We start from the raw sequence: 72,089 nt of genomic DNA, 5'->3' as shown, positions 1-72,089 counted from the left end.
GATCTTCTCATTGAAACCGGTATGTTGGACTGTAAGCCAGTAGACATACCAATCGAAGTTAATCACAAACTCTCTAGCTCATCAGAACAAGTCCCGACAAATAAAGAAAGGTACCAAAGGCTGGTTGGGAAGTTAATTTATTTGTCTCATACGAGACCAGACATTGCCTATGCAGTAAGTGTAGTTAGCCAGTTTATGCAATCACCAAGTGAAGACCATATGAATGCGGCATATCGAATTCTGAAGTACCTCAAGTCTTCTTCAGGAAAAGGCTTGTTTTTTGGAAAAAAAATAAAGGCAGTGGTGTGTTTGGTTACTCAGATGCAGATGCAGACTGGGCAGGAGATCAAAATGATGGAAAATCTACATCTGGTTACTTCACGTTTGTTGGCGGAAATCTTACTACGTGGCAAAGTAAGAAACAGTAGGTAGTGGCCAGGGTCAAGTGCTGAGGCAGAATTTAGAGGGATGGTGCATGGTATTTGTGAGTTGCTTTTGGATCAAGAGGATTCTACGTGATCTTGGAATTGAACAAAGGTTTCCAATGAAGTTGTATTGCGACAATGAAGCTGCGGTGAAGATTGCAACCAATCTGGTGCAACATGACAGGACGAAGCATGTTGAGATTGATAGACATTTCATAAAAGATCATTTAGAGAGAAAGACTGTAGAGTTTCCACACGTTGCCTCGAGTGACCAACTAGCAGATATGCTAACTAAAGCGGTGTGTGGAAGATCATTCCATTGCTCTCTTAGCAAGCTGGGAATGTTAGACATATATTCTCCATCTTGAGGGGGAGTGTTGGCGAGAGCAATACTAGGAGAAGATAAGCCTTACGTATTTAATAATTGTTGTAGATAATTGTTGTAGTTTTTTTTTCCAGATCCTAGAGTTACGGCTAGGTAATTGGTAGTTTGGTAGAAATCTCTTGTATAAATATGTTTCTCCTGTATCCTAATTAGAATATATGAAAAACGGAAGATTCTTCCACCAATCTCTGGTATTCGTTTTCACACAAAATGCTCATGGAAGATGTTTTCCCAGCGTGGTTGTCTTAGAAAAGACATGTTGGCGATAAATGTTGTTGCATGAAAAATAAAAAATGGACTTGTTTATCTACTTTGTGAATGTTTTGGATGGCTCGTTTAATGGGAACAAATGGGATTTTTGATAGTCTAAACATAACAAATGTATAATGACAAATGTATACCAATCGGTAGAGATAGCATTTGAGTCTTACTTATTTTTTTGGTTATATAATTGCTTGGTCATAGGAGATGGGGTGTGCCAATAGGGATGGGAAACAAGCCATTGTTTCTTTCTATATATATATGAAAGGTTCTCCTAAATTTTGTTATCGGGTGAATGTATTACCATAATACTTCAAACTAGAAATGCATGATAAAATTGTTTTTCAAACTGATATACATCTACATGCATGAGAGCTCAATAGTCCCTAGGCTTACCCAAAATAGTTATTTAATTGTTTGCAACTCAATAAACAATTTAACAAGTGGTAGTAGAAAAGGCAAGGAGAGGGCTTAATCGTCTAAGATTAGGTGTTTATGCAACCTTGTTTTGCCTCGAAGTACCCATGAGTCCCCTCCACAACCTGTTTAGGATGGACTTCTTCAACTTAAGTATTCATTCTCCACCCTTCGAATCTTTTCTATGCCCCACATAAGTCTAAACACACATCTTATTCTCCTGTATGATCCATGATTTATCCTTATCCATTTCTTTGACCGTTCTTTTTAGGCTATGGATTTCACTCCTTGCACGTGGCATGTCCTTTTTCTATATTCCACGTATGTCATATGAAAAGCTTTTTAATCGATCTCCATTGGGGCCTCTTAAAAATCTCCTGCCCTTGAGGTAGTTGGGGTGTAGCTACGACCAGAGTTATGGCGACTCCAAGAGATCATTTTATATATTTTTCTCTGATAAAACATTTACCTTGGCATCAGAGTTCTCATGGGCAGTAGTGTAGTTCAAGGTCATAGTCACAACTATAAGCCTTTACCTTAGCATCAGACTTCTCATGTGGGAGTAGTGGACTGTTGCACTCTGCTCTCTGCTAGAACTCTGATCATCATTATTCCTTACCACAGTTCATTGTACTTATAAGCAAGATGTGATCTAGATTAGCCGGTGGATCACCTCGCTCCCATCGTCTAAGATTAGGCGTTTATGTAATTCCTAATTTACTTAAACACATATATGATATCAAATTGAGACATCCAATTTAAAATTAAAAAAAAAAAATCATAACCGGTTCTAGTATTTTCCAATATCAAATTAAATTCTTAATAATTATAGCGGAAGCATTAAATAAACAAAGAAAAATCATTGGAGTGTTACGTCTTTCTGGAACTCTTTCTTCCGATTAAGTCCCCTCCCATTTCCCTTTCTACTTCCGCTTGTTATATCATTTATTGGGTTGCTTACATTTAAAGTTCTAACTGAGTAAACCTATGGTCTAGTGAGTTCATGGTTTTTATGCATGTAGACGTCTTCTAGATTGAACAAAACAGTTTTATCATGCATTTTTAGTTTGAAGTATTACGTCAATACATTCACTCTGACACAATATAGGAGAATGTTTTAGATATCCATGAAAGAACCAATAATTCATTTCCTTCCCTTCTCTTTATCTTGACACAACCCTCCTTTATGCTCAAGCTATTATATATACTCGGAAATGAGTAAGATCTCAAATCTTATCTCTACAAGTCACAACACATTCATCATATTTGGGGTATCAAACACTCATTCATTCCCACTAAATGAATCACCCAAGCATTGGTAATGTAGATAAACAAGTCGAAATATTATCAATCTTTTGAAAATACATTCAAAATAGACATAAATACCGTCTCTTAGCGAACAACGTCGACTACTATTATCTAACATAATAAAATTTCACACTTAAAAGTTATTACTCCAAAAAACATAAATAATTAATTGCAAAAATCAATTAATATTTGAATTAGTCAAAATCTAAATAATAAAAAATGAGGGGTAAATTCGTAATTATAGAATTATCTGACGCTCATAACTAAAATAGGAGGTCAGTAGGGTTTGCAGGGGTTGAATCTGCACTACGATTTTCATATATACAGGACTAACGTATTGCTCATAATGTTTTAAAACCACGGTTGACCTAGCAGGTCGAACTAGTTAGATCACAACCTGGTGAAGGGAGCGGGTCAACCATGAATGGATTTTTGCCTATTTATTGCTTAGATTAAACCAGTCGGGTTTACTAAAAATCTAATTGAACCGTTGGCCCTAAGCCTGAGTTGACTTGAGGGTTGTATATTTTTAATGTTTAAACTTGTTTGACACCATTTTTTTATGTCAAACTTTTTCACTTAAACTTCCACTACAAGCATCTAGACATCTCGTTTAGACCCATTACAACTCGAAAAGTTGAAAAACCGAATGGGTAAAAATATATGCAGTTATTTATAGAATACATGAAAATCATGATAACCGGGTTGACCCATGACCAATTACCACATCGGGTTAACTAAAGTACTGGGTTTTAAAAACATTGATTGAGCAATTAGCACACATATCTATGCTATCAATTGCGCGCTATGGCAGTGCTATAGCGCCGCTATAGCGGTTTGCAGTAATCTACAACCGTTATTTTCAAGTTAGCGTTTTCAAATAGCGGTACCGCAATTTGCGCCGCAATTAACCGCTAATTGCCGCTATTTTCTGGACCGAGATAGCGCCGTTATTGCCGCTTTTTCATTTTCTTTCATGTTTGATGATTTGAATCAAATTTGGGCCATTTGATTACTTTGTAAATGAAAAAGCAAGTTTTAGGTGTTGTTTGTTTTTTCGAAGCGAAAATTCATGAAGTCTGCGGACCACCTCTGCAATCCTCTGTAGCAGAAGAGGTGGAACAAACGGCTGCAGCCTATAATAAGAAGCATGCTTGTTTTTTAACATCTATAGACTGCTGCAGTAAACTGAAATTTAAATAAACCAATTTTATAAACTGAAAATAGTTCTCAACACCGAAATTTTAATAATTCTAGTATTAAAACATTGAAAGAATACTAAAAAGAACATGTAAAAAAGAAAAATATAAAACGTTTTTTTAAAAAAAAAACTTAAAAAAATATAAAAGAAGCTAACAGTTTTATTGACGCATTTTCGCGAACGGACTCGACGAGTCGGGACCTGACTCGCCGAGTCGGTGCTGATTAGGAAAACCCTAATCCGCGGGTTTGGGAGCCTATTTAAAGACCTTTATGGCCTTCATTTGCGGCCACCTTGTTCCAGAGAAACCCTAGAGAGCTGAGATAGTGAGTTTGAGGGCAAGAGGAGGCTATTTCTTCATCTTTTTGTGTGGTTTTGTTTGAAGGAAGATAGGAGCACAAATCTAGAGTGTGAAGGGGACTGGATCTGAGCTAATCATCTCGTGACATCATCTTTGGAGGTATATGTTGGGTTATGAGCATTATAACACTCCTAAGTGTACATGCAACCCTAAATACATTGGATCTATGTTTTCTCTATTATACATACAATTATGAACATCCAAGGTATTATCCTAATCTAGCATACAAAATAATAAATATAACAAGATAGAATACATACCTCTTTGATGTAGAATGTCTTCATGAAGCTTGAGTGCCTAGTGCCCCAAGTGTGACACCTCAAATGGTTCACACAACACCAAATACACTTGGAATAACTTGAGAGAAACTTGAACACTCCTTGAAATCGTCTAGCCCTCACACTCACACATTAGTGCACGATTTCTTGAGCCATGGGATTCTTTTATATGGTGGCTATTAGGGTTACACCATGTAACTCATAACTTTACCCATTCCTTATGCTCCATGGATTTTAACCTCCATGGAGTATCCATGGGTCACCCCATGGACTTAGTCCAACATAAGGAATCTTGGATCACAAGCCCACATATATAAGAATGAATGATTTACACAATCAACCCATATATTTAATTAGTCTCCTTTTGATCACTTAATTAATTCTTGATCAATACTAATTAAATAACCTTATTAATATATTAGAACTTATAATATATTAACCAACCTTAAGTGTTATTTCTCTCATTATAGTCTATCCAAATGCATGATGCTATGCAACCCAAATGGACCATGCCGGGTCGGGTCAAGTCTTACCAATTATAGTTATGGACTTAGACATTAATCCAACAGTCTCCCACTTGGATAAGTCTAAAACTATTATTGCGTATGACTTCAGGAACCGATCAGCAATCGTAGCTCTCAAAAGCTTCTGTCGAACTCTGACCTTGTCGATGAACTCTGACCTTTGTCAATGACTTGTCCATTAGATAAGGGATCATATATTCCTCCATTCTAGATATCATATGGACTGAGACATGGATTATCAATCATTCTCTCTGTCCATTTGTTGTTTCCCGATTTCCGATTCATGATGACTGACTGATTGAACAAATCAAATCAGTCCTGGCTTGGCCAAGCACTCACATGTATCATCTTTAAATCATCGAGGGGCCCACAGATATCGCTTTTATCCCGAAGGTAAAAGGAATGGATAAACTTCGACTCATATGGCTTGTTCTACTACTTGTTGAATCATACACAAAGGCACGTTTTATAACATCGAGTTACCAATGCGTTTTCGTGCAATCAATGTATAACCAACTCATAGTAACAACTCATATCTCTAGGTTTGAAGAATATAAGATATTATCGTCTCATGATCACTCGTGATAAAATCCATGAAGTGATTCAAATGAGCGCGGGTTGAATCCAATACTCAGAACTTATGAGCACTCATGAGTGTTGTAGCACCACTTTGTCCACCAACTTGGACCTCTACAAACCAACCCATGACAGTCTTGATTCATATCTACTTCCAACATATGACCGACTGTGGATGGTTTGAATAACTTAATCATTCAGTAAGAGCGACTTAGTTATTCTGGAAGTCAAAACATGCAAAGTGAAACACAAGAATAAATGAATCAAATATGGTATCAAACCCTATGAATATAAATAAACACTTTTATTTATCACCATACTGATTACTCATTATTCATTGTTTCGGTTTTATCAACTTTATACTTGAATTTAAAACAATAGTTGTCCCATGCTCCAAGCATGTACACTATGTTTTCTAAACACTAGTCATGCCATACACCAAGTATGCATACTATGTTTGTCTATGATCTTTACTTTGTAAAATAGATCAATTGAACATCACTCCAATGATCCTCTTTTCACAGTCCCAAATCCTTACTGCAAATGCAAGAATTCCAAATTCATGCCATTTACTGAAATCTGTTAGATTCTAAACTTATATGCATTGATCCTCTTAATGATTATGCACAAAGTCAGAAAGACTTGACAACAATCATTACAGAGCATTCCAAAGGAGATCAGCTCCTTGGAAACATCCTTCTTTCATTAAGTTTCCTAATCTTACACAGATTGAATAATTTCTAACTTTGAAACATTTCCATATTCCATTTTGACTATCACTTCTGAACAAGAGTTGCCTCCTTACAGATTATGTCAATATGGTCCTTCCAGAATTAACATTATACTTCCAACTGTCCTTGAGCAACCAATCTTTGGTAAACCTTAGATTGTCCTCGACAATTGCTTAATAATTTTAGTCATATCCAGTTCTAGACCTTTTCCCTTCATAATGCCCCAGGCATTTGGAAAATTTTAGAAAGGATGAATATAGCACATGTAATCGATCCTATATCCGAAGCATATGGGACACGATTCATGATGTCTCACATAAAGACTAAACCAGTCTTTTGCTATAATTTTTCCATTTCAATTTGCCAAGTTCTCAAAATTCAGATTATGAAAAGGGATGCCGTAATCATAATCGAATTTTAGAACGCAAATAATGGACCCATATATAGAATTTCCTTATGTTGAGCCATTCCAACATGAAATTCATATATATATATATATATATATATCCTTGATTAAATACGATTAAAATCTCAATCTAAGCTTTTAGAATTGAAATGAAGTATAATTTCCTCTCCCTTAATTATAGCAAAACAACTTTTTCAACCCCTGCAACCTCACGAATTGAAACTTTTGTTTTCTATAATTAACATTGCTAACTTGCAACCTTTGTCATAATTATCATGCTCCCACTAACATGATGATTATTAGCATAACACTTATGCTCCCACTAGCTTTGACATGTACTCAGAAATCAGCTGACTTTCTTACCAAAGTTCAGATTTCTGATACTAGATTGTTTTGATAAAACTTTATCAAAATCATACACCTCTCTTAGATAGCTCACATGTGTGTCTAAACAATTTTAGAACTATGAAAAGGGATGCCGTAATCATAGTCTCAATTGTTTAGACCTTTGCCACTTCTCACAAGTCCATGTTAGTGTGCCGGTAAACCACACACGCTCCACTAACGACTTTGAGAATGCAAATATCACAATTGCTATCTAGCTAAAATCTACTTAGTGAAAGTGTTTCCTCACCATCATTTTCATGAATCGGAGAGAAACCTTATGACACTTAGATTTAATAGTGTATGTGTTCTTATCCATGTGAATTTGTCAAAACCATAATCACAAGACAAGGTTAGTGACAAATCCAAACTCATATTGATTAAACTTGTGCAATCTTAAATTCTTGCCATTTGGCAGCTCAGGTGCCTGCCATTGCTTCCAAGTAGTTGTGCAACCAATTGAGAACTCTCAGAACTCCTATGCAAAGCCAACTTGAATAGGCACAAAAATTTCAACACGATAGGTTATAAACCTCAAGTCGTGTGCTAGTGAAGGACTTTAGGTTTTATTCTTGATTAAGTCTTGAAACTTTCAAGAGCTTTAAGACTCCCACTGTCCTCTTGACATATAAGACTCCCTTGTCAAATATTCAAGAGATAGTGCGGATTCTTTATCAAGACTAACACTTTACACAATTGGCCTAAGTTGGTCTCTGTTTTATCCAAAACATCACAACTTACCAATTTCAAATGTACAAGAGTAGATAACCTTTTACTCTTACATTTGACTAGTGTTAACAAACCCTCTTTAAGATATGTCACTCAAGTTACAATCTTGGAGTATGACTCTAAGAATTGTTTTGGAACGAAGTATGACTCATCTTTTTGATTTAACCATTTCAACAATTCATGACTCCTCTTCTTAGTCATAAGAATGCACTAAGATGACTTTAGAGGACCAATTGTGATATGGTATCTTAATCATTAAGATGATCATAAACATGATACTAAAGTACTCTCCCATCTTTTCAGATTTGAGAAACTTTTATCTTTCTGCCATACTTTGATTCTTCTTATTCGTTCTGTCTCACATTGAAACTTCTCCAATGCTACAGACTTATACTTAAACTTATAAGTATAATCATATTTACTGAACTTAAGTAAATCATGACGAATAGTCTTCTTGATCTTTTGTGGTGGACTTGACCAGTGCACAAGAATGTGTACTCGATCCCTTAGTCCTTTCCTTATTCACATAAGGAATTAGTCTTAATTTTCCAAGCTGAAAGTTCTCATTCATCATACTATACAACTTGCATGATTCCAAGTTTCGGTCCAATTGAACCTTGGGTGATGAGAATCTTTCCTTATTTGGTAATATTAGACACTACCACAACCGAAAGAATCAAATCCATTTTTCCAATATTGTTATCAATGGAATCTTATAAGCAACAACTTTTCACAAATGCCATTGTAAGGATACTTAAAATAAATAAAATCAAAACCTTTTTCTTTTATTTTAAAACTTTGCGGAAAAACTTATCCTTACAATCCATATGAAAACCTTGTTGTTATCTATTCCTAAGCAATATAAATATCATAACTCTTAAGTAATAGCCCAAAATTCTGATCACCGAACCATGCGATTGAAATCCATCTTCGCGATCAGAATCAGCATGTACTTAATAGAGCTAAACGATGGACTTTACCTGAAGTAGAGCCAAACTTATTGACTTTAACATCCTTAGGTAAATTTGGCAGCTTCGTAACCAATGCCCCTTCCTTTGGCAATAGTTACCTATGGACCCTTGATAATGGGACTATCTCAGACTTCGCCTCTCTCTTTACCATTGGGTCAACCGAGTTGACTATGGCCGATCCCTTTCCATTGAGAAGAGAGAGCTTTACTGGATATCCAATGTCATCATTGTCAATGTCCATAGCGTTTTAGGAAGTTGATCTTAGCAAATAGATAAGATCATTAAGGGTCTTGTCTTAGTCTGTTTCATAGGATTCCCAAAAGAACTCACTATGTGACTTAGAAAGTAGTTGAGCCACCAACTTTCTCAAGACTTTGACACCCAACTCTCCCGGCTTGTCAATATGTGACTACATCTCCAAGATGTGATCACACCTAGACCTTGCCTTGCCAATAGGGCTTGAGTGACCTTAAACTTTTTAGGAACTTGTGGGTTAGGGAGAATAATTGGAGGAGGTGAAAGAAGTATGATATCCATGGGACATCATCTTCATTTAGGAAAGCTTGTTTCAAGAGATTTGGGAAGATCATAAATGTCTAGACCAGACATCTTTTTGGGAGATATTCAAGATAGTTGATTTAAAGTCCTTAATATGACACCCAATATGAAATATTAAGGCTAGGACCCAACAAACTATTTTATAACTTAGAAGAGGGATGCCGTAATCCAAGCTATAAAATATTTGAAGGTAGGTGAATGACGATTCACCAATTTCCACCATGAAAAACGAAATAATTTATTAGGTTTTAATTGGATTTGAAAGTCCTAGATCTTTGAGATTCATTGAACTGTTCAAAGTCATGTTTCAATCTCGAGTGTGCCCTTCAGGTTTTGTGACTGGGATGCCGAGGATCACAAAACAAGGTGTGAATAACCATGCAAATATACTTGGTACCCTTAATATTTACCCCTTAATCAGTGTGCCGGTTAACCACACACGCTCCACCGATACTATGATAAATATTAACTTACCCTTTGCCTACCTTGTTAAGTCCAGGTTAGTGTGCCGGTTAACCACACACGCTCCACTAACGACTTAAGCAAAGTGCAAAGTGTAATTTCATGGGTTAGCACCAAATTCACATTTTCCTAAGTAACTAAGATTGGGTATTAATAAGAGTTTAGTTACTTAGTATTTATCATTAATACTTTTAATGAAAGGAGAATTATAGTCCTTGTCCTACCCGTTCGGCTAACGACCCTCCACCAGTCAAGGAAGCGGTGGGTGAGAGTGGACACCCATTAAACTGCCATTTTATAGGCAGTAACCTTATACCCCCTTATAGACCGGCTTCGTGAATGAGGCCTACTAACGGTAAGACTGACTTTACTCTTATACATATATATAAATATTATTAACTTATAATATTATAAAGTATAAGGGTTGAATTTTAACTTTTAAAATTCTAAGGGCTAACTTGGAATTAAAGTATTCATAAGTGAAAACTTTTCAAATTCCAAAACTTGAGGGCAAGTTTTGAAACTATTCAAAACTAATTAATTCCATAACTTATGAGTTTAAAGTAGTTTTAATTAAAACTACTTTAAACTAATTAATAAAAAAAATAACTTTTTTTATTGTAACTTATGGAACTAATTAAGGTTACACTTTTTTTTTAATTTAATGAAGAGACTCTTGAACCTCCATAACTTGAGGACAAGTTATGGAGTCATAAAACCATTTAATTAGAACTAGACTCTTCATTTTGTAACCTTTGCCAACTTTTATGAGTTTTATGATTCTTAAATGTGACTTTTCATATAACTTGAGGACAACTTACAAAAACACACTTTGGAATCAACTCTTAGATTAAAATGGATTGAAAACAACTATTTCACACAACTTTTCTATTAATCTAAGAACCTCATAAGAACAAGATAATTCAAATCATCAATCTTCAAGAAATTAGCATGAACATACAGACTAATACAAATCTTGAAATTATGACAATTATCTTAGAAATTGGATTAGCATGAACATTACCACATTAAAAACAAGTTTATAAGTCCAAAAACATCTTAGGGTAATGTTCATAGTCCAATTCCAGCCAAAACAATCGAATATATGCATCCAACTCGATTTTTTCAGCTACTTTTGCAAGTATAACAAGAAAACAAGCCTAGGCTCTGATACCACTGTTGGGTTATGAGCATTCTAACACTCCTAAGTGTACATGCAACCCTAAATACCTTGGATCTATGTTTTCTCTATTATACATACAATTATGAACATCCAAGGTATTATCCTAATCTAGCATACAAAATAATAAATATAACAAGATAGAATACATACCTCTTTGATGTAGAATGTCTTCATGAAACTTGAGTGCCTAGTGCCCCAAGTGTGACACCTCAAATGGTTCACACAACACCAAATACACTTGGAATAACTTGAGAGAAACTTGAACACTCCTTGAAATCGTCTAGCCCTCACACTCACACATTAGTGCACGATTTCTTGAGCCATGGGATTCTTTTATATGGTGGCTATTAGGGTTACACCATGTAACTAATAACTTTACCCATTCCTTATGCTCCATGGATTTTAACCTCCATGGAGTATCCATGGGTCACCCCATGGACTTAGTCCAACATAAGGAATCTTGGATCACAAGCCCACATATATAAGAATGAATGATTTACACAATCAACTCATATATTTAATTAGTCTCCTTTTGATCACTTAATTAATTCCAAATTAATTCTTGATCAATACTAATTAAATAACCTTATTAATATATTAGAACTTATAATATATTAACCAACCTTAAGTGTTATTTCTCTCATTATAGTCTATCCAAATGCATGATGCCATGCAACCCAAATGGACCATGCCGGGTAGGGTCAAGTCTTACCAATTATAGTTATGGACTTACACATTAATCCAACAGTATAAACCTTTCCATTTCGTGTTATATTGATGGACTTCTTGATTTTAGGGTTTTTACCCTCATTTTATGAAAAATCTAGTGAGTATGAGGTCCTCTTTGGGTTTATGACATCAGATCTGGACCATGAGAGGTCCTTAGAGTCATTACCTTCTAGCTTTTTGCAAGCAAATAAGCAATTGGAGACTAGGTTGCCATTTCTAGTGTTATTTCTCCATTTGAGGCTTGAATTGGGTTGCATGCACGTAAAGGTTGCACCTTTACGTGACATTTAAGTGTTTAAGGGTTAGATCTATGATTTGGCTAAGTAGATCTGACCTCAAGAGGTTGTATGAGCAAGTCCATGGAGGAAACTCGCCGAGTCCATATGTAGACTCGACGAGTCGGACCGAGTTGCCCCGGGGTCTGACTCCAGTGGTGATCCGGTGAGTTGAGGGGTGACTCAGTGAGTCGAGTGAGGCTTAAAAAGGGAAGAGTCTTTGCGGATGATGGGACTCGGCGAGTCGTCGTATGTACTCGGCGAGTCTGGTCAAAATGGACAGTTGACTTTTAGGGTTTGTCAACAAATGGGCCTTGGGCCTGTAGAGGGGTAGAATGGTCTTTTACCCTTCTAGGGATTTGCATGAGAGAATATCCAAATTGTGAAGAGACATTTATTTAGTGAAATTTATTATTGTGACTAGGTGGAGGCTAGGGCAGTATTCTGATATCGAGATTTTACCGAGATTCCCGAGGTGAGTCTTCTCACTATACTTTACCTAGAGTGGTAATCAGAGCTATGTGACAGTGTATCTTGTATGCTATTTATGTGTTGTGATTCTATGTGATATGTGAAATGCATGATTCAGAGTTTACAGAGTTAGGACCAGTGGGTCCATAGAGTTATGGGACCAAGAGGGTCCCATAGAGATATTCGACCAGAGGGTCATCAGAGTTACAGCCTTGAGTGGCTGATATGTGTTTATGTGGTATTTTGGGGAACTCACTAAGCATTTATGCTTACAGAGTTTTGTGTATGTGTTTCAGGTACCAGTGATGATCGCGGGAAGGCGCCGGCATGATCTGTACACACTCATGGAGCTTTTGTTTATATGATTCTGGGATATGTTTTTCTATAATGACAGTGGATACATTAAGTTTATTATTATTTTATGAATGAAAGTATGTTTTAAAAATTGTGAAAAATTATTCGAAAATTTGGGTGTTACAAGTTGGTATCAGAGCCTTGGTTTGAGGGATTCGGGTGCACCTTCGGGCGTATCTGAACTCAAACTGAGGATTTGAGGGATTTTCAAAATAAAATTCACAAAATTTTTCTCAAGAGTAAAAAGTTTTTGAAAGAGTAGAGCAGAGCAGTGTGTACGATCAGCCAGCGCCCGAACGGTGATTTCCCAAAATACCCTTACATTATGAGTTATGAGATATGTTATGATATAATATGCATGCTAGAGTAGGCTAGGTATTCTTATTAGGACTAGAGTGGCCTGATTTGTGATGCCTTAGCCTAGGGATTTTGCTGCTAGAAGATGCTTGAGAGTGAATAGATAGCAGCGAGGAGCTTATGAGAGATCTGCTAGAGAGTAGACTATGTATAGAGAGAGTAGAGTACTTGGGACTTGGGATCCTAGGAGGAGGACTTGGGGTGAATATTGATGCGGTGTGGACGATAGTATTGGTCCCGTACTACCGAAGGCACCGGATCAGTGCGCAGCCCAAGTAAGAATCCGTAGGGTACTAGGGATCAAGTAGGAATGGGATATCGAGTGTGTGTACACTTGAGCGAGTCTCTGATATCTTGTGTTGTATTTCAGAGAGACATCATGGTTGGGACACGCCACAGGCCAGGTACTAGCGAGGGGGTGTAAGCGATGAGGAGCTCCGCCAGATGATTCATGATGAGGTGGCTGCGGCCATCCGCGCTGAGATTCCAGAGATGTTCGGGTCTATCAAGACCACACTGATTGAGACTTTTGATGAGCGGTATGCTGCTATTACTGATGCTGCTGTTGCTGCAGCCACTGCAGCCGTTGCTGCTGCCAGGCCGCAGGGGGGTGACGCGTTGTTGTACCGGGAGTTCAGCAACACGAAGCCACCAGAGTTTGATGGGACTCAGGATCCGATAGTCGCGATGAGATGGATCTCTGATATTGAGGGGTGCTTCTACACATGTTCATGTCCGGAGCATCTGAGGGTACGGTTCGCTTTGAACCAGCTTCGCTTGGGAGCGAAGGATGGTGGAAGTTTGTGACAGCACACTTCACTTCTGCAGAGCTCGCTGCGGTGACCTGGGAGAGGTTCACCACTATGTTTCGAGATGAGTATGTTCCCCCGGTGGAAAGGGAACGTTTGGCCCAGGAGTTTCTGACCCTCAAGCAGGGTACCGAGTCTGTTACAGTGATCACCAGGATGTTTCATGAGAGGGCGATGTTCTGCCCTGAGCACGTGTCTTCCGAGCAGGCACGCATGAGTAGATATTTGAGTATTTTGAGGAGAGATATCCGCGAGTTCGTGGCGAACTCGACATACCGGACATTTGTCGAGCTTCAGGCAAATGCCCGGAAGAGAGAGATTGAGTTAGAGACTCAGGCCAGGGAAGAGGCGGAGTCTCAGGGGAGGGATCGGCGACCGGCACAGTCCCAGCCGGCTGCCAAGCGGGCTAAGCCCGCCGATTCGAGATCAGGGAACCAGAAGGGCCGCACTTGTGGCAAGTGCGGCAAGAGTCATGAGGGGGTATGCAGAGCAGGGTCTTGCTACAAGTGTGGCAAGTAGGGGCACGTGGCCAAGGATTGCCCCAAGGGGTTTGCAGTTTGTTTTCACTGCAACCAGACCGGACACTGGAAGGCCGAGTGTCCGCAGTTACGAGGGTCAGCTCAGGGAGCTTCTCAGGGATCTGTCCCTGCTGATGTTCGAGCTACGGAGAGTCGGTCGGTGAAGGCCGAGGCGCCGAAGGCTCGCGGGAGAGCCTTCCAGTTGACAGCGGAGGAAGTCCGCGCAGCACCCGATGTTGTGGCTGGTATGTATTCTTTCATCTGTTTATTTTGAGTTTGTGGTGTTATGCTTATATTGTGATATGCGTAGGTACATTTCTTGTGTGTTATGTACCTGCTTTGGTGTTATTTGACTCGGGTGCGAGTCGGTCTTTTGTGTCGTTAGCCTTTAGTCAGCACATCAGTATTCGTCGAGAGGCGTTAAGTCGACCTTTGCAAGTTTCCATAGCTGACGAGAGAGCAGTGTATGCCACTGATGTGATTCGAGGATGTGTACTCGAGATCTTCGGCGTTGAGTTTCCGATTGATTGCTCCCGATTGCTATGGGAGATGTCTGTGTCATCGTGGGCATGGACTGGTTGAGCATATTTGGAGCGGTTATCGACTGCGAGCGACAGCTGGTGACCATACGAGACCCTAGTGGGGGAGTTCTTACGGTATATGGAGAGTGTACCCGTTCTGGTTCAGCATTCTGTTCAGCCGCGAGAGCGAGGCAGAGTCTACAGCAGGGCTGTAGTGGGTTTGTGGCTTATGTGGTGGATACGAGGGTAGGTGCAGAGAGACCGAGGTCGGTCGATGAGGTCCCGATAGTGCGTGAGTTCCTGGATGTTTTCCCGAGGAGTTGCCGGGTGTGCCTCCCGAGAGGCAGGTGGAGTTCCGTATCGATTTGGTTCCGGGGGCAGCGCCTATTGCCAAGGCGCCCTACCACCTTGCACCTCCAGAGATGCAGGAGTTATCCTTGCAGCTTCAGGAGCTACTGGGAAAGGGGTTTATACGGCCGAGTAGCTCACCGTGGGGAGCGCCGATCCTTTTTGTCAAGAAAAAGGATGGTTCAGACCGGATGTGCATTGATTACCGGGAGTTGAACAAGCTGACGGTCAAGAACCGTTACCCCTTACCGAGGATCGACGATTTGTTCGATCAGTTGCAAGGAGCGTCTTGGTTCTCCAAGATTGATTTGAGGTCTGGATATCATCATATGAGGGTGCGTGATGAGGATATCCAGAAGACAGCGTTCAGAACTCGTTACGGGCATTACGAGTTCGTGGTGATGCCTTTCGGGCTCACCAATGCACCGGCAGTGTTCATGGATCTCATGAACAGGGTGTACAGGCCGATGTTGGATCGTTCGGTGATCGTGTTCATTGATGATATATTTGTGTATTCGAGATCCAGAGAGCAGCATGAGGAGCATTTGAGGGAGATCCTCGGAGTTCTGAGATCGGAGAGGCTTTACGCCAAATTCTCCAAGTGCGATTTCTGGTTACGAGAGGTCCAGTTTTTAGGACACCTCGTCAACCAGAATGGGATATTGGTCGATCCGGCCAAGATTGAGGCGGTGATGAGTTGGGAGGTGCCGAGATCCCCTTCGGAGATCAGGAGTTTCCTGGGGTTGGCTGGTTATTATCGGAGATTCATCCAGGATTTCTCCAGTATTGCTGTTCCTCTCACTAGACTAACCCGGAAGGGCGTGACTTTCAGTTGGGGCCCGGAGCAGCAGGCCTCATTCGAGACACTTCGCCAAAGAATATGCGAAGCCCCAGTGTTGGCCCTTCCGGAGGGAATGGAGGACTTTGTGGTATATTGTGATGCGCGATATCGGGACTAGGTGCGGTGCTGATGCAGAGAGGGCATGTGATAACATACGCATCGAGGCAGCTGAAGCCTCATGAGACGAGGTATCCTACTCACGATCTGGAGTTGGGGGCTGTGGTGTTCGCCCTCAAGATCTGGCGTCACTATTTGTATGGGGTTCGGTGTACCATATACACGGACCACAAGAGCTTGAAGTATCTGATGGATCAGCCCAACCTGAACATGCGTCAGAGGAGATGGTTGGACGTGGTAAAGGATTATGAGTGTGAGATCCGGTACCACCCGGGCAAGGCTAACGTGGTAGCCGATGCCTTGAGTCGCAGGGCAGAGAGTGCCCCTTTGCGAGATGTTTGTCTGAGGTTGACAGTGATGACTCCGGTGTTGGACACCATTCGAGAGGCCCAGGTAGAGGCCATGAGACCGGAGAACCGCAAGCGAGAGCGGGTGATTGGACAGATATCTGAGTTCATTGCCGATAGCCGGGGGCTTATGACCTTCCAGGTCTGGATTTGGGTGCCATTTGAGGGCGGAGCACGTGCCATTTTGATGGAGGAGGCGCACAGGTCAAGGTTTTTGATCCATCCCGGGATCACCAAGATGTATTTGGACCTGAAAAGAGACTATTGGTGGCCTTGTATGAAGAGGGATGTGGCGTGGTTTGTAGAGAGGTGCTTGACCTGTCGCAGGGTTAAAGACGAGCACCAGTGTCCACATGGCAAGTTGCAGCCGCTTGAGGTTCCCCAGTGGAAGTGGGAACAGATTTCCATGGATTTTATCACCAAATTGCCAAGGACTGCGAGAGGCGTCGATGCAATTTGGGTGATCGTCGACCGGATGACAAAGAGCGCTCATTTTCTTGCTATCAGCGAGAGCTCTTCCGCGGAGAGGCTGGCAGAGGTGTATGTGAGGGAGGTGGTATCGCGGCATGGTGTACCGATCTCGATTGTGTCAGATCGAGATGTGCGTTTCACTTCCAGATTCTAGAAGAAGTTCCATGAGGAGTTGGGTACTTGGCTGCATTTCAGTACCGCTTACCACCCACAGACGGACGGACAGAGTGAGTGGACGATTCAGACGCTCGAGGACATGCTTCGGGCATGTGTGTTGGACTTCGGAGGGAGTTGGGACACGTATCTGCCTTTGGCTGTGTTTTCCTATGACAACAGCCACCATTCGAGCATTGGTATGCCTCCCTTCGAGTTGTTGTATGGGAGGAAGTGTCGAACTCCCATCTGTTGGGGAGAGGTAGGACAGCGAGTGATGGGTAGCACGGAGATAGTGCTTCAGACGACTGAGCAGATACAGCAGGTCAGGCAGAGGTTGCTGACGGCTCAGAGTCGTCAGAAGAGCTACGTGGATAGGCGTCGCTCAGAGCTCGAGTTCCAGGTTGGTGATTTCATTCTCCTAAAGGTGTCACCTTGGAAAGGTGTGATCCGGTTCAGGAAGAGAGGCAAGTTGGGGCCTCGGTATATTGGTCCATTCACGGTGATCGCGAGAGTAGGCAGGGTAGCGTATCGTTTGGAGTTACATGCGGAGTTGATTCAGATTCATGATACCTTCCACGTGTCTCAGTTGAGGAAGTGTATTGCCGATGAATCGGCGGTGGTACCGTTAGAGGATATTCAGGTGGATGCGAGCCTGAATTATGTTGAAAGGCCAATTGCGATTCGGGATCGGAGAATCAAGGTTTTGAGAAACAAGGAGGTGTCCTTGGTGCAGGTTCAGTGGCAGCATCGGAAGGGGTCCGAGCTGACATGGGAACCAGAGATTGAGATGCGTGAGCAGTATCTTGAGTTATTTGCAGAGCGAGACTTCGAGGGCGAACTCTGATTCTAGTGGGGGAGAATTGTAACATCCTGAGTTCGGGTATGTTAATTTAATTAATTATTTATTGTTTTATTGAGGAACTCGACGAGTTGATGCCTCAACTCGTCGAGTAGAGTCTGATCTATTGGCGCATTTTCGCGAACGGACTCGACGAGTCGGGACCTGACTCGCCGAGTCGATGCTGATTAGGAAAACCCTAATCCCCGGGTTTGGGAGCCTATTTAAAGACCTTTATGGCCTTCATTTGCGGCCACCTTGTTCCAGAGAAACCCTAGAGAGCTGAGATAGTGAGTTTGAGGGCAAGAGGAGGCTATTTCTTCATCTTTTTGTGTGGTTTTGCTTGAAGGAAGATAGAAGCACAAATCTAGAGTGTGAAGGGGACTGGATCTGAGCTAATCATCTCGTGATATCATCTTTGGAGGTATAAACCTTTCCATTTCGTGTTATATTGATGGACTTCTTGATTTTAGGGTTTTTACCCTCATTTTATGAAAGATCTAGTGAGTATGAGGTCCTCTTTGGGGTTATGACATCAGATCTGGACCATGAGAGGTCCCTAGAGTCATTACCTTCTAGCTTTTTGCAAGCAAATAAGCAATTGGAGACTAGGTTGCCATTTCTAGTGTTATTTCTCCATTTGAGGCTTGAATTGGGTTGCATGCACGTAAAGGTTGCACCTTTACGTGACTTTTGAGTGCTTAAGGGTTAGATCTATGATTTGGCTAAGCAAATCTGACCTCAGGAGGTTGTATGAGCAAGTCCATGGAGGAAACTCGTCGAGTCCATATGTAGACTCGACGAGTCGGACCGAGTTGCCCCGGGGTCTGACTCCAGTGGTGATCCGGTGAGTTGAGGGGTGACTCAGTGAGTCGAGTGAGGCTTAAAAAGGGAAGAGTCTTTGGGGACGATGGGACTCGTCGAGTCGTCGTATGTACTCGGCGAGTCTGGTCAAAATGGACAGTTGACTTTTAGGGTTTGTCAACAAATGGGCCTTGGGCCTGTAGAGGGGTAGAATGGTCTTTTACCCTTCTAGGGATTTACATGAGAGAATATCCAAATTGTGAAGAGACATTTATTTAGTGAAATTTATTATTGTGACTAGGTGGAGGCTAGGGCAGTATTCTGATATCGAGATTTTACCGAGATTCCCGAGGTGAGTCTTCTCACTATACTTTACCTAGAGTGGTAATCAGAGCTATGTGACAGTGTATCTTGTATGCTATTTATGTGTTGTGATTCTATATGATATGTGATATGCATGATTCAGAGTTTACAGAGTTAGGACCAGTGGGTCCACAGAGTTATGGGACCAAGAGGGTCCCACAGAGATATTCGACCAGAGGGTCATCAGAGTTACAGCCTTGAGTGGCTGATATGTGTTTATGTGGTATTTTGGGGAACTCACTAAGCATTTATGCTTACAGAGTTTTGTGTATGTGTTTCAGGTACCAGTGATGATCGCGGGAAGGCGCCGGCATGATCTGTACACACTCATGGAGCTTTTGTTTATATGATTCTGGGATATGTTTTTCTATGATGACAATGGATACATTAAGTTTATTATTATTTTATGAATGAAAGTATGTTTTAAAAATTGTGAAAAATTATTCGAAAATTTGGGTGTTACATTGTTATTCCGCTGATCAGTTTCATCCAATTTTACATATATTCCACTGTCTATTTATGTGGGGAATGATCTTGATGAAGAAGTGTATGCCTTGGATGATGTTGACTCGGATGTCGAACCTGTGCCATGCGATTAAACTCTATTTGACACTTTGACACTACGTAGTTTCTATATTACTATATTAGAATTTTGAATATTATGCTATGTTTTTATGACTTTTTAGGTTTTATGATATTAATTCTATGTAGACTTTTTAGGTTTTATGATATTAATTCTAAATATAATATAAAATTATTAAATTATATGTAATATTAAAAAAAACGCTATAACACCGCGAAAACCGCTATACATCGAAAGTTTGATTCATCAATGTATCAAAGTATCAAAGTACAAGGTCTTAAACTCTATGTACTGAATTTTCAAAGTCGAAAAACCAAAAATTTGCAGACAATGAGGCGCCACCCCCTTATCGATTTCTAAAAGTAAATAGATTATATTAAAATAACAGTTACTGTTTCTCTTTTAGATAACAAGAAAGGGTTGCAAATGAACATTTTTTTCTAGTAATAAAGTGATTTAAGCCTTTTTTTTTGGCTAAATAAACCAAATGAAATCCTATTCTTTATCATTTTTTACTTAATTATAAATCATACGACGGGGACAATCGGCAAACTTTTTATCTTTCTAAATAAAAAGTTCTTTTCTTTTGAAAGCCAATCATTCATTACTTTTATGTTATCTTATCCTCTCAAATGAATCTACCAATTTTTAAGTGATTATAGAATAAATAGGAATCTTTATGATGTATGGAACATAGATGTATATTATCTTCTTTAAAGTTTAAACAATACAATATGCTTTATTTGAATTATCTTAAAAGCTTTAAATATACTAAAGTATAAGTATATGTTTATCTATTTTGAATATTATATATATTCTAATTTTTAATTTTTGTTTATAATTAAGGGGTAAACGTTATCTCTGACGTCCCCATCTATGGATCATATAATTACATACAAAAACAAGTCATAAGATAACCACGTCGATAAATGTAGTGTCAATACTTAAAATCTAGACATCTATGGGTAATTTAAGTATAAAGGGTATTTTAGTATTTGTTTATAGATTTCCATTAATTTTTTTTATCAGAATGATCTAAATTTCTTGAAAGTTATTAAAGTATCTATGAAGACGATCTTAATTGTGAAAGGTGTTTGTGTGATTTAGGTCCCGTTTGATAGTTTCTGTCAGGGAAAGTGCTGTCTGGTAAAGTGTTGTCTGGGAAAGTTTTCTGACTGGCAAAGAAACCATGTTGTTTGATTGTACATCTGATTGACTGTGCTGAATGATGAAAAAAAGTAATAATTCAATAAAAAATAAATTTAAAAAAAATTATTTAAAAAAATTAATAATTCAATAAAGAAAGAAAGAGGCGGGGTTTGGTGTATAATTGTCTTTCTAGCCCATTCAGCCAGAAAGATATGATTTTGGGGCTTTCTGGGAAAGACATATCTTACCGGGAAAGACCCCTTCTTTTGTGCAAATCAAACAGTCTTTCCGGTTCATTCAGCCAGAAAGATCTGTGTGGACCTGGAAAGATGCGTATCAAACGGGGCCTTAATATTAACTTAGCAAGTTTATTGTAGGGTAAAATGTTGTTCGTTCTTATTTTAACAAGTGGGAGATAGACGATTGACGAAGGCAAAATGGTCATTCTGGAAAAGGTAAAGGACTGGAGGTGCAGTGTTGTAGAATCGAGGACGATTTATGTGCAGAAAGGAAGTTCAAGGACAACCATTTTTTTAGTTGTATGGAGCTTACCCTCAGACCCTATAGACCCTATGGTGGGTGCCCTAAAGCTAAGGGTGTGGTTATGCGATAAATATACTCAATATAAATATGTTCATTTCGTTGATTTTGAAAGCAATGTTCAAAGAGTACAAATGGCCCTTAAACTTTGAGATAGCAACGAATAGTTACGGCTTAAAATTTTAGGCCTCTTCAGTCTTCACGATATGGTCATGTACGGTCGCACACCCGACACCTCTTCAGGGTCGGTCTTGGATATAAAAACATGAGTAAATTACAGTTTTAGTTCTTGTGGTATACATCTTCTAGAGGTTTGGTCTTTACTTTGGAAATTTGACACTATTTATCTTCTAGTTGGCAAATCTCAAGCAATTTTGATCCTTAAGATAGTTACCATTAATCTCATTCTATTAAATGATTGTAAAATGACGAGATTCCCTTCACTTTGTCATTTTCTAATGTTGCATTTCTTTATTATTGTATTTTTATTATAATTAAATAAATCTCTTCCATCCACCACCATCACCGTTCACCACTATTTATTTATTTAACTTTAATAAACGTTTTACTTCTTAGGCTGGAGTGTATGGTGCCACTATCACCCATACCATATATTTTTTTTTATGTCACATGAGCGTCACTCAATATCACGACAATTTTACCACAAAGTTAAGGTTTCTTGTCACACACAAGGAATTGACATCATGACATGTAGAAAACAACTAAATATTATATATATATATATATATATATATATATATATATATATATATATAATGTCGGCTTTGATCGCCGAAACAATCTCATACTCATCCCCGGTGTAGTGAGTTGTATCTTGCGTTAAGATTCTCATATCATTATCTCTTGCTTTCCTACACTCTCTTTCGGTAGCAACGTTCAAAAAATTGGTCCACTCTGTCATTTAGACTCTTGAACTTCGTCCCCTCTACTTTCAAGTCATTCGAATCTATGGATTTGTCTTTGCCTTTCTCTTTGCATTTACCATTCACTTAGTCTATTCTCATTGGTCGGGAAGGTGGTGCCTCTTAAACGATATCATCATCATGAGGTCGATTCTAACACCGGCATTCCTTATAGTGTGCTCGGATTCCATTCGGATATTTTTTAGCGTTTTGAAATATGTTGCTCGGATGTTTGGGACGATTTCCATTTTTCATTATCATTCATAAAATTCCAAAACTCAACAAATTGGAAAACCTTTTTGTTTCTTTTTGGTAAACTTTTAGCGTTTTCTTCAAAATGACATCATCACTTTATCTGCTTTGTCATTTACGTTTCATGTTATACAAATCATTAAATAACATGACCTCCTTAATTGTTTTCCCCCAATGTACACTTGGTGTTTTGTATGATATTCTTCTTGCTTCATTCCTTTATGGATTCGTTTCGACACTCGCTTCCAAAAAAAATGGTGTTTCTTTTGGTCGTTGCCCACTATAGGATCCTCGGATACATCCACCTATGCATATGCCAATGTCATCTATTGGATCTTTTCCTTTTCTTTTAGGTGTTTAGGTAGTTGAGTCTCCCGAACGAATTCAAGTTCGGATTTGCTTTCGACTTGAGTTGGGGGAAAAATTGGTTGAGTCTCACATATAAAATCAAAGGGATTAAATTTAGTTTTAGATTGGAATTATGGTTGTGGATAATATGATAGCATACCGCCAGAGTGGAAAGCATACAACGGTCGATCGGATGAAGGGATTGGGGTGTTTTTTAGTTGTTTGGTTTGTTGCAAGTAGACATTGTTTGGATTCTTGAGAGACAGAATATAGAGAGATAGAAGAAGTGTATTGAGGTGTGGGAAATATTAATCTTGAAGGTTTTTTATAGGTAAAAAAATTAAATTTAAAAAAAAAACAGTAACATGTATTAAACGATGATATATATATATATAGATAGGCTTAGGTTATCTATTCAAAGTAATTATTGTGTTATTGTATGCATAAATGTGGGCCAATCAATTTTACTTATTTTAAGAAAGTGATTAATACATATTATTGAATTAAATATAATTGAAAAATATCATCTAATTTAATTACAATGGTATTTTAGTCAATTAATATACATTTAATAAAGGAAAATTGCATATTTTAAGGGATCATAGATTTTATTAATTTTAAAAACCCGATTTTACGAATTTTAATTCTTTTAATTCGGAGATTCTGACAGAATATGTTTATAAATATATTTAAGAGTAAATTACATGAATGGTCCCTATGGTTTAGGGTAATTTGCGCGTTTGGTCCCTAACTTATATTTTAACTCGGAAGGTCTCTACTGTTTGTTTTTGTTACGCGTTTGGTCCCTACTGTTTTTTTTGTTTCGCGCTTGGTCCATGTCTTACCTAAAAAGACTATTATTTAAATAGGGAAAAATGGTGGGGTAGGTAAGGTAAGGTGGAGAGGGTGGGGTTGGGGGTGTGTTTATTTAAATAAATTAAAAAATCAAAGGAAAAATAGTCTTTTTAGGTAAGACAGGGACCAAACGCGTAACAAAAACAAACAGTAGGGACCTTCCGAGTTAAAAAAATAAGTTAGGGACCAAACGGCAAATTACCCTAAACCATAGGGACCTTTCGTGTAATTTACTCTATATTTAAAAATAAAAATATTCTTGAACTATAAATATAAAAATATTATTGAACATATTTCTTGATCATGACTTTAAAAACTTCTTGTAGAACAATAAATTCTTGAACAATCAATTGAAGAATTAAAACAAAAAAATACATTATTTCTTATAGAATATAGGTAACAATTGTTAAGAATTACAACAGAATTAGAATTCATGATTCCATTCCAACAGAATTGGAATTCATATCCATACTCCATTCCAACATAATTAGAATTCATGATTCCATTCCAACAGAATTGGAATTCGTGATTCCATTCCAAAAGAATTGGAATCGCACCAATATCATCCATTTAATCATCTACAGAAACAAATTGATTTTTATCATATAAGAAAAAGTAATGGCATTTAGAACAGCTGAAGAGAGTCTTTGCAAGGCCGATAGATTTGCAATAATCGTAAAAGTTGTCAAGCTCGTCGAACTGCTTTCTTACTCTTCTCAAAAACTCGTAAACCTTGACGGAATCTGAAATCTCAATCTCTCTAAACTGACCTATCAAAATACTCAGGGCATCGATCATGTCGTAATACATATAGATGCTCTGTTTCACAATCGGGTACAAAGCCACCATCACAATCCTGTGATTCCTCGTCGGACCTGAACGATTCAACATTCGCAGAATAAGTTTTCTGTCATGGTGAACGGTGATTCATATGGAGGAGGAGAAGAAATAAAATAATTATTACGCAACCTGTAGGGCGATAAGCGATAAATCGCTCCAGGAGTTTCATCAGATGTTGAAGTCAAGAAAATAGGTTATCCTTCGTTTTTCCATCTATCGGAGATTTTAGAGTCACCGGCTCCGGCTCCTTTATTCGAATCAGAAATAGAGGAGGAAAAGGGAGACCATTACGTCCGATCAATCAGCAAGATTAAGGAGCTGTTAATTTCATCGATCGATTGGAGAATAGAGAAGAGAGCTGCAATCATTTGGCTTCTGTCGACCGGAGGGAGGAGACGCGAAGAATAGGAGGTGCAATTTTGGGAGGTGTCGATCGGATTTGAGAAGTGAAGAAGGAAAAAACGATATTGGCTTCAATTTAGGGTTTTGAATCTAGGAATACAGCTAATATCCAATTATATATCTATTTTACCATAATTAACTAATAATAAGATTACAATAATACCCTTATCTTATTTATTAAATGATTTGATTTATCTAAAATCTGATTGGTACATACAATAACACAATAATTACTTTAAATACCTGAACCTAACTCTCTCTCTCTCTCTCTCTCTATATATATATATATATATATATATATATATATATATATATATATATATATATATATATATATATATATATATATAGGAGTAGGATCAAATGAGAACACCAAAAAGGTTGCGAACGCGAGAACAAAGTATATTTATTTGTGATTCCATGTATTCATTTGTAGAGAAATGATAAATTTTACGCCTTTAATTTCAATTGAAAAGAAAAAGCATATTCATTTTGATTGTGCGTAAAAATTTATCATTTCTCCACAAATGAATACATGGAATCACAATTGAATATACCCGTTCTCGCGTTCTCAACCTTTTATGTGTTCTCATTTGATCCTTTCCCTATATATATATATATATATATATATATATATATATATATATATATATATATATATATATATATATATATATATATGGTTAGGTTATTTTGTTTCTGGTAACTATTGTGTGTCAGAATGCACAGATCTGGACCATTGGATGGAATATAATCAAAGGTCATGATCTGAGGGTCTATGATAGGAGAATAGGATAACATGTACCATATAATCACACAAATTTTAGCATAAGGGCATTTTAGTCAATTAACCTATATTAAAAAAGGAAATTTTCGGATTTTTAGGGATAATTAATTCCTTTATTTTTAAAAATCTGAATATTTTAAATTAATTTAAAATTAAAAATCCGATTTTATTCTATCAGAATGATAGAATTTTAACCATAAACTAGTAAATATATTTTTCGATTTTATTCTGTCAGAATGATAGAATGTCAACCATAAACTAGTAAATACATTCTGAAAGACTACACAAAATCGATTCTTGAACTAATAATATACCAAATAATTACATTGTATGATTGTGATTCATTGAATAATAACAAACATTCTGAAAGAATAACAAGTATAATTCTTAAAAAAATAACAACATTCTTAAACAATGAGTGTGATCGTTCTTTAATTCATTCTTCAAGTCTTTCCCATCAAGTCTTCAAGCCATTCTTCAAGCCATTTATACCAGAAATTCATTGCCAAGTAATTTGTAGTGATGCACTTGTAACAACTGCACATTAAACATACAAATAATTAACTACAATTCTATCAGAATACAACAATAATATTCTTACAGAATAAACTATTCTTGCATAATGATTTTGAATATTCTTAAAGAATTTGTATTATCACGAATATACCCAACAAACAAAACATTTGAAAATATAAATGCAGGAAAAGATCATGTTAACACAAAGATGTATTTTGAGATTACCGTGGATATCAATGTACAAGCAAGTAGTTGTGGATAACACATATAAACCAACAAATTTTCACATTTTAGATCAAAATGAACAATTTTTTTGGAATGCAAATATTCCATCTCAAAAGTTGCATTCATGGCTATTATGAGCTTTTTAATGATGATCAAGTAACCCTAAATGAGATAAAAAAAACACAAAGGGTAACCAAAGATTTCATGAGGAATAAAACTGAGTTTTTTAGATTCCAAATATACAATAACGAGGGACAATAGAAATTGGAATTCAAAATCACAAATTGAACCAAAGTAATTCTGACAGAATGCATACCTTGTTAGGCATTTCAACAAACACTTGTTAGGCATTATCAGCAAACAAGCCAAAATCCATTGAAAGACTTAGTGTAATCAGAAACAAAATAAATAAAAAAACATAAACTCTTTAGAGAACATCAAAGTTTAAGTTTTTCAATACCAAATAAAAACAAAGAAGGCGAACCTGATAGGTTTTCAATAAAATCTCATCAACAACCTCATAAGCATCTTGACGTGCTGCTTCATGAACTGGTCTTGCATAATATCGAGGATCATGAGGTTTACCAGTGGTCTTTAAATTGTCGATTCATCACATACCAATTTGAAAACTTGTTTTGCTTCTTTGGATTCCCTGTGTTTCTTCTCGATATGTTCAATGTATTTAACTGCAAATTCTGACAGAATAAGGAACTAACATCAACCTATTGTTATGAAAAGGGCATCCAACCCAATCTAAATTAAGTTATATAGTTCTAAAAAGAATAAGGAACAAAGCGAAGTAAAAACATTAAAGATTATTAACTATTTTTTCATTGAGGCATTTTATCGAACACATGGAGGCCATGACAGAATGTTATTGTTTGTAAACGAAAATTCCAAATCAATAATGATTTTGGAAAGCTTCGATGCCTAAATTAATGTACAGCAGGATATAATAACCTATATATTTGTGTAATTTTGAATTTTGAGTATTATTGAATGAAAGATAAAAGACACATGAATCGGATTTTAAGGTGACTCACCAAAATATTGATTACTTTGAGATGATAAGTTTTGGCTCCAAAAAACAAACAGTCCACGCTTAGATACAGGTTGCGAGTAATGAAGTTGTGTTGTAAACGTTTCAAGGAATGGGGAGAGCCTGTCGTCAATGGGCGATGGGGAAGACTCCGTAGCGTACAGCGACATCGATTAACTACGGAGCCGACGGTGGAGAGACAGGAGGAAGAAGCGGCAGCATGCGTTTGTCGATGATGATGAACGTGTTCGACCACACACATACACACACGAATGAAGTGAGGGAATAAGAACGACTGTGTAAATAAAAAGGGGGATAAATTAGGTTAAAAGTCAATTTGACTAGCATGATTATAGGGAATATTTATGGAATTTATATATCAAATTACTAAATCACCCTTATTTATTTATTTATTTATTTTATTATTTGCTAAATTCCTATTGGTGCATTCATGCACACAATAGTTGCTAGAAACATTTGAACTTAGCTATATATATATATATATATATATATATATATATATATATATATATATATATATATATATATATATATATATATATATATATATATATATATCAAGGTTCTAAAAAGCGTGAGGCGTGGCGTGGCGGCAATGCCAAGCCTCAAGCTTAACGAGCCATGACGTTTTTCAAGGCGTGATGTAAGGCGGCGATTTTGTATTAATTTATAACTATATTACCGCTTAAATATATATTTATATCATATATAACTAGTTTTTAGAAGTGTTATATCAACAACAAATAACAAAAAGTTAACAAAAAACACAATACTTGTATGTCCAATTAGAAAATGCATAAAAAAGGAAAAAAAACGTGTCTCAAACGAAAAAACATGCGCCATAACTTGCAATGGCGCGCCATATCACGCCTTGCCACACGTCGCGCCTCACGCCATGACGCGCCTTTTAGAACACTTATATATATATATATATATATATATATATATATATATATATATATATATATATATATATATAGAGAGAGAGAGAGAGAGAGAGAGAGAGAGAGAGAGAATGTATGTGTGTGTGCCTCAGTGGTACCGAGCTCTCCTTAGACGCACCCTAAATCGTAGGCATGATGTTTGCCATGACTGAGGTGGAAAACCGTATCCCAAATCGCACCCACTCCTTTTAGCCTTACGCGGCTATTCACCACCTCTTGTTATTAAAATCTTAGAAAATAAATCAATCAATTTCATTTTTCCTTCTCCCTACCACACCATCAATTTCATAACCGAAGGTTACAGGCAGTGTTCTAAAAGGTGCGCCATGGCACCCGCCAAGGCGTGAGGCATGGCTTCGCCATTACGAAAATCCTCATAACGTTTCTGTTAGGTGTGGCGCGTGGCAAGGCATGATATGGTGTGCCCTGACGCGTTATGGCGTGTGTGTTTTCGTTTGAGACACGTTTTTTGCTTTGTCTTTTCTAATCGTGGATACAAATATTGTGTTTTTTGTTAACTTTATGTTATTAGTTATTGATATAACACTTCTAAAAAGTAATTATATTTAATATAAATTTATATTTATGTGGTAATATAGTTATAAATTAATACAAAATCGTCGTCTTACATCACGCCTTGAAAAACGCCATGGTTCGTCATTGTTCACTAAGCTTGAGGTTTGGCCTTGCCACCACGTCATGCCTCACGCGCATTTAGAACCTTGGTTACAGTGATAAAATATTTACGAATAAAAATCACACCATTCTTATGTGTGTTCTTAAATTCAACCCGACCCATGACCCACAACATCCAAAAAGCGATCACAATCTGCGTTATAAAAATGCTCTAAGAAAAGGAAGGGGTGGCAGATTAAGGGAGCGATGGGGGAGAACCACCTACGAGAATTTAGATGGGACGACGAGATTGGAGAAGTAGGCGAGGTGATGGGTAGCATTGGAAGTTGCTGACAGAAAGGCAATGAGTAGCGTTGGAAGCTACCGATAGCAAGGCGGTGAGTGGTGTTGAAGCAGCTGATGACAAGGGAGACAAAAGATGGTAGTGTCTAAGGGGTTGGGTCCTTAGAGGTGAACAATAGTTGGTATATAGATGACGGTTTTGTGCAGGTAAGAGAGAAATTAAAGTTAAGAAATATATGAGAGGAGATTTATAATGAAGCGAGTGTCGGTTGTGTTTCTGGTGTCGATATCAGTTTCTGGTGTCGATATCAGAGGTGACTGCAGGCGGTGAAAAGGTCAATGAGGGGGAAGTTAATTGCCCTTGTCCTTCAAGACATTTTCTATTTTTTAAAAAAACATTGGTCCATGAAGTATATATTAATGTCAAAAAAACATAAAATACAAAAGATGTCATAATTGTCATTTTATAGTTGTTTAATAGATTTTAATGGATGGTAACAGCTAAGGGACTAAAATTGATGAAGTTACCAACCATCATGATTAGTGGTGTCAAATTTTAAAAACTATAACCATGCCTACAAATTTATATATACCATATGGACCAAACTGTAATTTACTCTAAGAACATGGAAATTTTAAGAACAATGATGATTCATTTTAGAGTAAATACACATTTGGTCTCTATATAGCTTACCCAAATTCATACATGATGTCTTGTATTAGAGTTTTTAAATGTTTGGTCCATATGGCTTGCAGTTGTTACATATAACATCTCTTAGAGGATAGAACCAACATCAAAGTTGTTACTTTTTAAAATATGAAAATTTTCCCTTGTGTTTTTCATTTTTTTGTCATTTTCTAATTATGAGGGACTAATTCTATAAAAGAACCACCAATCACTACAAGTACAATCACTGTCACTCCACCGATTACCACCAATATAATCACCACAAAAACCATTATCACCAATACAATCACTACCATCGTCATCACCACCTTACCAACACCCATGTCATCAATTTTACACAATAAGAAGAGGGAGGTGGGTGAGTTTATTTATGGTTCCTGCTCTTTCGGAGAACATGCATACTCACACGCATCTATAAAATCAGATTTCAAGGAAAATAGCATATGCTCTAATTTCTTACCAATCACATATAAAGATAGAGTGTAGGATGAAAGCATGAACACATATCAAGGAGTTAAATACCCAATCTCTTCAATTCATCAATTTCCCTCCTCGATTGATCCATGGTTATTCATTGACAACCACATCAATAAAAGCACAGCTAGAGCATTGATTGGGGTGGGTCTTGGTTTTATTGAGGTGTATTTGGGGATCAGTACCCGAGGGGGGGGGGGTAAGGGGTAGATTCGATTCATAAGAGTATGAGAATGTAACACCTAGATTTCAGGTATTCGTTTTTGTTGGGTTTTGAGCATAACATCATTCCTATGGTGTACATGCAACCCTAATTGCTTTGGATCTAGGTTTTTCTAATTTGAACATACAACTATGAATACCAAAGCAATAACCCTATGACTAGCATACGTATTTCAAAAATCATATATGATTAGGGTTAGAATCTTTACCTCTCTTGTTATGTAGAAATAACAAGTTTAATTCTTCTTGATCTTGACTTCTGAAAGCCTAGTGCCCCAAGTGTTGCACCTCTAATGGAGTCACAAACACTCAATGCAAGGAGGATGACTTGGGAGAGAAGGAGTTGTAACATCCCAAAAATTTAGAAGTATGATTGAAGGACTTAAGTGTAAATTGAAGAAGGTACTCGACGAGTAGGTATGCTTACTCGTCGAGTCGAAGCGGATTCTGGTCGCGAGTTAAGTGACCAACTCGCCGAGCCAGCAGCTGGACTCGACGAGTTGGTGCTGAAAAGAGAAAACCCTAATGTTAAGGGTTGCACCCTATTTAAAGGACCATATGTCCTCCCTTCAGCCTCCTTATTGCCCTTGAGAGTCAGTAAACCCTAAAAATCGTGTGAGCTTCCATTGTTAAAGAGATTTGAGCTTTTGAGGAGGAATATTGAGAAGGGAGCTTGAAGATCAAGAGGCTAGCATCAACGGATTGGTGTAGATCCAGAATCTACTTCAGCTTGGGCACATTTTGGAGGTAACAAGCTGTCACCTTGACTCTATTGCATTTATATCTATTCAAGAATGAGATTTGGGGCCATTTTGGCATGTTAATGATCTATTTCGGGTTAGGGTCTAGATCTGAGGTTGCTACTTCAGATCTAGACTTGTCTTGGTCCAGAAACTCACAAAGTATCAGCCATTGGCTTGTTGGTGAAGTATCCTTGTCTTAAACCTTAGCCCTAGATTGATTTGGGCCTATAGCTCTTTGTTTTCACGTAAAGTTTGCAACTTTACGTGAGAGTCATGCTCTAGAAGAGTGGATCTACAGTTTGGAGCCCCTGCATGACTCGAAAAGCCTCTGCATGAATAAAGGACTGAAGAGACTCGGCGAGTCTGTTCTTGGACTCGACGAGTCTGTTGAAGATAGGCATGGACTCGACGAGTTGGAGGAACAACTCGGCGAGTCTGTTGAAGATTGCCGTGGACTCGGCGAGTCAGAACGCAAAACCCCAACCTCTTCTGGTTAATACTCAAATCAGTGAGTTGAGTGGTGACTCAGTGAGTTGGACATGATAGGGCTCAGAGATTGTTGAACTCGACGAGTCATGGGGTGACTCGGCGAGTCGAGTCGTGATATAAGAGTTTTCTGAAGTTTGGGAACTCGGCGAGTCAGCGGGTTGATGGCTATAGGTGTTGGAGTTTGGGGCAGTGCTTCGGGATTGTGCTTCGTGGTTCGGTTCGGCAGTTGCAAGGTGAGTTATCCTCACTATACCCAAGGGTTTAAGGCACCAAGGCCGGCCCTTTGATTTGTTATTTGAGATAGTTACTGCTGTGATATGTTAGTTGGCATCCTGGTAGATAGGATGGCTATATGATGGTATGCTCTGTTAGATCGGTATTCTGGTAGATTGGATGTGGCTATGCTTAGTGACCTGTAGTTGGTCTGACTGTCTGTATGCTGGTAGGAGATTACCTGTTATATGTGCACGTGTGGAGCAGTAGTGGAGGCTATTCCATCCTAGTAGGATGATAGGGCCCTAGTATGTTGTCTTGTAGACTGTTATATGGTTATTTGATAGGTGCACATGTTTGCTAGTATGTGGGCATTCCAACCCGATGGTTGAGGGCCAGGAGTATTCCATCCCGGTAGGATGATTGGACTCATAGTAGGTGGGCATTCCAACCTGATGGTTGAGGGTCTGGGGTATTCCATCCCGAGGGATGATTGGACCCGTAGTAGTTATTGTATGTATAGCAGGTGGGCATTCCAACCCGATGGTTGAGGGCCAGGAGTATTCCATCCCGGTAGGATGATTGGACTCATAGTAGGTGGGCATTCCAACCTGATGGTTGAGGGCTTGGGGTATTCCATCCCGAGGGATGATTGGACCCATAGTAGTTATTGTATGTATAGGTGTGTGGGCATTCCAACCCGATGGTTGTGGGCCGAGAGTATTCCATCCCGAGGATGATTGGACTCGTAGTATGTTGGCATTCCAACCCGATGGTTGAGGGCCTGGGGTATTCCAACCTGTCGGTTGATTGGACCCATAAAATGTTGTTCATTGTTGTGTTTGTATGGTTATGTGTGTACGGGTATTTTGGGGGAACTCACTAAGCTTTCGAGCTTACGGTTTTCAGTTTATTGTTTCAGGTACATCAGGTGATCGTGGCAAGGCAAAGGCGTGATCGTACCACTCCTCATATTTCATGATTTTGTGATTTGGTTCTGGGGATACTCTGATGTTTAAACTATTTTGAAAACAAGTTGTAATAACTTAATGGTTTTTGAATGGGTTAAAATGTTTTGAATTGGCTTGAATTTTATGGGTGTTACAGATTTTCTCCACCTTAGGGTTTCACAAAAGCATTGGGCAAAAATCCCTTTGTATGGGTCTATTTATACTTGTAGCTGATAGGGTTTTACATGGAAACCCTAATACGACTGCTTAGGCCTTAAGCAATCCATGGAACCCTTCTAGAAGGCCCCTTGGATGAATTCCTTATGGGCTTCCCATGGAATTCGTCCATCCCTTCTATAAGGAGTCCACAACCCAAATTACAATTATCAGATAATTGCAATATCAGTCCCCAATTATTTAATCAGTCTCTTTTGATCACCAAATTAATTCCAAATTAATTTCTGATCAATACTAATTAAATAAGATGATTTCTATATAATATATTAATCTTGTAATATATTAATAAAACCATTTTGAGTATCAATTTATTATTCATATAATAAATTCAACTCTCTCTCCTCTTGTCATCCTATCAAGTTGTATGAGTGAAGGCAACCCAAAAGCACCATGCTCATAATCAAATCAAGTACATACCAAAAATAGTTATGGGCTTAGACACCTAATCCAACAGTCTCCCACTTGGATAAGTCTAATAACTATTATTGCAAGTATGACTTCATAATCTGATTAGCAATCGTAGCTTTCAAAAGTCGTTGTCGAACTCTGGTCTTATCAGCAATGTGTCCTTTAGATAAGGGATCATATATTCCTCCATTCTCAAGATATCGTATGAACTGAGACATGGATTATAACCATTCTCTCTGTTTATTTGTTGTTTCCCGATTTCCGATTTATGACGACTGTCTAATTGAACAAATCAAATCAGTCATGGCTTGGCCAAGCGCTTAGGGTTGTCATCACTAAATCATTGAGGGGCCCACAGATATCGCTTTTGTCCCACTTTGGGTAAAAGGAACGGATAAACTTTAACTCATATGCTTGTACTATTTACTCATCAAATCACACACAACAATATGTTTTATAACATCAAGTTACTGATGCGTTTACGTATTATCAATGTGCAACCGACTCATAAACAACAACTCATCTCTCCATTTCAAGAATATAAGATATTATCGTCTCACAATCAATCGTGATAAAATCCATGAAGTGATTCACGTGAGCATGGGTTTAATCCAATACTCAAATCTTATTTCAGGAGCACTCATGAACGTTGTAGCAGACTTTTGTTATGTCTAAACGCTTTAGACAATTCATGACAGTCTTGCCTCAATAGCTACTTCCAATGTATGATCGACTGTGTATGTTTGAATAATCTTATTATTCGGGAAGTCAAAACATGCGAAGTGAAACACAAGAATAATTGAATCCAATATGGTCTCAACACTTTTGAGTATAAATAAAACACCTTTTATTTAATCACCATATTGATTACACATTATTCATTGTATAATGTTTCGAGCAATCAACTAAATACTTGAACTGAAACAATAGTTATCCCATGCTCCAAGCAAGCATACTATGTTTACCTATGGTCCTTACTTTGTGAAATAGATGAATTGAACACGCCTCCAATGACACTCATTTCACAATTCCTAATCCTTATTATAAGAGTAAGAATACCAAATTCTTGCCACTATTAGAATATGTTAGATTCTAACATTTTATGCAACGATCCTTTTGTAATGTCATAGCACCAAAGTTACCAAGACTTTGCCAATGAAATTACAAAGTGTTCTATTGGAGATTGTTATAAGACAACTCCATAGACATGAAGTTTCACATTCAAAGTACATTCCTTTGAACATTCTTCTTGCATAAAAGTTTCTAATCTACATAGATTCTTAATATCCAACTCCCATTATGGAAACATTTCCATATTTTCCATATGACAACTCATTCCTAATAGAACCACGTCTATTCATAATAATGTCAATATGTTCCATTCAATACTTTACTTCCAACTGCCTACAAGCGAACAATCCTCAGCGAACCTCAGATCGTCCTTTACAGTTGTTTAATTACTTTAGTCATATCTCGTTTTAATCTTTCTTTCCTTGCTAGTTGAAGTACCTGAAACCAAAACTGAAACTGTAAGCACGAAGCTTAGTGAGCTCCCCCAAACTACCACATACCATACAATAACACATATAACAAATACTGGGGCTTGCCTACTGCATCGGCCCCCCCCCCCCCCCCCCCCGACATCAGACCGAAGTCCGGCATAAATTGGGCCCCGACCACTGCATCGGGCCCCGCCCGACATCCGACCGAAGTCCGGAATAACTCGGGCCCCGCCCGGCATCAGACCGAATTCTGGAATAAATTGAACATAACATAGTATGAACATAAAGCATAATCACATAAACTGCACCGGGCTTGCCCGACATCGGACCGAAGTCCGGAACATGTAACACATATCACAGACATGCATGAATCACGAAGACATCAAGCATACATACTACTTCTCGGGACCACCCCGACATCGGACCGAAGTCCGGAACTACTATCATCTAAACGGGCTGGCATTGTGGTCGTAGACCCGTTCCTACTGGAAGGAAACTCACCTCGTAAAGCTGACTGCTGGAGTGTTGGGCGGGAAATGTCTGACTGCTGCTCCGGTAACTCTCCGACTACAATTCCCATAAAGGCACTTAGTCAAACACTGATTACTAATCTTAGGGTAAAGTGACTATTTTAGCCCTGGCCAAAGTCAACATCCTGGTCAAAGTCAATTTCCAGTTGACCTGACTCGCCGAGTTGGGCCACCAACTCGTTGAGTCCCTATCCTTTCTTCTATTCCTCAACCCGACTCGACTCGTCGAGTTTAGCAAAGACTCGACGAGTTCTCCTTTTATAACAACATCTAGTCATCCTTCATCTGACTCGCCGAGTTGTATGAGCAACTCGTTGAGTTCTCCTTCATCATATGAAAACGTCCAGTCTACGACTCTCCGAGTTGTATGAACAACTCGTCGAGTCTGTTCTTGCGGGTAAGGAGATTGTCTTGGACTCGCCAAGTGTGTTCTTGCACTCGTCGAGTCTCATGATTCCTAGATTATGGTTATATCTTAATACCTCGAATCATTCCTCTGTACTTGTCCGAACCTTGTTAACACTCGATCGGGGTTCCTTTGAACCACAACAGAAAGGGGACTCAAACTCTGGACTCGCCGAGTCCCAAGAACGACTCGCCAAGTCGATATTGTCCATGTCTTATATCTTGATTTCTGACGTACAATACTTATCAAAAAGGTAGATCTGGGCTTCTAAGACCGATCTAGCACGTAAAGTTATGAACTTTACGTGCATGGATGGGAGTATAAGCCAAAAGGACCTAAAAATGAGGTCTAAAGGGGTGCGTGGGCTATTATGGCCATAAAGCTTGCATCCTCATGCCATGTACTCGATTCTAGAACCTAGATCTGAAGGTGAATCGACTTGGGACGACCAGGTCTTAAGGATTAAGCTTGTTGGACCCAAAACTCCATAAAAATGACAAAAAGAAGAGCTATAGAACTATAAGTCAAGTGTTAAGCTTGATTACCAGAAAGTGTAGCAAAAGAGGACTAGCTTCTGGATCTACTTCTTCTCCTTTGAACCTTCTCTCTTTCCTTCTTCTCTACCACTTCAAGAAAGCACAAAAATCACTCAAAATAAGATGGAATCACTCAACCTCACCAATGGAGGGTTAGGGTTTCGAGGGGGAATGTTCTAGAGGTGTTGGAGGCTGGGATGGGGGCTATAAAGATGTTTAAATAGGGTACAAACCCTTAGAATTAGGGTTTCATCCAGACTGGCGGACTCGCCGAGTCGGGAATAACAGACTCGTCGAGTCGCCACACTAAATCCACGTGCAGACCCGCTGCTACTCGACGAGTTAGCGCTACTGACTCGTCGAGTAGCTTCTAAAACAAGAAGTTTAATAATTAAAAAATGCGTACCAGGAACGGGGCGTTACATTGTACCTTCAAGGTTAGGGTTTAGAAATGAGTTCCTTAAGTTCATCACATTTCAAAATGGCCAAACACTCCTTCAAGAGGAGTGTACGGCCGTACACATGGGTGTACAGCCGTACACCCCCTCCTAGTCGTACACTCTCACATATATATATGTGTGGGACTTAGCCATTTTTAATCACTTTTCACTCCTTCAAGCCAAGAAATCGATTCTCTCTCAACTATCATCGGGTTTGTCACCTAGATCTTCAAAATGTAAGTGTTACTTCCTTTGATTAGTTGATTCATTACATTATCTAGTGAAGATCCATGATTTCATCCATGAAATTACTTCTTTTGGTTAGATCTTCAAGAACACCAAGAACACACACTAGTTCTTGGGCCTTAAACACCCCTTAAAGGCTTCTAATTCGTAAGTACCTCTTCCTATGCTTGTCATACTCTGGAAACACTTGATTTTCATCTTAAAATCGACATCAAATGCATGAACACAAAGAGTGTACGGCTGTACACCCTTCATATGGCCGTACACCCCTTGTTTAGTGCATATTTGGCCTCAAACTCATGATATACTCCAACACAAGATCAATAACACTTAGAGGATGCTAGTTAGAGCCTTAGACCACCCTTTTTGGCATGTTCTTCAAGGAGTGTACGGCCGTACACTCCATGGCCGTACACACAAGTGGTCGTACACACAAGTGGCCGTACACCACTTAGACGTACACACACTAGTGTGGGCATACACCCATTTTATGCAATCCTTTGTACTTCTAACACTTCAATCTAAGTGTTTCCTATTTCCTAGGGTGTTTTCCTTGCATAATTAGTTGTATAAACACTAATTATATCCATATATGTATCATTATATGCTTAATAAAATCCGTTTGTGCTCGAGGCTTCACTTGACATTTAGCATCCTATATCGATCTTACATTCATATCACTCACTACAGGTGAGTTCATACCCCTTAACTTACCTTTTTAATAATTTTAAATGCTTTTATGGGGGGATACAAGTTGGAACATTATAGTTATTATATCAATCACATGTGATTAATAACTATCAAATAGATGGATTTCTTATATTTCAAAACTGTGTTATCAAACATCTATTTTAAACCATTTCACCAAACTCTTTTATATGCTAAACTATTTATCAAACTCTTTTAATCTTATCTATTGTCAAACTCATGTCTATACAGATATAGTTATATAAATAAGGTTGAAAGGACTTAGGACTGATAACTCACTTTATTTCCTGTTCCTTGTTTGGTTGTGGACTTAGAGTATCCTGTTGTTTGTCCGAGTGTCGTTTGAATCCTAGTTATATATTATGTATATGTGTGTAGATATAAAAGTTGTTACCTCAGTTCCAACACCTTTGGGTAGCAAAGGTGTACAAACATACTAAGTCATTCAAACAAACATTACTAGTAAACTATAATAGGTTTAGTTTAGAGGTCTACTATTCACTATCTCTAGTACAATGAAACATACAAGAGTCAGTTCATACATGAGTCATTTCAAACATACTATAACGAGAAACAGAAAGAACATACTATACATTATACAATAAGGAACATACTAGACACTATACAAGAGAACATACAATACACTAGAACAGATAGAGCATACCATACAATACAAGAATACAAGAACATTAATGTGAACCACTACTTCATGGCTTAGTAATTTACTTGCTAAGACACGTTTTGTAACCAGAGTCTCCAGGAGGGAGAGCGGGCATTGTGTGTATAGATCTATACGGGGCTGACAACCCCGCATCCCGACTGTTAGCTACAATTTGGCCGGTAGGCCAAGGGGTGACAAATGTCACATCAGTTTCGACGCCATCAAGTCGTCGTGTTTTACACTAGTCAATCAGCATGGTTATAATCTCATCACATTTTACCTTAATTTAACTAATTGGGTTATAAAGAAATTAGTGCTTCAGCAGTTATTTTAAACAACTTTGCAACACACTTCATTCTTTCAATACATTTCGGGTCGTGATATTACTCACATGGGAATGCATACTATTTTTCGTGTAAGAATAGTTTTACAAACATGGAAAACCACATTTATACTATTACAAGTACAAAAACACATTTTACATCATTATTGAAGAAAAACAAACATAACAAAACAGTTGGGTCTTGGTAGAAGACTACATTTAGTAGAAAATATAGGATTTTCTAGGACAAACAAACATTTACTACAAACATTGTTCACATATACAAACAACTAACACTAAAATACTTATGAACTCACCAGCTTAAATGTTGATGTACTATTTCAAAATAACTTGTATTCTCAGGTCATCACTAGACAGGTACACTGGACCAGGTTTTTGAGAAGACGGAGCACTTTCGAGACTCGTCTAATATTTTGATTCATATTTTTGGTGTCTTTCAAACTACGCAGAACACGCTTGTATAAAATTATACTATTAATACAATGGATGATGTGTTGCTTGTTTACTATTGTGCATTGTTATGATACTGTACATGACGTCCTCCGCCCCCGAATGTTTCCGCCAATTCGGTTTGGGGGTGTGACATGGACGTGTGTGCTTAAGGGATTAAGCACTTGGTTAAGAAGTTGGCAAGCAGCCTTGTACGCAAGGCGTACCGAAGGGTACGCTGAGTGTACGAGGTTAGCGCCCCGTCCTTCGGTCAACTACGAGGTAAACCCGGCGTACACGAGAAGTACACTCCGCGTACTGACTGAGTCAAACCGGTTGACTCAGTTGACTTTGACCTGGTTTTGACTAGGGTTGACCTAGGGGCATTTTAGGTATTTGAATAGTTGTTTGAGTTTTGGTGGTTTTTAGTTGTAAAGGTGATTGGTAGTGTGGGTTCGAAGAAGCTTGTCAGTTAAGCTTTTCGTCTATTTGTGAGGTGAGTTTTTTCACTGTATCCAGTGGTCGAAGGTACCAAGGCCGACCCATTATTTGTGATATAGGGTGTTAGCTATATTTGAGATATGTATATGAAAGACCAGAATTTGGCCCCTGGAAATCGTATGAAAGACCAGGATTTGGCCCCTGACAATTGTATGATAGACCAGGATCTGGCCCATGACAATTATATGAAAGACCAGGATCTGGCCCCTGACAACTGTATGAAAGACCAATATTTAGCCCATGACAATTGTAAGACCGGGATTTGGCCCTCGGCAGTAAATTGCTTGTAAGACTATGGTTTGGCCCATAGCACTATCTTATTTGTGTTTGGTATGTGGTACTTCGGGAAAACCCACTAAGCTTTGTGCTTACAGTTTATTGTTTATGGTTTCAGGTACTTCCGGTACAAATGGGAAGGGTCTGACGTGACTGCACTGCATCTATCCATGTTTTCCGCAACTTTATGATTTTGGGATTGTACTTTGATAATTGTTTCTACATTAATACACTTCCGAATGATTGGTAATACTAAATGGTGTTTTATGGTTGAATTAAAATTGAAATTTTTACCTTGAATTTTTGTGACGTTACAGAGAAGAAGGGGGGAGGTTGTTATCGAATATCGATCTAGAGGGAAGGGGGCTTGGTTCTTTAACGATGAACCATGGGTATAGTTCACCACCAAAACCCCCAATCAACACCACCACCATGCCAATCAACCTTGAAGTCACAAGAGAGAAAGAGAGTCGACGTTTTCATTTGGGCTTGCTAACCATTTAATGTTGGAGGGAGTGGTACCACAAGAACCACACTCCTTCCTCTAACACGTAGGAGCCAAATATGTGTCATATTATTTATAGCACACAAAGTGTGGTTCTTTACCATTTACCACACCTAAGGTGTGGGAACTATGATAGAGAAAGAGAGATGTGAGAGAGACGGGAAGAGAGAGAAAGACACATGAAGGAAGAGAAAGAGAAAAAGGAGTGCGTCAAATTTTGGGTTAGGTGCAGTCAAACCTCACCCAAGACTGCATAGGGGGCGGTGTTCCCCTGCCTATGAGGCGCTGAGTGCGGTCAAACCGCAGTTCACTCCGTTGAGCCTAACAACATAAACACAATAAGAAAGGTATAATAGTCGCTCTCCAGGTATTTAACGAAGCTATTTAGACGAAGTTAGCCTGAGGGACGTCCGATGGAACAATTGTAAACTACATAAATCAGTTTTCATATATTTTTGGGCATTTTCAACTTGGGAGGAGCATCAATATTGGTGGCGGTTGCCGGTGGGTCCCGGCGTTGAAACCCACAAAGAGACGCGTGGACATAACACGCATCGAAACATTAAATCAAAAGGCAAACCAGAGGAGGAGCCGTTTGCACCACCGCGTTCTGTTTACTCTTTCCAACTCAGCTCTCATAAAAAAGAGACCAAAACTTCTCCATCATTTCATTCTTCAAACCCAAGCAAGAATTATTCCCAATTTCCCAACCCAATTCATCTTTACTTACCCCTTTTCTCTTTCACGTTTTTCTGAAATTATTACAGAATTCGATTTACAACCACTCTTTCAGCTTTTCAGATACCCACAGGTCTTCGATTTGTTCAGTTGACAGACAATCGGAGAAGCCCACCACCAGTTCACCATAAGCGGCACCGGCGTCATGCCAATTGAGAACACCGCTGGCTATATGATCCCTGTGTTGCCATCAAATGACCTCTCATATCCCTTTGGCCAACTAGGTTTGGATCTATCTGACTCCGAGCTTCGAGAAACCGCGTATGAGATCTTCGTCGGGGCTTGTCGGAGCTCCGGTGGAGGTAGGCCGTTGACTTATGTGTCGCAGTCGTCAGGGAGGTCATCAGACAAGGCGTCATCGCTGCCGTCGCTGCAGAGGTCACTGACGTTGACGGCAGCCAGTAAGGTGAAGAAGGCGTTGGGTATCAAGCATAAAAAGAAAAACAACGGTTCCGAATCAAATGGTTCATCGACGGAGAATCGGCCGGCTACAATTGGTGAGCTGATGAGGGTTCAGATGAGAATCTCGGAACAAATTGATTCTAGGGTTAGACGTGCATTATTAAGAATCGCAGCTGGACAGGTAATCAACTAATAATTTACAGAATTACAGTCCCTTTAAACTTGTTTGTTCTGCGATCACTCTAATTACAAACTTTTTGCAGCTTGGTAGGCGCATCGAATCAATAGTTCTACCCGTAGAACTTTTACAGCAATTTAAATCTTCCGATTTCCCAAATCAACGAGAATATGAAGTATGGCAAAAGAGAAAATTGAAGGTACTCGAGGCCGGATTGTTGCTCCACCCTAAACTACCTCTTGACCGGAAAGACCCATCGGCTCAAAAACTCCGCCAGATCATAAGGGCGGCTCAGGACCGACCAATTGAGACCGGAAAATACAGTGAAGCGTTTCAAACCCTACGAACGATCACATTTCAGCTTGCTTCTCGGTCATCTGACGATTATACCCCTGACACATGCCATTGGGCAGATGGATCCCCATTGAATCTTCGTCTCTACCAAATTCTTCTTGAAGCTCTTTTTGACGTCGAAGAGCCAACATCCATGATTGAAGAGGTCGATGAGGTGTTAGAACTCGTAAAAAAGACATGGGGAATCTTGGGAATTGATGAAAAACTCCACAATCTTTGTTTTTCGTGGGTTTTATTCAACCATTATGTATCCACAGGTCAAGTTGAGAACGATTTCCTTTTTGCTGCTGATAATTTATTGCTTGAAATCAAAAAAGATGCAAAGTCAACTTTGGATTCTGTTTACACCAAGATTTTGTGTTCCACATTGAACTCGATGTTGGAGTGGGCAGAAAGAGGGCTTTTAGGGTACCATGAGTCGTTTTACAGGGGTAATATTGACTTAATGCAAAGTATTTTATCACTAGGGTTATCTGCTGCCACCATATTGGCTGAAGAAAATCCTCGTGAAAATGGTGGAATGAAAGTCATTGATGTTGCAAATTCCAAAGTTGATATCTACATCAGATCATCCATGCGCAAGGCTTTTAATCAGGCAAGTTTTGATCTTTTGCATCAATTAGCTAGAAATAGCAACATACTTAGCATCTAGAAGACAAACCCTTTTGCAGAACTAATCTTTCTTGTGTTTCTTCTATTTAGGAAATTGAGAAAGCGCGTGTAAGTCGAAAGTCAACAAAAAGTCAACTAAACAGTCTTCCATCACTCTGCATACTTGCCCAAGATGTGACTGACCTAGCTTTTACTGAAAAAGAGATTTACAGTCCAATTTTACAAAAATGGCATCCTCTTGCAGTTGGGGTGGCAGTAGCCACCCTCCATTCATGTTTTGGACAAGAAATCAAGAAATTTGTTTCAGGAATCAGTGAGTTGACTCCAGGTGTTATTCAAGTGCTAATAGCAGCTGATAAGTTGGAAAAAGATTTAGTACAAATGGCAGTTGAAGATTCGGTCAACAGTGATGATGGTGGAAAGTCAATCATTCAAGAAATGAGTCCGTATGAAGCCGAAGGTGTGATTGTGGATTTGGTTAAATCTTGGATAAAAACTCGAGTTGATAGACTTGAAGAATGGGTTGATAGAACTTTGCAACAAGAGGTAGATTTTTTACTTCTTTTAACCAAGTTTTACATTTGTTCCACTTTGGTCCCTCAAGTTTTGAATTTTCTTTTTCGTTTATAGGAGTGGGATCCACAAGCAAATAGAGAACGTTTTGCTCCTTCTGCGGTTGAAGTTTTAAGAACTATTGATGAAACTTTGGAAGCTTTCTTTTTATTACCAATTCCTATGCATCCCGATTTACTACCCGAGTTGATGAGTGGTCTTGATAGATGCCTTCAAGATTACATTTTAAAGGCAAAATCCGGTTCTGGTAAGTATTACTTTATTTTATATTCTTTCTGCAAAAAGGGTTGTCCTTATAGTAACCCTAACCCCGAGCTAAGTTGGCCCACGAAGCAAAGTGGGCCAACTGGCCAGCTCAAGTAACAGGGTTACTGAAAGAATTACCTTTTTCAGAAGATGACTATTTATTTTCTTGTTATAGGATCTCGACGTTCTTTTCTTCCAATTTTGCCCCCATTGACTCGATGCAAAGGTGGGTCAAAACTCAATGGTGTCTTTAAGAAAAAAGATCGGTTACAAATAAGTCAAAGGAGGAAACTTTTACCAAATACTACAACAAATGGTAACGATTCTTCCCATAGTATCCAACATTTATGTGTTCGGGTCAATACTTTTCACTACATTAGGAAAGATCTAGAAGTCTTGGAAAAAAGAGCAATCGCGCATTTAAAAAGCAACGGAATCCGCGAGGGTAATTTCGTCAAAAAACACTTTGAGTTATCTTTATTCGCATGTGTAGAAGCAATCCAACAAGTATGCGAGGCAACCGCATATAAACTCATATTTCACGAGTTAGATCACGTATTTTATAATGGATTATACACAACCGAAGTTTCATCATCATCAAGAATCGAACCGTTTTTACAAGAACTTGAACAAAATCTTGAAATCATAGCGGAAACTGTACAAGAAAACACGATTCGAACACGTCTAATCACGAACATAATGAGAGCTTCGTTTGAGGGGTTTTTGTTGATTTTGCTTGCGGGAGGGCCTTCTCGTACTTTCACACTTGAAGATTCTTCGATGATACAAGAGGATTTTAAGTTTCTTATGGATTTGTTTTGGTCAAATGGGGATGGATTACCGAGTGATTTAATCGGGAAACATTCGGTTGTAGTGAAAGGGGTTTTACCCCTTTTAGGTATCGACACAAGTCTTCTTATTGAGAAATTTAAATCTTTAGTTGTTGATAATGATGGTCATGTTTCATCAACAAAATCGAGACTTCCTTTGCCTCCAACAACCGAGGTGTGGGGCCCGGGTGAAGCCAACACGGTTTTGAGAGTGTTGTGTTATCGGAATGATAAGGAGGCTACCGTGTTCTTGAAGAAGAATTATAATTTCCCGAAAAAGCTTTGATGGTTTTTGTGATTATAGCTTTGGGTTTGTACATAATACGAGAGACAAACGCCATTTGATCGATATTGTATTTTTGGTTTGTGTTTTATAGTGATGTGGGATGAAACCCAGAGATAATTTATTGTATATGGGTTATGAGAAGTTTTTGAGATGCATTGAATGTTTATGGTTTCAAAATTTAAATGTATATTTCTTCATTGTAGTGATTTAAAGTCATCATCAATGTGTAATCATGAATTGCTAAGATATTCTTAAATAATAACAACGATATGTTGAATTTATATATCATGTTCGAAAAACGGAAAAAAAATCAAGTATGTTTGTATGTATTGTATTTTATTTGAGTTTATTTATTTATATTTTCAAAACAAACGTAGATTGTTTAACTAATTAGAACTGTATACAACCAGGGTTGCATGCCTTCCTATGTAGCGGGAGCCTGGAAAGCATTATATGGAAAATGGCAACGTACTTCTAGATCATATTAATTTTATTAAACTAATGAATGGAGCCTGTAGGTATGATATTATTTTATCATTTTATGTAAACTCATTTAGTATTTTATATGGATGTATAGGAAATTAATTGATTTATATATTTTGTATCGAGATAAATTACAAAAAAAATTTATCTTTGGCTTAATAATTTATGCGGTTATAATGGTGCAATTGGTTTCAAAATTTGACGATATTTAATGTACCAGGTTGAATAAAAAAATGACATACAATTTATTAAACTCATGTGGGTTCTAATGTCCGTGAATTTCGTACTTTAGCATTTGTGATTTACCGAAAACATCATTTATGATTTTTTTTGAAACGACGATATATTAATATAAAGAAAAACAAAGAGTATATATATATATATATATATATATATATATATATATCCAGACAAATTTGCATTATTATTTAAATAAAAATAAGATGGTCTCAATGATATATCTGGATCCATATGAATATTATGTAATATAAGTTATAATAAAATTTTGATTAAGCAGCTAAATTTATTTATAAAGATAAAAAGGCAAAAAAAACTATTAAAAAACTAATAAGTTAGTGTCCAACTGTCCATGCTTGCATAATTGTTGTTGATAGTAATGGTAATAGTAATTCCGCGTTTATTGGTCAAAGGGGCTAACCAATAGTCCAATTTCTTGAATAAGACAAGGATTGTTTTTTTCTCTGTATGTATTACATGTAACCTACCTCTCACATAGTTAAGGCCCGAAAATTTTAAAAAAATAAAACAAAAACATTCCTAGTGCCAAGGATTCCTTTTCGTTAATGTTCTCGTTCGTGTTGTGGTGGTCGAGCTACTTTTCTGCAAAATAAAGTAGATGTCAATTGTTAGTGTAGTTACAGCCAACACGAAAAAGGTAAATCATCGACAACTCTGAGACCTCACTTATGGATTATCAATTCTTTACTGTAAAAACATATAACAGCCCAATAAAAGTGTATTATACCGATCTAGATTTCTTTGCTGTCTTGCCACGAATCCTGTTCTTTTGAGGTTTTAGTTTATATATCCGAACCATCCAATGATGAGTTGTGAACACCTCTTCAAAATGAGTCAACTTGAAATGTTTTTTTCCTATTTCAGTCCTCCTAACTCTATCATATCCTCTACCACCATCTGTCTCCACAAACCTATCAAAATAAAAAATCAGTTATATATATATATATATATATATATATATATATATATATATATATATATATATTGTTGAACAAAAAGTCAAAAAGTAGTAGATTACTAATTACCTGAAATATGATAGTTTGTACATAAGGCAGTTTAGCATGGTTGGAGTCGCCTGTGAATCAATTCGGTATTGCCCATCTCTCTGTGTATATGATTGATGGATGATATTAGAATTCAGAAGAGATAAATAGAATTTCAAAGTAAACTACTTACAAGATAATCAGGCTCCTTGATATGTGGGAAGACACCTCCTCCTATACGCACCATCCATAGGAACTTATTTATATCATCACTAGAGTATCCCACAACACCTGATACACACATGAACATGAATGAAACCTCCAAATAATTAATTTCTTATTTTCAATTTTCTAAAAAAGAAAACCAACCTCCAAAAACAACAAGGACATATTTGACATCCAAAGAGTTGAAAATTTCCCAAGCAGCTTTTTCGGGTGATGACATGGCAGTACCAACAGTAGCAATATGTGTGTTGTTCCATGTGTTGTTATCAACTATAACTGTCCGGTTAGCCATTGCTGTTGTTTGGTAACCATAGTCCCACCACGATGCCACCTGAAAGCCAAACAAACCATATATATATATATATATATATATATATATATATATATATATATATATATATATATGCTGATTGAATACACTGAGCTACTTACTTTATCATCTACTTCAGTGTTATGGCTTAACCATGCGTAAGCCTCTCTGAAATCATCAAAAACATGAAGTCCTTCAGGTGAATGAGAAGTCAGCACAATTGAAGGAGCTGAATATGCTTCTGCTGCAGCCCATACACTATGGACCTACACAAAGGGTAAATTCGTCATTTACTTTGTCATGCAGATGGTTCATTAGGTGCAAAAAAAGAAAGTATAGTTACCACATAGAAGGCACCCAACAGCACAATTAAGAAAAGAGCAAAAATCGATGTGTCAACAGGCAAAACTAAAGGCCTCTTTTCAGTCTTCTTCTTCTTAGAACTCTCTTCCACAACCACCTTCTCTTTCTTCTTGTTTTTCTTGGAAGGTCTTTCCTTCAACAACTCTTCTTTTTTATCATTATTTTCCATGGACACATTACTAGCAGATGCTCCATCCCCTGCCTTAGTGGTCAAAGTCAACAAAACAATTTCAAGCACTAAAGAAATTTATATTGGAGATACTTATAACTTACTTCATTCTGGAGATTTTCAGATACATAGAATTTAATTGATCTTGTGAAAACATCAAAGGCTTCAGAAAGAGCAATTCCAGATAATATGCATGCAGCGGGAGCAAGCACAAGCATTAGTCGTACCTGTAGTGTCATGTCATCAGAGATAAACTTTTAAGATGACATGAAATTATATTATTAAGAAAAAAAATTATGTGTAAAATGAGTGGAATTAGAATCCTTACCATGACACTGGAAAAATATACCGACATTACTATGTAAAGGATCACAAAGGAACTTGCATCAGATAGAGGTGAAAAACATGCCTGCAACATTGTCGCAAATTACAAGGGGTAAAATTGGAATAGGTAAGAGACACTAACAGGAATTGAGATGAACTTACAATAATTCCAGCAGGAACCAAGAATGCTAATACATTTAGATCCATAAAGTAAGATGGCCAAGTAGGTGGTTGATGTTCACTGACACTTGCAATAATTGGTATGTATTTGCTTGCATACGTTCTAACACAATACAAAAAGGAATGTCACGTGTCACATATAGAAAGTTTCTGAAAATATATAATATTATTTAACCCTATATTAAAATAGTTGTTAAACAAGAGACATGAAACTCACGGATCAAGAAGACTTAAACTTCTTCCACTCCATCCCTTTGTTGGACTAGACGCAACCACTGCTACAAGTACAGCTACTACACCACAGCATACCACCCTGAATCAATAAATAATTTATTTTTATAATTTCAGATTTGTAAGGTGGGACAACAAAAATATGTGATAATATAATCTTTTGTTTTTGAATTTTAGTTTTATATGTTCTCTGCTAAATACTAATATAGATAGGTTTTCAGTCATTTAAAAAAAGCTTTCAAGAAACAGCATTTATTGAATTCTTGAAAATTTAAAACAAAATACAAGATGGGCTTACATGCCAACTGATATAACGAGGGTGGCAGCTACTTTAAACATCTTTGGTGAGAGGATTCCTTTAATGTAATATGCAAGAGCGACCAAATGGATGATAATGAAAACCTGTAATAGTGTTACAAAAACAAAGAGATGGTGATATCAATAAAGTTACAAAAAAAAAAAAAAAAAAAACTATGAGCAAGAATTCAATTAACAACCCATATAGAATCTTTCCAACATCGTTGGGAAAAAGGAGTATCTGAAAGCAAACCTAAAACTACAAAATAATCATAAGAATCTAGGTACAGACATCAAGAAGAAGAAAAGGCAAAACAAAAGAAATTGTATAAAGGTAGCATGAGGTCTTTTATTTATAAGTTCAACACTCATCCAATGCAACATGCTGTATATATCTTTACTATATGAGCATCTAATTATCTGATATTCTTTTGCTTGTGAGGGGAGTGAATTTTATGTCAATGAGACCACTCATAACTTAATTACTTCTAACTGGTTTTTGATTGTTCAATCTAAAAGCACATAAATGCTAAATTTCCCAAGAAGCTATATTGAAATTTACTATGAAAATAAAAAAAATGCTTAAAATTTTCCCTGAAAAGGTACAATTTGTAACTCACCAAAAACGATGCAAAATGTTCTGATGTCATGACCGCATTAAAACCAACAACAGGCACTAATGCTGCCAGTAGTGTTCCCAAGACAACCTGCATAGAATAGCAAACAATGGTTATAAAGTATAAACCAAAAGCAATTGCATGTCTCCTTTTTAGTTTTTAATTTAATATTAATATAAAACTGGACCAATCAAACACTTACAAGTGGAGCATATGCAATGTAGAGCCGAGATGAATAGCGACCAGTCACAATGCAAAGAAGCACATGCATTGGTATCAGGTTGATAATAAAGGTGTACCCTCCCCAAGAGCATACCTGAAAGATACAAGAATTTAAGGAGACAACACAAAAAATTAGAGATATAACAAGATATAAAAGATCTACAAATCAATATGGAATAAATATAGCATGCCTACCATGTAGAAGTATGCAATTGAGTTTAAAGTAGCATAAAAAAGGGATCCTGTGTTCAATGTCTGCATATCCAGTAAAAAATCAATCTCAGAAAATAGTTTCATCATTCAACAATGAATTTGTTAACAGTATTACTCCCTCCGTCCCAAAATTATTGTCCACAGACACAAAACACACAGATTAAAGAAACATTAATTACCACTAACTTTATACAATAAAATGACAGTTTTGTCCTTACTTTGCATATAATGTTCCATTAAATGCTTAGTTGGTTAAGTAATAATGAGGGAGAATTTTGGTAAAAATGTTATTTATTTTTAGAAGTGGACTATTATTTTGGGACAAACCAAAAAGGAAAGATGGACTATAATTTTGGGACGGAGGGAGTATTTATTTATTTGTCTAGAGAAACAAAACTTGAAAGTAAGTTGTACAAAAAGTTAACCTTAATGTAGAGATAGAAGGTGAAGATCAAAGCAAAGATGGCTACAGCTTCATTGTCATAGCTCCCAGCCACTGATCTAGATATGTAAGATGGAACCTGTAAAATATAACATAAACAGGTAAATCCACTAGGAGATCATGATACAGAGCAGAATCTAGGATTATTCCATATAACAACATGCATCTATCTTCATCTAAAAGAAAACTGAAACATCAAAAAATACCCAATGAATGATTTGCATACCATGGCCAAAAGAACTGCAGCTGTTAGTCCAGCACCTGCTCCTTTAACTTCCTATATAAAGGAAGGAGAACAAGAATGAGAGATTTCTATAAAAGTTTATGTGTGTTATGGATTTAGAACAATCTATTACAATCTAAAGACCAAAATGTGGAGATGGAAAAAACAAACCTTTGTCAAGAGATATGTTGCCCATGCAGCAAAGGCAGAGAATACAGGAGCAGTGAATACACAAACAGTTTCCACAGATAGGGAAATATTCAAGGACTGAAGTACCCTGCAATCATAAACAGTAATCAACAACAAGAAAACCCAAAATCCCATATAAATGGGGTAAGGGCCTAGATTCCATACTTGAACTCCTGCATATGAAACTCTAACCTATAATGGAAAGGTGGTGGAAAAGTATATGCAGAGGATAAAGCAAATATAGACAGTTACAACAGATACATGCAATACACTACTGTTTCTAATATAAGCTTATAGTGTATTCCAACTAGCTTGGGGTAAAAGCCTTAGTTCTTGTATTCTTTGGTTATCAAGTAAAGAGACCTGTTATATATGAGATACTAAATTCAAGCTTGATGGTTAAATGATTGGGTCATAACTAACAGAAATCATAAAATATAAAAATAAAAAATAAAAAAACGCACTTCCATATTGTTCCAGCTGTTAGAGTCAATCCAGGGTAAACCGTTCCACCAATGACTCGTCCAAGAGGATACCTTAAGACAAGTAAGGAATAGGGTTTCATGTTAGTTTTGTTCACCAATAGACTAAACAGATGAGAAAAAAGAAAGGATCTAAATTTACCAGGTTCGATCATCAAACCAATTCCAGAAATCATATATCCCATTCTTTGTGAGAAACTGCAAGCCAAAGATATCTTGTCATAGGCAATGTCTTTAAAAATGGATACATAAAGAAGGTATAGAGGTATACATTAGTAACATAAGTATAATGGGACTGAAAAAGAAAAATTGCAGGTTCTAAAGTTCATGAAAGGAGTAACTTTTGGGGGAGGGGACGGGAGAAAGGAAACATATGATATAAAGGAGATTTCTAAATATTCATGGATAAAATTAGGTTAGTACAGTAGCTTGTTTTCTGAAAATGCATACGATTCAGTTATGGAAATCACAAATAACTTTTTTTTTATCTAAAAATGAACGGGAAAAAATATTTACAGATATCCTGGATGTTAAACCAAGGTGATGTAATACTCAAAAAACTTGAATTCTATCAAACTACCATCGCATAAACAAAAAACTGAAGTAATAGAAACAAAATGTTATAAATCAAACCTGAGTAACTCTGTAATTGAAATAAGGATCGAACTCGTGAATAACACTTTCATATTTAATAACCTGGAAGAAAAATGTACCAAGAAAAGGAATTCATGTCACCAAACATTCAAAATCTGATCCATAAGTCTAATACTGAGCAGGGCGTTAGATCCAATGAACTCACCGAAAAAAGACGGATCGAGAATGCGAGTACGCCAATTAACAGGAGGATGAAGAATGCGAGAATATTTCCAGAGGCGTGCCGGAGAGTCGTCGACGGCGCTGCCGTTGTATCTGTAGAGGCCGCCATTAACGGGCGTAATTGCTTTGATGTGTGTGTGTTTTCGTTCGGGTTTACAGCGATTTCGTTCGAGTCAACTAGACACGACAAAGAGAAGACTTGCTTCTAGCTCCCCATGTGTTCGTTTTACCATTTTACCCTTGTCATTACATCTTAGGCTATATCCAACATGCTTTGCCACCGCGCCCACACCATCAAAGACTTATGGCGCATGGAATGCAAAGCACCTCAAGCTTGATTATGTATGGGCGGCACGGACGGACGCACGATTTCACAGTAGGGGTTGCACGGTAATAGAAAAAAATAAAATTTTGAAAATTTTCGAAAACTTTTTCACTGCGACTGGAAAAGTCATGGGTTGTCGGTGCCACCATGGAACCCCTAGGTCCGCCCCTGATGGGCGGACGCAAAATTTCATAGTGGGTGTTGCCGGTGGCACTTTTTTTTACGTAGTGACACAATAGTAGAAAAAACAAAAAATTCAAAATTTTTTACACTACGTCCGAAAAAAAGGGGTTGTCGGTGCCACTATGGGCACCATAGTGGAACCGCACTCGGATGTATGCTTGATAGCCTTAGACCCCTCGGTATGAAGTATATCGCACACTGCAGTATATGATGTGGCACCGCGGTGTGCAGTAAACATTGCACCGACCCCCAAAAAATGTGGTATGTGTCCCGCATATTATCATTTCACCGCATCTCAAATTCAAATTTGTGACGGTTTTTGGCCATTGGCAATGACTTTGATTATTAAAAAAAACACTATAAATACAAATAATGAATCAATTTAAAAAAACAAAGAAGGAATCAATTTAAAAAAAAAGAATGAATCAATATATATATATATATATATATATATATATATATATATATATATATATATATATATATATATATATATATATATAAAATAAGTGTAAGTTGCAGAAATGGTAAAGAACAACCCACGTTTGAAGAGTGAGTAATCAACATGCAAAGTTAAACAAATACTTAGATTCTTCAATACGAATGTGACTAGCAAGTTGAACCAATGACAGTTTCTCTTTTTGATGTTTCAAGTTATGTTTGAAGTCTTTCCAGGACGGAGGCAGTTTGTCAATGATAGTGGACACAGCAATGGATTCATCCATATTCATACGGTGCAGTTTAAACTGACCGTATATGCCAAGGAGTTCATTGTACTGTTCAGTGACAGACCTTGAATCTTCCATCTTATAATTATTAAAGTCACTGACCAGAAATTTCTTGCTAGAAGCATCCTCAGTAATGTATTTCAGTTCAAGAGTGTCCCATAACTCCTTGGCACACAAGGCTTCACTATGGATATCAAATAAAGCATCAAACATACCGTTCAGAATGTGACATTTGCAGATGTAGTCATCATTGTCCCACTTCTGTCTCTTTCTTGTCTCTTCAGCCGTCTCAACAACACCTTCCTCAGGCTCTGCTGGTCTAGGAGTAGTTAGCACGTACGCTGCCTTGAGAGTAGTCAGCATGAAGTGCATCTTCTTCTTCCACCGCATGAAGTCAACACCTTCGAACTTCGCCAGCTTTGCAAACTTAGTGGTCATCTCGCGGATTGAGTCACCCATCTCCAGAAACAGAAAATATCAGTTTGAATGTTGGGAAATTTAGGGTTTGTGGTGGAGATCTGGATACCAACTTGGATCGTGATATCACTTTCCGAACTGATATTTCTACGGGAAAATGACTTACAAAGGTAATAAAGTTTTCAAAATGTTTAAAAAATACCATTATTGATTTTTCAGTACAAAAAATACCATTTTACCTATTATTGTAAGTAACTTCCCGGTTATTAGTGTTTCTAAGTAAAAAAAAAAGTCCAACTACTTTTCCTTTCCCCTTCCAACTACCGCCACCCCTGTTTCTTCTTCTCCAGTAGCTTCTTCACCTCCGGCCCCTGTAACGCCCACGTCTTCTCCACAACTAATCTTTGAGCTCCTGATATGCAATATCCAACCAAAGAAATGAGATGTTTATGATGAACTCCACAAATGATCTCAACTTCTGCCTGAAAATCATGTTCCGCATGACTGCTGCCCTTTTTTAGTTGCTTCACCACCACCTCTTTCCCATTCGGAAAACACCTCTGTGGATATACCCAAAACCACTTTGTCCAAGAAAATTGGCTTCTGAAAACCCATCTATCGCCATCGCTAATTCTTTAGATGTGAATGTGCTTTTTGAGAAACCCGGTGACATACCCGGGGAAGGCAGAAGGCAGAAGTGGGTTTGAACCGCCGGAATAGTTGGAACCGGAACCAACGATGCTAAATAGCGGTGACGATGTAGGTTGCGGGGGAGGAGATTTTTTTTGAACAGATATAATATTTTTTTATTGTACTTGTAAAACACTTCTGCTTATCAACTATCATCAAACACCACCAAATGCTACCAAACTCCACCTTATCACCACCACCGGCGATAACCACCTTCATGAACCACCTTATACCCACTTAAATCACCATCAAGAAACATCACTGCTCAGCCGTATCCCACCAACTATTCATCATCTTTCCAATCACCACCTTCCATCGTTGAAGCTTTAAACCACCTTCACCACCTGCTGCCACCACAACCTCGATGGTTTAAACCACCTTCACCATCTACCTGTCCATCCCTGTTCAACCGATAACCACAGCTTCCTTCAGCTTCATTACACCACCAAAAACCACCGTCAACCTCACATGTTAAACCACCAAACACCACCTTATACCTTCCCTCTGAATACCGAGAACGCTTTCCGCCACCACCTTCGACCCTCTTAATCTCCATCTGCCTACACAAACGTCGAAGCTAACCACATGCAAAAGCTGAGAAATATCACTGCCACCTTATACCATCGATCATCAACCATCGAGCCACTCCCCTGTTCAACCGAAACCCACCACCAGTCGATACCCTCTGCGAACTTGTTCCAGGAAGAAAAGAAAAGAAGAGTCTGTGATTTCTTTGTGGGGAAGGAGAATTGGTAGGACTTGTTTTTTCCTTCATTTTCTCTTCTTTTTACTGCAAAGAAACAAGATAGTAGGACTTGTTTTTTTCTTATCGGGAGGTTACCTACAATAACAGGTGAGCATAAGTTGTCACTGGTTTTTTATATACAAAAAATATATTTTAATGGTATTTTTTGTATTAAAAAAACAATAATGGTATCTTTTGAACATTTTATAAACTTTATTACCTTTTAAAGTCATTTTCCTTATTTCTACCATATGTCTGGGTTACAAGAAATTCAGCATAGGGTAGAAATATCAGTTCAGAAAGTGATATCACGATCCAAGTTGGTATCCAGATCTCCACCGCAAACCCTAAATTTCCCAACAAAGATTACGTGCAATTGTTTCAAAAGCTATGCTAAACAATCAAAAGAAGAGAAACAAAGTTATGTGACAAAAACTGTGTGAGATTTTATTCGCCATCAACAACTACAATTATTGATTTAGTTGTTAGCAAAAATGCATGTGGACACCCACGATTGAGTAAAAAAAGTGCCCTACCAAACACCTACTCAGACTCTAGGACCTTACCTCACCAACTTAAGATCCTCGTAGACGTAGGTTTTCTACGTATGCATCAGATTACAAGGAGTCTAACCGGTTTGACTTAAATTATAAACCAAATAGACATAACATATATTCGAGAAGTTTCAATGTCCAACTCATATTTCAACCAAGAACAACCATTATATAACTCAAATCCACTTAAGAACTAAAATACTATCTAAGATTATTGATCTAAAAAACTACTTACTTAAATAATAATATTTTTTTAAGATTCCTATTAATATTAAAGATTCAGAAATTTAAGATTTAAAAAGAAACTTCTAATTAGAAATGATGTAAATAAAATTAAGAGCTTTATAGGAAAAAAAAATAGAATAGATTGTTCATTAAAAAAAAAATAGCATGTCACGAACGTATTACATTTGGGCACTTGTACGTCAAGTCGGTGAAGGAAAAAAAATTATTATAAAAGATAACCCTAAATATTGGCCGACGATTTCAACACACCACTCGTCCCCAATTGACCCCCAAAACGGATTTCATCGCCTACTGCTGCCATCGATCCCTACCATATTCTTCAGATCACGCCGCCGCATCCACCACCACAACCACCGTCAACCTCCGCATCGACCACCACCACCATTAACCTCCGCATCGAGCAGGTAATGTTCAATATATCACTTGATTGAATTGTTTGAAAACTTCCGTCTAGCTTAAACCTATGTGCTTCAAAGGATCAAGACTGCTAATTACTTCTTAATCTAGGATAAAAAGTATGGCTAATAATTCGAATTAGGGGTTTAGTCGTATATGGTTGTTAATTCGAATTTAGGGCAAAAAAGTAATAAAGATGTTATCTGCTCGGTTCGTTCCTGATCCATGTGGGTTCTAATTACTTCTTCGTCTTTTCATTTTGATGTTGTTTTTCTCAAAAACAGAATCTAACAAAATTTAAATAAATTTTGTGTGGAGAATCGGCAAGATCATTGTTGAATTTGTCGAAAGAAAAGACTGTGATCAATCTCATACTTTTCTTTTAGTTTTTTTTTGCTGAAGACATGTTTAATTTGTTTATTTTGGTTTTCTACATAGGTTGGTTTCTTTCATTCATGGCGGCTTTGAAGGAGCTTTTGCCACCTGCAAAATCATCTTCTTCCACCTTCTATGATCATTCAAGCGACCCATGGTTTAAGCAAAGATACAGCGCCCCAACAGAGGATGAACATACTGAAATCATCAAAAAGAACCCTGTCCCATTATACAACACACCTGAGCGTTTCAAATATCGGCCATCAAAACCACAAGACTTTGGTGATGGTGGAGCTTTCCCCGAGATACACTATGCACAGTTCCCTCTTGATCTTGGTAGGAAAAAAGATTCATCTTCAGGCCCAAAAACCCTACCTGTAACAGTTGATAAACATGGTAACTTAACATTTGATGCGATTGTGAAGCAAAACGAAAACGCTTCAAAGATTGTTCATTCACAGCACAAAGATCTTGTACCCAAGATTCTAAAGGATGAAGAAGATGAAGAAGATGAAGAGGAAGTGGAGAAGCAGAAAAAGATTGAAGAAACAACCCTTCAAACAAAAGCAGCTCTCGAAAAGATTGTGAATGTAAGACTAAGTGCAGCACAACCCAAAAACGTTACCACACAATCTCAAGATTCAAAGTTCATCAAATACAAACCCTCACAACAATCATCCGCATTTAACTCAGGGGCAAAAGAAAGAATCATTAGAATGGTGGAAATGCCAGTTGACCCATTAGACCCACCAAAGTTCAAACACAAAAGAGTCCCAAAAGCTAACGGATCGCCACCTGTCCCTGTCATGCACTCCCCTCCTAGACCTGTAACAGTAAAAGACCAACAAGATTGGAAAATCCCTCCGTGTATTTCAAACTGGAAGAATCCAAAAGGGTACACAATTCCACTTGATAAACGTTTAGCAGCAGATGGAAGAGGGCTTCAAGAGGTACAAATCAACGATAATTTTGCCAAACTTTCAGAAGCTTTATATGTAGCTGAACAAAAAGCAAGAGAAGCTGTCTCCATGAGGTCAAAAGTCCAAAAGGAAATGATGATGAAAGAAAAAGAAAGAAAAGAACAAGAACTCCGCGCATTAGCTCAAAAAGCAAGATCCGAAAGAACCGGGACCGCAACCGGACCACCTCCCGCCGCCCCACCGCCGCCATCCTCCGGGAAGACCATGATGGATGTTGACGAGAGAGAACCAAGAGAAACAAGAGAGACAAGGGAGGAGAGAGAGGAGAGGATTCAGAGAGAGAAGATTCGGGAAGAGAGGAGGAGAGAGAGGGAGAGAGAAAGACGATTGGAAGCGAAAGATGCAGCCATGGGGAAAAAGAGTAAGATAACACGAGACAGAGACCGTGACATCAGCGAGAAGGTGGCGCTTGGGATGGCGTCGGGAGGGGCGGCGCGTGGTGGTGAAGTGATGTATGATCAGCGGTTGTTTAATCAAGAGAAAGGGATGGATTCAGGGTTTGGGACAGAGGATCAATACAATGTTTATGACAAAGGATTGTTTACAGCTCAGCCTACTCTCTCCACCTTATACCGCCCTAAGAAGGATGCTGATGGTGAGATGTATGGTGGGGCGGATGAACAGATTGAGAAGATTAGGAAAACGGATCGATTTAAACCGGATAAAGGGTTCACGGGTGCCAACGAGAAAGCGGGTCCCAGGGATAGACCCGTGGAGTTTGAAAAAGAAGTTGCTGAAGAAGCGGATCCATTTGGTTTGGATCAGTTTTTGACCCAAGTCAAAGGAGGGAAGAAGGCGATGGATAAAGTTGGAAGCAGTGGGACCATGAAAGCAAGTGGTGGGGCTTCTATGCGTGAAGGGTATGAAGGTTCTGGAAGGAGTCGAATTGGGTTTGAAAGAGGACGATAGAGAGAGTAAGGTATGGATTAATGATGATCATAAACTCGCTTTACATTTTAATTCTTGTGTTTTTGGTTAAAGGATATCTCTTTATCAAGTGTTATGATGATGGCACTGTGATTTGTACTTTTTATGTTAAAACTTGTACTTGGCTTTTGTGATTTCGGTATTTGAAAAACTATTATGTTTGCTTACTGTTTTCTTTGATTATTTCAGCTTGAAAAGATGACTACCCTTGTTCTACAAAATAATCAGTAGAAATACACAAGTATTGTATGTTGCTGTTATGGGAGGAATAAAAAAGTATAATGTCCATATTGAGAAGTACTTAGAATTCCCATATCAGCAATGTACTTGCACACAATGGCAACATACTTAGAATTCGTTATCAGTAATAGCAACATAGTTAGTTACACTTGTTTACCAATAATTGCAACATTTATTAAAGAAAACATATTATTGCTTATATGGGTAAAAAATACAAGTAAATTGCTACTACGGTCTACGGATAAGAACTAAATTACTTTGTTATTAACTGTATTAAAATGCAAGTATGTTGGTATTATGGGGTTAAAAAGTAAAGTAATAAGTTGCTGTTATGGGTTAAACAATAAAGTAGCATGCCTATATCTGTAAAATTAGATTTTTTGAGCATTCAAGATAGCATGATACTAAAAGGTATAGCATTCAAGGATAATAATAGTAGCATTCAAGAATAGTAGGATGCTATTAAAGAATGTTTTTTTTACATGATTTTTTACAGTTTCTAGTTTCTACATGCTATTTTAGAATCCTAAGTAGGATGCTATAATTAACAAGTACAGTACCTAATTAATAATTTGAAAATCAACTCTTTAACTTTCAAACATAACAGTTAATGAACTTTTTTTTTTTAAGAATAGGAGGATGCTGTTAACAGTTTATAATTTAAAAATGATGCTATGATTAACAATTTATAATAGTAGGATATGCTATTAAAAATTATAAGTTGTGTAATTCCAATATAGAAGAGATTAAATAGCCATTTTCAAACTTTTGGAATCATCCAACAAAACAAATGACGCTTAGGCCTTTGGGAGCAGTCACCATTAGAGCAATCACATCTGTGGTAGTCTTGCAATATATTGTAAATGCTACCTGTATAGTGTTTGCAAGACACATGGCACATGGATTAGATATTATTTCTTTATTATAAAGATAATATATCAATTCAATTGTTTTTAATATCTAGATATGACTATTTGATTAAAATACTAATATAATACTTTTGCAAGCCTTTCAAGTTTTGAAAGACACACTCCTATGTGGCATGAAATAATGGCGTATCTGGCCTTGCAAACCAATTGCAAGCCATCGATGTAGATGGTCTTAACCAAAAATATGGTGGATGTCATGTGATTGCCATCTCATCATCTTGCATAACTATATTAGATTTGTATGCCTACCGCCATACATCATTATATCCTTCTTATTATTACTTTAAAATATATTTTTTTATTACTTTAAAATATATTTTTTTATTACATTATATCCCTCTCATTATATATATTTTTTATTACTTTAATTTTTTTAATACTTTAAATATATTTTTTAGTTAATTAAATGTAAAGAGGTAGAGAGAAAAAAAATTGTGATTGGATGCTCAATTGTGATGGTGATCACATTTCACCGCAATGTGGTGCTTCGACAGTTTACCACATTAGGCTGTGGGGAGTGGTCACACCCAAACCACCAGCCAACTCAGCGCCACGTAGATATTTTAGCATTCCACAACCAACCGACTAGGTTAAGGAAATGGTGTTCACCTAGTGGGTTGGTAGTGAAGGGGGGAAAATGATGAAAGAGAAGGAGATAAAATGGAAACTGTCATAACAATTAGCCAATCATCTTGTGTGTCTTCATGCGTCTTGGCAACCACTTCACATCCAACCCACCGGAGCCTGGGGCGGTGTTCACGTGTGGGTTGGCTTGCCACATAGGATCTCACGCGTGAAATAACCCTCCACTCCGGATAGCCTTATCATGGGTGATCTTTACATTCAACATATTTGTACATCAAACACATTTGTGGTTGGTGGTGACCATTCCGGAAGACCTTATATGTCAGATGATAATCCATCTCGTCATTTGTTTGCAAACCTATTGAATTAGGTTAATTATTTGGGAAAAAAAATACCAATGGTTTAAATGAGACAAGAAAAATCATTGATGGCTTGAATAACAGAGTAGCGTATTTGTGTTATTTTTCTGATTTTAATGTCATGTGTCGTATGAGTAGTGTATGTTTGCATGTTGTATAAATTTTTGGGAAAATGACTCTTGAGGGTAATTAACTTTTGCATTTGTACTCATTTGGTCCCTTTCCTTTTTTTTTGTATTCAATATACCATCGAACTTGTTGTTTGCGTTCACCATAACCCTTTTGACCGGCTTTTGACCTGTGATAGCCGGTCAAAGGGTTATGGTGAACACAAACAACAAGTTCGATAGTATATTGAGTACAAAAAAAAAAAGGAAAGGGACCAAATGAGAACAAACTCAACAGTTGGTTACCCTCCTGAATCATTTTCCCTTTACTCATTTACAGCAAATTCCACGTCATCTCTTACTGATATTAATGACTTTATGAGATTCATTCTTGCTTCTCTTCAAAGCATAACCCATGAAAGAACATTATTCATACATGTACAACTTTGTAATGCACTTGAATATTTATTAGGGGAATCTTGACTAAGCAGGCGCATTTCATGACTACATTTACATTTCCAATCAAATGATTTATCGTATCATGGATTCTAGACAAGTCTACAAATGAGTGGAATCACAAGTGCTGTGATTTTTGAGTTTACTTAGCTTTAAGATCAAATTCATGGGATAAGATACAACATCAATATGTACAATAGCATGCTGCTTTTGTAGACACATCACCATAATATACCTTGAGGTAAACGTTTATGCTGATAAATATACCTCTCATACACAGTCATATCCTTTTGCAGAGAGGTGTTGACAGCTAACCACAGTAAGCATAACATAGACCATGTTTTAACGAGTTTACCCCTTTGAAACACTCTTCATAGAATACGTTATAGCCAAAGAAGGTTGCAGTCTTTGATAATTTTGCAACTTTAATTTCATTTAACTTTTCAGGGAAAATGATTCAGGAGGGTAACCAACTGTTGAGTTCGTTCTCATTTGGTCCCTTTTCTTTTCTTTTTGTACTCAATATACCATCGAACTTGTTGTTTGTGTTCACCATAACCCTTTGACCGGCTATCACAGGTCAAAAGCCGGTCAAAAGGGTTATGGTGAATGCAAACAACAAGTTCGATGGTATATTGAATACAAAAAAAGGAAATGGACCAAATGAGTACAAACGCAAAAGTTAATTACCCTCAAGAGTCATTTTCCCTAAAAAAAATTATGGTAGTAGACTTAGTAGTATCGATAAATGTACGTGGTTGAAAAAGATCAAATCATGTTGAAAGTTTCAATAATTAAGTAGCTAAGAAATTTTTTATGTTATTTTATTTTTAGACTAAATAAGATGTTATCAAGCAATGACATAACCATGTAAACATGTTTTCATTGTTTTTACATTCAAAACATATTCAGTAATCTGACCCCATCAAATGTAACCCCATTCGAGTTAACTTGTGAAGACCAATTGATATTTAAGTTGAGTCAAGCCTGGTCAAAGTATAAACTCGTGAAGGGATGGAGTATGGTGACGACAACATCGAAGGGACGGAGGATTGTGGTCGCTTAGATAGGGATCGATTTGGCTGGATGTGTCGTTCAATATTGGAGGAGGTCAACGTGTTTACGGGAAAGGGAAAACACAAGAAGTTTTCCGGTCAACAACATTTTTGGGACGATTCATGGAAAATGAACCGGACCTCTCACTTGTGCAAAAAAAAAAAAAAAGTCTGACTCGGACCGAGGCAGATCATACCTCTTACTAGACCCATTAGGTGCATATTAAACAATCTTTTACACTTTTGCCAATAATATATTACATGATGTGCTTGTTTGTGGTGATGGTCGTGGATGTGATTGTGATGAACCTATGCCGGCATGCTTATATGGCGGCAAGATGTGAGGTGACATTTGAGGGAGGAGATGTGGTGATGGTGTGAGAGAGATTGTGCCTTTGCCATATACTGACGAAGGTAAATCATTGCGATTAATCCAAACGGAGCTATCAACCACCACACAACATGCCGCTCATCCGATGTTGGTTCTGACCTCTCTATAGAGTTATTATCCTCCTATTACAATTTCAAATCAATTGTTAACAACATATATAGTAAAAATGGCAGTCTTAAATAAATAATCATATTCAATCAACGTCAATGACCACCTTCGAGCTAGTCTTCTATAATCGCTTAAGCTTTGATCATGGAATGGTCCAAGGGATCACCAAATACATGGCTAATTGAAAAAGTCTCAAAAATCCAGATCAATGAAACTCACGTATCACAATATTAGCAAAGAGAAAACATTAAAAATATAAATTAAATATTTAATATTATCTTGAAAACGTATATAACCTGCTTAGGCTATACAGGGGCGGAACACAAACACAATAACTAGGGGGCCGGAATTAAAATTTCAAAACAAAACCACGTAAAAAAAATTGTTTCAAAATTATAACATATCAAAATTCGAAACAAGAAAATTAATAACAAATATTGTTATATCACTCTTCAAATTTGTAATTTTCATTTTTTGGGATCTTGAGTAGTATTGACACGTTTTTTTAAATAACACATTAATAGTTGATTGTTTTTTTTTCATGTTGATATATGCAACATAAACAATTTAAATAACAAAATATAACTAAAAATAAAATTACAACCAACAAATATATTACAGCAAATATCAATATTTTGTAATAAAATACAAGTTATTGAATGATTTTTATGATGATTTCAAAACCTAAGTAAATAATATATTATGATTTTAATCGATTATGTTTTTAGTGTTTATAAAGATTTTATATAATAGAAAACCAATAAATAATATCAATAAATTTAAAATAAATGTTATCATTAATAGGGTAAAAACTTTTCAGATAAAGTATGTGTAGATAAAGTATGTGTACTGCCTATATGCCCTCCACCATCATCTCAAGACAAGTACTAAAGTAGACGAGTTATTGACATAAAACAAGAGAAGGAACAAGACTCAAGAGAATTAGAGAGAGAAAGGGAAAAAAATTACCAGTGTAGTCTTCTTGTGGAATCTGGGGAGTAGATCGGAAAGGAAGAGTGGTCGCCGGTAGCAGGCAGAGAGAACGACAAAGAAAAGAGAGCAAGACGGAGAATCGATAAGCCGACGATGGAAAAGGGGTGGTCCGACAAGTGGCGTATGGGCGAGATGCAGTTGGTCAACGGCGTTATTCCGGTGAGATGGATGTTTCCGGCTTCGAAATTTCAGGATCTTTCTTATTTTCTTAAACTCAAATCTTGAGTTAATAGTTTTATACATTTGATTGTTTTATAGAGTTTAAAAAATAGTTTCTTAGTTGTATGAGTTTCCTATTGTAATACGATTCTTTTGATTCTATTAGTTATTTTATCAAAGATTTTATTTTTGATTTCATCAGTGATTTTCGGATGATTTTGATGGTTCATAACTAAATTTTGTAACTCTAACAGGGGCCAAATTAACAAATATAATGACAATGGATTTAATTGTTTTAAAATAAAACTATATATGTAAGGTATTAGGCTTAAAACCGGGGAGGCCATGGCCCCCCTGGCCTCTATTAAGATCTGCCACTGAGGCTATACGTCAATTTTTAAGGTTTATTTTTCTTTAGTTTGACGAGATGAATAAGTTCATAAACTTTCGTATATATTATCTTCAACTGATTGTATAATTGCTCACAAATTATCCTTCCTAAAAAAATTATGTGTCACAAAAAAAAAACAACCATTAGTTACATCAAAACAATTACAAATGATAAATGACATGACACTTGTTGAAGTCGTCAAAGTTGGATACCAAGCCTAAGACTTATCATTCACAGGCTGATGAGACAACCAACTATTAAAACCCTTCTCCAACAAGTAGAGCGAACACACACATACTGCATCCTCGTCCAATAAATCATACACAGATTTATTAAAAACGTTATTCATGTTTTCCAAACTTACTGGGTCGCTCAGAACAACCATTGGAAACATACGTAATCGGAAATCGTAACCGAAATCAGAAGCCATGAAATACTCACCAAACTGGAACCGATAACAAGATAAATTTCCTTCCTCCTAACGGTCAATTTGTAGTCTCCGATCTCAAAAAATATTTCCTCTATTTTGTTTTAGTGGGTTGTGAAACCTTCTTTGCAATATATATATATATATATATATATATATATATATATATATATATATATATATATATATATATATGATGCGACCAGGTCCCGAACCATCGGCTAGGTGGAAGAGCTCCTTCGCGGCGGAACCTGAGAAGTCACACAAGAGAAAAGGATGTCAGCCGTCGTCCGGGAGGAGCTCCCGGAAAGACGCTCCGACGGTCAAGTTAGTCTAGAGAGTGTGGGAGAATATGGTAATGCGTGATCGGAGTTGGGTTCACTTACCTCGGCTGAACCGAGTGTTAGTCCTTTTATAGTGAGGATCCTCATCAGTCCGTACGGGGACAGGGACTGTGGTCCTGACAGGATCCGTCGTCCTCATTGGAGGCTCTGCTCCACGTTCGTGTCCCGACCTCTAATTGGTTCAGGCGATTGTGCTCTGTCTGGACGCTTTGTCGCCTGAAGCCGTTGTATTTGGACTGTAGCTAAAAGACAATTCTTGGCGAGGGCGAGCTTTCTACGCGATCGCTGCGCGGGGGCTTGGAGCTACCCAGGTCGCTGGGTCGACTCCTTCGCTAGAGGCGCTCTGCCGCGACTCGCTTGTTTTTGGCCCGCTCTGAGGGGCGCATCATCAAGTCCCCCAGTCCAGTAGTCATAGCGTATGCTAGCTAGCTATGATGTTCTGGACTTAGCTACTGACACGCGTCGTGCTCTTACTCGGTTGACACTTCATTTTCGGCGACGTGACGTTTCGACGTGTGCGCGGCGGTTACGTCAGCGGTGTCAGGGATTTTCGCAGATCCCGCCTTTTTTCCCTTTTTATTACCCTGAACGGTTTCTCCTTTTAGCTTCTATCTTGCCTTTTCGTTCTCCTTTTTCTTCTCTCTTTCTGTTTTGCTATGGCTTCTACTCCAAGCTTGATCCCTACTGCTGCCGGATTCGACACTCTTCTGGAGGCTTATGGCCTCACCCTTGCCGATGGAGTGGAATTTCCTGTTCCAGGTTCGTTGATCACCCTTCCTCCTACTGGGAAAGTGTGTGTTTATCTGAAAACCTTCGACGCTGGTCTCCGTCTCCCATTGACCGACTTTCAGGAAGAGATACTCTGGCTCTGTGGGTGTAGCGTGCAGATGTTAACTCCTGGCGTCGTTCACAAAGTGGTCGCTTTTGAGATGATATGTCGTGCTAACGGCATCATCCCCAATTACTTTTTTTTTAAGTATTTTTTCCGGTTTGCCGCCACTAACGAAAAGTATACCTTCTCTGCTCGTCGCGGTGGGCATAACCTTGTTCTCGATAGCAAGCCTCCGAAAAACTGGCAGGAAAAGTGGTTGTGGGTTAACCAGGAGTTGCTCGGCCGTGACCATCCTCGAGCGGCCATGCCCTCTGATACCATCCCTAAGTTGTTTCCTCATAACCAAGCAACTGCAGATCTCATGCGTTCTCTTCAAGTGGATGTCGATGCTATGTCGGAGGTTATCCTCGCCAGAGTTGGTATGAGCCCCAACTGGCGTTCCCGGGGAGAAATGCATGTGTTCTACTCTGTTTCCGACGGTAAGCTGTTATTATCTTCCCATCTATTTTTCCTCCGTTTTCTTATTTTCCTTCCTCTTCCCCCCCTTTTTTTCTTTTAAAAGGAGAAAGAGGGAGGGGCTTATCCGTTATATTGCTGCTTTCTTATGTGTTTGCCATCTTCCTTTTGCCTGGTAGGTGTCGAGTATGCTATCTCCATGGATTCTGTGCTTCGAGGTCGCTATCAAGGGAAGCTGGAGCACCGAGTGGTGCCATTGTACGAAACTCTTCCCCCCCCCCCCCCCCCCCGTCGCTTGGTTGCTGCTGCTCCGGTACCTCCACAACCCGCGGGGAGCTCTACCGCGTCGGGGAGTCGACCGAGCTCCCATACTATCACGACTCCTGTGACCGCTTCTACTGCTTTTACTGGGTCTACTGTTAATAGTCCTTTGGACAGCAAGGTTGGGGTTTTGGCTGGTGCTCGTCGGGTTGCTGAGAAGAGAAAAGTTGTGCAAGCAATGAGTGGTCCGGCACCTGAGGGTAGCTCGGGACATATTGGGCGGCGTGTGATGCAACGTCGTGGCCTCATGCGCTTGTTATCAGCTACTCCATCCAGTTCAGGGGATGTGTTGGTGATACTCGATGATGAAACGCAACAGTCGGAGGGTGTTAAGGGGGCGTTTCATCAGCCCATTGTTGTTGTTTCTTCATATGTTAATGCTAGTCCTCCGACTTCAGGGGGTAGTCCTACTGCCGTGGCACTTGTGTTTACGCCGGGATGGAGTCTGGGGCCGGACTCTAGCCTGTCTGTACGGACTGTGGCATTGGATTTCACGCGCCATGCTCTTCCTCCGGCCACCGTGAATGACATGGACGCTATGAGAAACGCTCTTCTGGCTCATAATCTTGCATATGTCGCTGCACAGGCCATGACGTATTTGGCCGCTGGATCCCGTCGCGTGCAGCGGTTTGATGAGTTAGAGCGTCTTCATTCATCCCTTATTGATAGTGAGGCTGATTTGAAAGGTAAAGTGTCAGATTTGAGTGCAACTGTTAGTCGGTTGGAATGCGAGAACAAGTCTTTGGTGTCAGGGAAAATGATATTGGAGGATGTGCGTAGTGTTTTGGAGGGACAGGTGGAGTCTCTAACTCAGGCCAATGAAGGCTTGATGATTCAAAATGAGAGTTTGGAGCGGGATCTCATTGATCGTGAACGGGAATTGCAGGTGTTGAGGGGAAATCGTAGTTGGCTCCTTCAAGTTGGTTTTGTGCGTATAATGGACAGGCTTCTTGAGCACCCCGAATTTACAGGTGACATCAGTCGAATCCGCCATGCTGCCTTTGTTGCTGGGGAAGAGTCTGGTTGGTCGAGTTTGAAGGCTCAAGTTGATGCTGGTGTTGGATTAATGTCTAAGTCCATAACTATAATTGGTAAGACTTGACCCGACCCGGCATGGTCCATTTGGGTTGCATGGCATCATGCATTTGGATAGACTATAATGAGAGAAATAACACTTAAGGTTGGTTAATATATTATAAGTTCTAATATATTAATAAGGTTATTTAATTAGTATTGATCAAGAATTAATTTGGAATTAATTAAGTGATCAAAAGGAGACTAATTAAATATATGGGTTGATTGTGTAAATCATTCATTCTTATATATGTGGGCTTGTGATCCAAGATTCCTTATGTTGGACTAAGTCCATGGGGTGACCCATGGATACTCCATGGAGGTTAAAATCCATGGAGCATAAGGAATGGGTAAAGTTATGAGTTACATGGTGTAACCCTAATAGCCACCATATAAAAGAATCCCATGGCTCAAGAAATCGTGCACTAATGTGTGAGTGTGAGGGCTAGACGATTTCAAGGAGTGTTCAAGTTTCTCTCAAGTTATTCCAAGTGTATTTGGTGTTGTGTGAACCATTTGAGGTGTCACACTTGGGGCACTAGGCACTCAAGCTTCATGAAGACATTCTACATCAAAGAGGTATGTATTCTATCTTGTTATATTTATTATTTTGTATGCTAGATTAGGATAATACCTTGGATGTTCATAATTGTATGTATAATAGAGAAAACATAGATCCAAGGTATTTAGGGTTGCATGTACACTTAGGAGTGTTAGAATGCTCATAACCCAACAGTGGTATCAGAGCCTAGGCTTGTTTTATTGTTATACTTGCAAAAGTAGCTGAAAAATCGAGTTGGATGCATATATTCGATTGTTTTGGCTGGAATTGGACTAGGAACATTACCCTAAGATGTTTTTGGACTTATAAACTTGTTTTTGATGTGGTAATGTTCAAGCTAATCCAATTTCTAAGATAATTGTCATAATTTCAAGATTTGTATTAGTTTGTATGTTCATGCTAATTTCTTGAAGATTGATGATTTGAATTATCTTGTTCTTATGAGGTTCTTAGATTAATAGAAAAGTTGTGTGAAATAGTTGTTTTCAATCCATTTTAATCTAAGAGTTGATTCCAAAGTGTGTTTTTGTAACTTGTCCTCAAGTTATATGAAAAGTCACATTTAAGAATCATAAAACTCATAAAAGTTGGCAAAGGTTACAAAATGAAGAGTCTCTTCATTAAATTAAAAAAAAAATGTAACCTTAATTAGTTCCATAAGTTACAATAAAAAAAAGGTTATTTTTTTTATTAATTAGTTTAAAGTCTTCCATAACTTGTCCTCAAGTTATGGAACTTGAAGAGTTTTTTTTTTAATTAAAACTACTTTAAACTCATAAGTTATGGAATTAATTAGTTTTGAATAGTTTCAAAACTTGCCCTCAAGTTTTGGAATTTGAAAGGTTTTCACTTATGAATACTTTAATTCCAAGTTAGCCCTTAAAGTTTTAAAAGTTAAAATTCAACCCTTATACTTTATAATATTATAAGTTAATAATATTTATATATATGTATAAGAGTAAAGTCAGTCTTACCGTTAGTAGGCCTCATTCACGAAGCCGGTCTATAAGGGGGGTATAAGGTTACTGCCTATAAAATGGCAGTTTAATGGGTGTCCACTCTCACCCACCGCTTCCTTGACTGGTGGAGGGTCGTTAGCCGAACGGGTAGGACAAGGACTATAATTCTCCCTTCATTAAAAGTATTAATGATAAATACTAAATAACTAAACTCTTATTAATACCCAATCTTAGTTACTTAGGAAAATGTGAATTTGGTGCTAACCCATGAAATTACACTTTGCACTTTGCTTAAGTCGTTAGTGGAGCGTGTGTGGTTAACCGGCACACTAACCTGGACTTAACAAGGTAGGCAAAGGGTAACTTAATATTTATCATAGTATCGGTGGAGCGTGTGTGGTTAACCGGCACACTGATTAAGGGGTAAATATTAAGGGTACCAAGTATATTTGCATGGTTATTCACACCTTGTTTTGTGATCCTCGGCATCCCAGTCACAAAACCTGAAGGGCACACTCGAGATTGAAACATGCCTTTGAACAGTTCAATGAATCTCAAAGATCTAGGACTTTCAAATCCAATTAAAACCTAATAAATTATTTCGTTTTTCATGGTGGAAATTGGTGAATCGTCATTCACCTACCTTCAAATATTTTATAGCTTGGATTACGGCATCCCTCTTCTAAGTTATAAAATAGTTTGTTGGGTCCTATCCTTAATATTTCATATTGGGTGTCATATTAAGGACTTTAAATCAACTATCTTGAATATCTCCCAAAAAGATGTCTGGTCTAGACATTTATGATCTTCCCAAATCTCTTGAAACAAGCTTTCCTAAACGAAGATGATGTCCCATGGATATCATACTTCTTTCACCTCTTCCAATTATTCTCCCTAACCCACAAGTTCCTAAAAAGTTTAAGGTCACTCAAGCCCTATTGGCAAGGCAAGGTCTAGGTGTGATCACATCTTGGAGATGTAGTCACATATTGACAAGCCGGGAGAGTTGGGTGTCAAAGTCTTGAGAAAGTTGGTGGCTCAACTACTTTCTAAGTCACATAGTGAGTTCTTTTGGGAATCCTATGAAACAGACTAAGACAAGACCCTTAATGATCTTATCTATTTGCTAAGATCAACTTCCTAAAACGCTATGGACATTGACAATGATGCCATTGGATATCCAGTAAAGCTCTTTTTTCCCAATGGAAAGGGATCTGCCATAGTCACCTCTGTTGACCCAATGGTAAAGAGAGAGGCGAAGTCTGAGATAGTCCCATTATCAAGGATCCATAGGTAACTATTGCCAAAGGAAGGGGCATTGGTTACGAAGCTGCCAAATTTACCTAAGGATGTTAAAGTCAATAAGTTTGGCTCTACTTCAGGTAAAGTCCATTGTCTAACTCTATTAAGTACATGCTGATTCTGATCGCGAAGATGGATTTCAATCGCATGGTTCGGTGATCAGAATTTTGGGCTATTACTTAAGAGTTATGATATTTATATTGCTTAGGAATAGATAACAACAAGGTTTTCATATGGATTGTAAGGATAAGTTTTTCCGCAAAGTTTTAAAATAAAAGAAAAAAGGTTTTGATTTTATTTATTTTAAGTATCCTTACAATGGCATTTGTGAAAAGTTGTTGCTTATAAGATTCCATTGATAGCAATATTGGAAAAATGGATTTGATTCTTTCGGTTGTAGTAGTGTCTAATATTACCAAATAAGGAAAGATTCTCATCACCCAAGGTTCAATTGGACCGAAACTTAGAATCATGCAAGTTGTATAGTATGATGAATGAGAACTTTCAGCTTGGAAAATTAAGACTAATTCCTTATGTGAATAAGGAAAGGACTAAAGGATCGAGTACACATTCTTGTGCACTGGTCAAGTCCACCACAAAAGATCAAGAAGACTATTCGTCATGATTTACTTAAGTTCAGTAAATATGGTTATACTTATAAGTTTAAGTATAAGTCTGTAGCATTGGAGAAGTTTCAATGTGAGACAGAACGAATAAGAAGAATCAAAGTATGGCAGAAAGATAAAAGTTTCTCAAATCTGAAAAGATGGGAGAGTACTTTAGTATCATGTTTATGATCATCTTAATGATTAAGATACCATATCACAATTGGTCCTCTAAAGTCAAGAAGAGGAGTCATGAATTGTTGAAATGGTTAAATCAAAAAGATGAGTCATACT

The 72,089-nt window shown here is 37.9% G+C and overlaps 4 protein-coding genes across 4 annotated transcripts; 2 read left to right on the top strand and 2 right to left on the bottom strand.

The window, feature by feature from the left end:
* The first annotated feature begins 41,902 nt into the window (after positions 1 to 41,902).
* Positions 41,903 to 45,766, top strand: LOC145128919 (protein unc-13 homolog). The gene is made up of 5 exons (XM_079063697.1): positions 41,903 to 42,649; positions 42,732 to 43,595; positions 43,703 to 44,158; positions 44,243 to 44,432; positions 44,607 to 45,766. Exons 1-5 carry the CDS (start codon positions 42,212 to 42,214, stop codon positions 45,545 to 45,547), a joined length of 2,889 nt encoding a protein of 962 aa, XP_078919823.1. The 5' UTR covers positions 41,903 to 42,211; the 3' UTR covers positions 45,548 to 45,766.
* An 836-nt stretch (positions 45,767 to 46,602) lies between these two features.
* On the bottom strand, positions 46,603 to 52,818 carry LOC145132282 (dolichyl-diphosphooligosaccharide--protein glycosyltransferase subunit STT3A-like). The gene is made up of 22 exons (XM_079067012.1): positions 52,558 to 52,818; positions 52,392 to 52,454; positions 51,901 to 51,956; positions 51,741 to 51,812; positions 51,259 to 51,364; positions 51,091 to 51,141; positions 50,848 to 50,943; positions 50,405 to 50,464; positions 50,190 to 50,303; positions 49,991 to 50,077; positions 49,372 to 49,475; positions 49,060 to 49,155; positions 48,825 to 48,945; positions 48,667 to 48,747; positions 48,443 to 48,565; positions 48,150 to 48,371; positions 47,929 to 48,072; positions 47,641 to 47,827; positions 47,465 to 47,562; positions 47,314 to 47,393; positions 47,016 to 47,199; positions 46,603 to 46,870 (listed from the first exon to the last, which is right to left on the bottom strand). Exons 1-22 carry the CDS (start codon positions 52,681 to 52,683, stop codon positions 46,808 to 46,810), a joined length of 2,334 nt encoding a protein of 777 aa, XP_078923138.1. The 5' UTR covers positions 52,684 to 52,818; the 3' UTR covers positions 46,603 to 46,807.
* Positions 52,819 to 53,642: 824 nt separating this feature from the next.
* LOC145131195 (uncharacterized) lies at positions 53,643 to 54,248 on the bottom strand. The gene has a single exon (XM_079065923.1). The coding sequence runs from the start codon at positions 54,246 to 54,248 to the stop codon at positions 53,643 to 53,645; it is 606 nt and encodes a 201-aa protein (XP_078922049.1).
* A 2,430-nt stretch (positions 54,249 to 56,678) lies between these two features.
* SKIP (chromatin protein family) lies at positions 56,679 to 59,307 on the top strand. Its single transcript, XM_079063955.1, has 2 exons — positions 56,679 to 56,866; positions 57,297 to 59,307. The coding sequence occupies exon 2, from the start codon at positions 57,314 to 57,316 to the stop codon at positions 59,120 to 59,122; it is 1,809 nt and encodes a 602-aa protein (XP_078920081.1). The 5' UTR covers positions 56,679 to 56,866; positions 57,297 to 57,313; the 3' UTR covers positions 59,123 to 59,307.
* Positions 59,308 to 72,089: the final 12,782 nt, after the last annotated feature.

The sequence above is a fragment of the Lactuca virosa genome, chromosome 8 (genome assembly GCF_052849685.1).
Source record: "Lactuca virosa cultivar CGN04683 chromosome 8, Lactuca_virosa_CGN04683_v6, whole genome shotgun sequence".
Classification (NCBI taxonomy): Eukaryota; Viridiplantae; Streptophyta; class Magnoliopsida; order Asterales; family Asteraceae; genus Lactuca; species Lactuca virosa.
Note: the sequence above shows the minus strand (reverse complement) of the source record. Positions and strands in the feature narration are given on the sequence as shown.

Bases quoted from the DNA above. Each gene is read 5' to 3' on its own strand.
- LOC145131195 (XM_079065923.1), bottom strand. From the start codon at position 54,248: ATGACCACTAAGTTTGCAAAGCTGGCGAAGTTCGAAGGTGTTGACTTC.
- LOC145128919 (XM_079063697.1), top strand. From the start codon at position 42,212: ATGCCAATTGAGAACACCGCTGGCTATATGATCCCTGTGTTGCCATCA. The intron at 42,650-42,731 runs GTAATCAACTAA...AACTTTTTGCAG, and splicing joins TAAGAATCGCAGCTGGACAG to CTTGGTAGGCGCATCGAATC. The intron at 43,596-43,702 runs GCAAGTTTTGAT...TCTTCTATTTAG, and splicing joins TGCGCAAGGCTTTTAATCAG to GAAATTGAGAAAGCGCGTGT.
- SKIP (XM_079063955.1), top strand. From the start codon at position 57,314: ATGGCGGCTTTGAAGGAGCTTTTGCCACCTGCAAAATCATCTTCTTCC.
- LOC145132282 (XM_079067012.1), bottom strand. From the start codon at position 52,683: ATGGCGGCCTCTACAGATACAACGGCAGCGCCGTCGACGACTCTCCGG. The intron at 51,365-51,740 runs GTGCGTTTTTTT...TTATGATTGCAG, and splicing joins ACAGCTGGAACAATATGGAA to GGTACTTCAGTCCTTGAATA. The intron at 48,946-49,059 runs GTGAGTTTCATG...GTATTGTGTTAG, and splicing joins AGTTTAAGTCTTCTTGATCC to AACGTATGCAAGCAAATACA.